This window comes from Malania oleifera, chromosome 4, assembly GCF_029873635.1.
Source record: "Malania oleifera isolate guangnan ecotype guangnan chromosome 4, ASM2987363v1, whole genome shotgun sequence".
NCBI classification, from domain to species: Eukaryota; Viridiplantae; Streptophyta; class Magnoliopsida; order Santalales; family Ximeniaceae; genus Malania; species Malania oleifera.
Window position 1 is genome coordinate 45,356,662 of NC_080420.1, and position 72,089 is coordinate 45,428,750.

At 35.1% G+C, this 72,089-nt stretch overlaps 2 protein-coding genes across 2 annotated transcripts in view; both read right to left on the reverse strand.

Moving 5' to 3' along the window:
* Window positions 1-1,040: 1,040 nt before the first annotated feature.
* On the reverse strand, window positions 1,041-15,607 carry LOC131153780 (uncharacterized). Its single transcript, XM_058106240.1, has 3 exons — window positions 15,089-15,607; window positions 12,747-13,093; window positions 1,041-1,593 (listed from the first exon to the last, which is right to left on the reverse strand). Exons 1-3 carry the CDS (start codon window positions 15,491-15,493, stop codon window positions 1,173-1,175), a joined length of 1,173 nt encoding a protein of 390 aa, XP_057962223.1. The 5' UTR covers window positions 15,494-15,607; the 3' UTR covers window positions 1,041-1,172.
* A 46,543-nt stretch (window positions 15,608-62,150) lies between these two features.
* LOC131153781 (uncharacterized) overlaps window positions 62,151-72,089 on the reverse strand; it is a 10,521-nt gene continuing 582 nt past the window's right edge. Inside the window, exons 2-9 of the mRNA XM_058106241.1 lie at window positions 71,764-71,854; window positions 71,616-71,690; window positions 64,684-65,542; window positions 64,169-64,533; window positions 64,033-64,102; window positions 63,147-63,856; window positions 62,550-63,074; window positions 62,151-62,477 (exon numbers count right to left, since the gene is read on the reverse strand). Of these exons, the coding sequence (XP_057962224.1) occupies window positions 62,151-62,477; window positions 62,550-63,074; window positions 63,147-63,856; window positions 64,033-64,102; window positions 64,169-64,533; window positions 64,684-65,542; window positions 71,616-71,690; window positions 71,764-71,854 (3,022 nt within the window). The remainder of the gene's footprint in view (window positions 62,478-62,549; window positions 63,075-63,146; window positions 63,857-64,032; window positions 64,103-64,168; window positions 64,534-64,683; window positions 65,543-71,615; window positions 71,691-71,763; window positions 71,855-72,089) is intronic.

Below are 72,089 nucleotides of genomic sequence, written 5' to 3' on the forward strand. Positions count from 1 at the left end.
TTCTTAAAATCTTACCACATATCCTTGGCAATGTGGGAGCAAATGATGCTAGCCCAAATTTCTCTTAACACTGAGTTGATTATCCAAAAAGATACCATATTATTGCATCTTTCCCACATAGCATTCGAAACATATGTTGAAACCTAGTTGAGCTACTATTCCATTCAAAAACCCAATGTTGTTCTTTGCCTTCAAAATCATCATCATAAATTTACTCCATTTATGGTAATTCTCCCACGTGAGGACATTTGAAACCAACATTGTACCTAATGAATCACTACTCTATAAGTGCTATGGATTACTTTCCTCATCCATATTTATTTGTTTCATAAAGTAAATATGGCAATGGACCTTCTCAACTTTCTTGCTCGAATACCATGAAACAAAATATAGCAATAACAGCTAAAGACCCGAACATACCTATGACCTAAGTAGGCGTCCCAAGCTCAATTCCTGCCTCACTGAGCAAATCTCGATTTACCTCCCTATAAAGCCTTAGGGTGAAAACTATGGGGCATGAAATTAATCTCTGCTACAATGCATCCCAAGTAACCTGGTAGATGCCGATTAAGGACACCCAACATAACCCAAAAAAAAAAAGTATAATCTTTTCTTATTCCACACCATTAAACTAAAAGAGGAAGAAGGAAGAAAGCAAAACAGAAAGAAGAAAAAAGGAACCGAAAAAACAGAAAAACAGAATGATACAACTAACTAAACCAACGATTATGCTGTAATATAAATATAGTTCATTTGCTAATATTCTCTAATTCCCAGTAAATTGACTTTGTGTAATTGAATGTGCTATGATTGTGACTACTGTATTTTTGTTTTTTTTCCCAGTACCATGCGTAAATATTCTGCTACCTAAAATGAGATATTGAATTGGTATTCCTGCAACAATGTTGCAGATCCAAGGGATATAGTAGATACATGCATTATATGGTATATAGACAGAAATTGTATTTCTTTCTCTCTCTCAAACCCATTCACATGTAGTTTTCCAGATGGTAACTAGAAATACCAGACGAACGATGATATAGATGAAGATGAAATTCCACTTTCTATACACCTCACTTTCACAGCGTACATAACAATAGATCTGGATAAACAAAAAACACCCAACAGAAAAACATCTAGTAGCTAACCAGTACATTTTAGATTTCCATTTTCTAAGCCCTCTCGCCTCGGATTCTACGCGCAAGCTGGATGTCCTTAGGCATGATGGTGACCCGCTTGGCATGAATCGCGCACAGATTGGTGTCCTCGAAGACTCCCACGAGGTAGGCCTCGGCGGCCTCCTGGAGAGCAGCAACGGCGCCGCTCTGGAACCGAAGATCGGTCTTGAAGTCCTGAGCAATTTCTCGAACCAGTCTCTGGAACGGGAGCTTCCTAATCAACAGCTCCGTGCTCTTCTGGTACCTTCTGATCTCCCTCAGCGCTACCGTCCCCGGCCTGAAGCGGTGGGGCTTTTTCACGCCGCCAGTAGCCGGCGCAGACTTCCGGGCAGCCTTGGTGGCCAGCTGCTTGCGCGGGGCCTTGCCTCCCGTCGATTTCCTCGCCGTCTGCTTAGTTCGCGCCATTTTGGAACTTGATTAGGGAAGATTACGAACTGGGGAGCGGATGAAATTGGAAAAATGGATTGGAACTTGTTCGAGAATTTTGAATCGTGATGTTGGAAGGAGGATTTTGGTGAAGAATTTGTAGGCGAAGGCTGGGAGGCATTTGGGTTTGATTTTTGAACCTTTTCAGCCAAAGTTTTGTTTGGCGGGGGATTCTGGTCGTTGGATTTCGTGAGAAATGGACGGATGAGATTTGCCGATTGAGAGTGACACGGATTGCAGTCCGTGTGTTAGTGATCCTTTGGAAGTACAGAATTGTATGAAAATTTAAATAATTTTATCAAGTAAAAATAATGTAATATTATTTTTGCAATTAACAATAATCTTTGTTCTTAATTTATATTTATAACATATGATTATCATATTAATTTATCTTAAAATAATACTATTAAATTAATTAATTTTTTTTATTTTAATATTAATTTAAACTAATAGTGGTTTTCATCTTCATTTTAGAATTAAATTATGTTTCATTAATAATTAATATATATTAATTCATAATAAAATAATATATGATTATCTTTTAATATATTTTTAAAATTATAAAAATAGTCACTAAATTTCTTATATGTACAAAATTGACCCCGCCTATGAATAGTTTTTAAAAAGTGGTTCAAAAAAAGTACTTATTGCAATAATTATTTATTGTAATATAAGTCAAAGGTCACTTTTTTTTTTATAAAAATACTTATTTTAAGTGAAAAGTATTACAAGCATTTTTTTTTCAAGTGCTCCTAAACAAGGATTTCTTGTGCTGCAGATCCGAGGGATATGGTAAAAATTTGCAATATATGGTATATAGACAAAAATAAATCGAACATTACCAATTAAAATGCGAACACTGCTTGTCGCGACGTCCCAGACCCTACCAGAGAGCCAACTTTGGCAAAAAAATGGGTACGACTGCGAACTAGAAAAAATAGATGTGTGATTTTGAAAAAAAGATATTTTCGTGAAAAACAATGTGTGATAGAGTCGTCACTAATTTTTTGAAGTGCGATTAGAATACTTGATTGCTACCTCGTTAGGGGTAGAATCGGTCTACGCTACCAGATTCGGGTTAAAGAGTACGGTTACGCGAAGGGAAGATATTACCACCCCCCTATGTGCCCGTTCTTATGAACGGTACTAGATTAATCAAAAATTATCCCCAAAATAAATTTAATAAGTCTGTCAAAATTACTCCCTTTCAAAAATCAAAAGAATGAAAATATTATATAGGTATTCCCTCAGAATCGGGGTAATCCAATACTCTGAAGAGTTTATGTCCTTGGTTGCAATCACCAGAATGGAAAATCAAGAAAATAAGATACAAAATACGTTCCCAGAGGTTTTGAAATCTGTAAGTTTTTCTAAGTAAGAAAATATTATTCAAGGAGGTTGTTGAAATTTGTTCAGGATGAAAATAATTTTCTATGTCTAAAACAACATTTTTTTTATTTTTTCCAAGTGTGAAAACATTTTTTGTGATTTTCTATGATTTTTCCCAAACTTCAAAAATAACACAAATAAAATCAATGGAAATCAAAGTACAAAAATATTTTTGGGATTTTCTGAGAATTTTGTGATTTTTTGTCAATTTTCTGGATATCTAAATAATAATATACAAGTGGAATGGAGAAAACTGGTATGAACCGGTTCCAGGAACAATGAACCGGTCAAACGTTAACCGGTACGGGAGAAAAACTAATTTAAGGTCTTGGTCGAGACCATAAATCAACACACGTTGCCTTATGCGTGGACTGTGTGTGCTCAGGCGTATGCTAGCGTGAATGAAGTATGATGCATGTGAGCATGAATGCATGACCATGTGCATGCATGAATGTGCACGTGTATGAATGTGTGTGCGTGCATGAATGAGCACGTGCATGAATGTGTGTGCGCGCATGGATGAGCAATAACCCAAATGATGATGTCATGTGTGGTGTCGGAATGCCTAAGTGTACGTGTGCATGGATGGGAATGAACATGCATGCATAGTATATGAATGCATGCATGCGTGTGTATGTGTGAGATGACATGCATGCATGAGCACATGTGTGAGCTTGTATGAATGGACACACGTACATATAACCAAAGTATGTGTGTTTAAGCGTGAATGTGTACATGCACATATGTGCGCAACTAAGTGAATGTGTACATATGAAAGTGTTGAATGCACGCATGTACATGCATGTGCATATGAGAGCATGTGGAGGTGTACACATGTGCATGTGTGTTATTTGCATGCAAGGGTGTGTATGTGGGTGCATGTGTGACTGCATGCATGCATGTGCACCTATGTGAATGGGTGAGCTTTGCATGAACGCACGTATGCATGTATCATGAGCATGTGCACGAATGGGCATGTATGTATATGCATGAAATGCATGAGTGTTGGGCACGTGCATGAGTGTATGCGTGCAAGTTTGTGTGATTGTGTACATGCACGCATGGGCATATGTTGGTGTGTGTTGTAAGCGCGCGTGAGTATGTGTGACTTGGTGGTGTGTGAGTTGGTGTGTGTGGGTGATTTGCATGCATATTTAGGATTTGGCACGTGCATGGGTGAGTGATTGTGTGCTTTTATTATTATTATTATTATTATTATTATTATTATTATTTTAAATTAAAACATCAAATAAAGCAGCAAATAAAGTCATAATGAGGTACCTTCAAATCAAGCTCCAGCAAGCTTCAAGTAGAAAACCAAGAGAAAGGCAATTCACAAAGAAGCAGCAAACTCCAGGGAAGTAGAACATCAAATCCAGAGAACTAACTTTAGAAAAAATCAGTAAACCAAACTGAATCAGCACCTGCTACGAACCACACAATCTTGAGGAAAACTGAAGACTCTCCAACAAAGAGCAAAAATTGAAGTTTTGAAAGAACCAGCTTCCACCAAAATTAGACAGACTCCAGCTTATAACATAGCTCCTTCAATTCGTCAAAAGGCAGCAAGCCAGATCAGAAGTCAACTCAATCTTCAACCAATCAATCTTGAATTTTACTGAAGTCACTTCATCCAAGATCTGAAATTTTAATTCAGAATTTAGCCACAACCGAGAGCAGGAATAAGCCCAGAAACCTGCTCCAACATTCAGGTAAGATGACTCACAATAATCTGTGCATCAAAGACAACCAGCACTTCAATCCAAAGCAGACTGTAGAACTGGTTTTGAAGCCAAAAATCAGAAACTGACCAAAATCTGAATTCAGAGCTTCACAAAGACAACTCTAGAATTCCTAAAATACTCCCATCACAAACAAATCACCATCAGAAATCAGAACTGATCACCAACCAACCAACACCTCGAACCTGAATGCAGCAGAAATGAGGATTCGAGGGAAAGAGCAGCCGAAAGAGATGGAGATAGGCTTCCGCGAAGAACAGAGTCGTTCGTCGAGCTAGATCTACCTTAGTCGAAGGTATGGAGAGGGACAGAAAATGACAGAACTGGAAATGCAGAGATCTCGGGGCTGCTCTGCTGGGTGTCACGAAAGGTGAAGGAGATGGAGGGAAGGAAATGAGAGAGAGGCAGTGAGGGTCGTGAGGACGATGAGGACAGTGGAGGGCTTATGGCGGGACTCGTGAGGGTGATGAAGGATGACGGTGATGACGATGATCGCCGACGGAGGCAACGCCGACTGCGGCGGTGGCTGGATCTGCTGGTCGAGCTCGCGGGCTGTTACAGTTGCTGGCGGTTCGGTGGGTGAGATCAGAGGAGGATAGGCGAGGGTGGTCTGAGTTACAAGAATGAGGATGGTTGATGGCGGTTGCTGTTATGGCGAGGGGCGGTGGTGCGATGGGAGTTGAACCAAAACGCTGTTCGCCGGAAAGAGAGGGTGGTTTGCAACCACGGGCCATGGGTGAGTGCGTGAACAGGGCTGGAGGTCACGGTTGCCGTGGTATGGTGGTTAGCGGGTGTGGGGAAGAGATGGGAGAAAATGGGGATGAAGGACTCCCCTCGTTTTTGCGTGATCCCACCTTTTGTGCCTTAACGCGAGAGACTCTCTTTATAGGAGTCTGCAGGTGATTTTTGGGCGCGAAAATGTCTGCCTCAGTGCAAACTTTATTTCCTTTATTTCCTCGGGGTAATATGCTAGACCTGTCAAAGCGGATCGGGCTGAATAATCCGTGACGGATAAGGCGAATTATCGGGTGAAGAAATTATAATCTATATTTGACTCATTTAAGTAGCGGATTAGTCGGTTTCGAGTAGGATAATTCATGACGGATGGGCGGATAATCCATCATTCTCAAATATAATTTTTTTAATAATTTATTTTATGTAATAATAATTTAAATTGTATACGACAATTAGTGATTAATTTGTATATTAACTTTTCTAGTAATTATTTTAATCATTCAATCGTTTATACTAACTAATAACTCCTAATTCATATAAATAAAATTATAAGCATTAAAACATAATAAATTAATCTCAATCCAACTCAAAATAGAAACTCAAACTATGTGATTTGTGTGAGTCTCTCTAAATCTAAATTGAATTGCTAGTCAAATTGGATGACTGTTCCTATCATTTTAAGTGCCTAGGTTCAATCCACTAGTACACAAAGTTTTATTCAGATCCTTTAGCAACTCATAAAATTTTTTGACATCCTCATTCGGCCCTGTGTAGGTTCTCGACTAGTAGTCTGTTCTCTAGGTGAGCCTTCAAATTCATTCTAATTGTGCCTATGCATTTGAAAGATCTCATATAGCATCTCATGCATATCACCAACAATATTTAGGACTTATTGCACTTAACTTTCATTATTTCTAGTAAAATAGCTACTAAGAATGGTTTTCCAGTAAAAACAATTAATTATTATAATTAGATTAATCCCACTAAGGTTATCATGCACTTTCTTTTTGACTCCACCACCATGCATTTGTGCACTTCACACAAAAACTTGTCCTTTTATATATTAGAAATATAGAGTAGATGATTACCGCCAGTTGAAATAAAATTAAGTCATAAAAGGCAAACCCTCTGGTGTTTAAACATCAAGATAAATTTGAAGATTTAATTAAATTAATCAGCCAAATGAAGATAGACCACAAGTTTGAAAGATTTATTTAAATCATTCAAATGAAAATAGATCGTATTAGACATAAGAAGAAGTAAAAGAGTATTAATAATGAAAATTACCTACAATTTGCAATGCTTTTAAGGAGGGATTAGGTAAGATAAATGGAAAGGATGAATCGGTGTTTGGTGAGGGTTTCGCTGGGTGTATACTCTGCAATGAGTATCAATCAAAATTCTACAACCTTCCATATGTTGTAGCTTATCAATAGCTCGCCCACATCTCATCCTAAGAAAAAATCAAAATCAAAACAAAGACATTCATTAAACTCTAAAAACTGAAGGAGGAGGAGAGTAAGAGGAGAAAATACCTACAAAGGGCTTGAAAGCAAGGGCTTGGAGATCAAACAAAAGTTGGGAAAGAAGCACCGCTGCTGCAGATATTTGAATTTTCACTTGGAGAAAGGAGATTGGAAATTAATTTGGAGGGGCGGCAAGAATTGGGAAGGTAAGAGGGCAGCGGGCAGACTAAATAAACCACTACTGCGTGGAGGAAAATACTAGCAATTTCACGATGGCTGGCGAGGGCCGAATGGGCGAGTGACTGGGCGATGCCGCGAGGGAAGACTGGGCGAGGGAATTGTGGCTCGTGGCCATGGGTGGCAGTCGGTTATGGCAGTGGCAGTGGGAATCGTCATCGTCGTGGGTTGCGGCTGCGCAGCTGGAATTGAAAGTTTGAACTTTGAATCAATGAAACCCTAATAGGATTTGAGATTTGGGACTGGGCTAACCTGGGAGTGGGAGGGAGGGACTGATGGACTCTGGGCAGTGGCCGTGTGGGCTACTGGGTTGTCTGTGTAGCGTGGGTCGTGTGTACACTGCCGCATTGGGCTCTCCATACCCGGGCAGTGGGCATAGGTTAATTAGTAATGGACTTTTAAGCGATTTGACGGATATCCGCCGGATAAACCCAACCTGACCCGCGAAGAAGGCAGATATGAAAATAGAAAATCATATTTGACTCATTTAGCAAGCGGTTGATTATAAGTCGATTAAAACGGATCGAATGTGGATCAGATTAACAGATTTTTATCTATTTTACCAGGTCTAGAATATGCTAACAGATTAGCTTCTACGGTATGAGGCATGTGACTCCATTTTTTTTCTTTGCCATTCATTTTTTTTTTTTTTTTTTTTGCTTGGTATTTTCCTTTTGTATTTTATGTATTTCTCTTTTTTCAATTGTTTCAAAAAGACTTGATTTCTGAACGCTGGGGGACCCGAACCCAATGCAAAAATACCAGAACTCTTGTTAAAATGTCACGACTCGATTAAAATTCACTGGGATACAATTAAAATGCCGAAACTCGATCAAAATTCACCAGGAAACCATTAAAATGCCAAAACTCGATTAAAATTCATCGAGATACAATTAAAAACACCGGTACTCGATTAAAACACCGAGACTCGGTTAGGAACATCGAATTTTCCAAACAGGGTCCTCCTATTCCCAGGATTCGAAATCGACTTTATGTGTCAGATCTCCTCAGAGTAGCTTGGTTAAAATTGGAGTGTCAACACTACTAATTAAAATGCGCAATACTGCATACTTTGTTAATTAAACATTATTTATTTTTGGTAATTTAATAAAGAAAGAGTTTCTTAATTACAAATTCCTTCTAAAAATTTTTATTAGAATCCGGCTCCACATGATCGACAGATTAGAATCTTACTTATAAATTCACTAAAATTATAACTAAAGTTCGCTATTGCAATGTAAATTTGACCTCATATTACAATTACTTTGGTTTATATAATTTTATCCTTAATTTTTATTAATAGTTAACTTTCCGATTTGTTTACTAATTGTTAATCACCCCTCCTTGTAATGTTAATTGGTTAAATGTGAAATTATTATATTGTAATCTAGTCTCATGCGATTTCTTGCTTTTAATTTGTTAAAGTATTAATTTCATCCATAATATGTTCATCAAATTTTCATATATTGTAAAACGTATGTGTGGTTTTCTGGCTTTTATGGGTCAATTCTCAATATCTAAATGATTCAGCTTTTGGATATCTCTTTAATACAAAATTACAGTCTGCCTCACTTTTCCGCCATATTTTTTTTTTTTTTTTTGGTTTTAAACACTATACCTTAAATAAATAGTAATTCTTAAATTATTATTTTGATTTAGGTGTGGTTTGGGGCAAAATTTTGTTTTGAAGTCCTAAGGTTTTAGAGCCAAGGGTAACAATATTATACAAAATATTATTTTTTTTAGAAATTTTGTTCGGGAAGTCGTGAACTTCAACTTACAATTAATTCAAACTTAAATTTCACACTGTGCATGTAATTTTAAGTCAAATATTGAGCGGTAATTAAGGATTTGAATTCAACTTAATTAGTTGTTTCAGTTTCTGTATATATCTTCATTACAGCTAAGTGAAAAAAAAAATTCAAATTTTTTAGGAAGCTCTTTAATGGAACTCAATTTTGGAGAAAATTCAATTGATGATAAACAATGAAGCCTAAGGCTCTGTTTGAAGCTTGAAAAATATTTAGGAAAGAAAATAAAAATATTAAAGAATTCACATTTTCATTATTGATTATCAATGAAATTTGAAAAGAAAATAAAAAATATATACCAATTGTGACGCTCCGATTTTCATACCATTTATTTTTATTTTTATATCTCTAGTAAATAAGAAATATTAATCCAACATCTGCCACGTCACAACTCTGATACCATATCAACACAACACAACCCGAAGTGGAATACCGGGTAATCAATCAATCATATAAAACATACTTAATAGCGGAAGTCTATATATACATGTCATCCAGTATACAAATAACCAGAGTTCAATACATCCATACACATCCCAAAAATCCATAACATGCTCTAGGGATTACACAAACACATCCCCAACACAAAACATTTATCTTGTATACCAAGGTACTAGCTCCCCTCTATCTTGGAGCTCTATCACCTAGCCTGTTATGATTCCCTCAAATATTTAAATATTTGGGTGAGACAATTTTTAGTAAAGCGAAATAAATTATTCATAGTGTGTGGCAGTACGAGTTCAATTACATTATATCACATTCCATTTTAATAAATATAATAGCTAGGAGAATATATATATATATATATATATATATATATATATATATATATATATATATGTATGTATAGTTATGTACTCATAATCATATATGTATGTAAAACATATTTTCAAAGCTCTCTTATCATTTTCATAATCATATAGATATTTTCTCATTTCTCAAAATCATATTCACATTTTCTTTCATGAACTGCTATTCTATCTCATATTCATATTTCAATAGCTTTCGTAAGTTTTTCTTTCTCATTCTCATTTTCACATTCTAACCCATGGGTATCCTCATATAAATATCTCAACGTGTCTGTAACCCATGATTGTTCATTATTGTGTCTATAATGAGTAATTATAATCCAGCACATGAGTATCTGTCAGTATAAAATCCACAACGTGTCTATAACTCATGGCTATCCTGAGGATATCCTCATCTCATCGTCATACTTCTCCCTATTACTGAGTTGTGCGGCCCGAAGGCTGGACCTAACCGTTGTTGGCATACTCGGTTAGATCAAAGGGAAACGTGTCTATAGTACGAATGGCCTACCCAATCCTGGTCCGAACCCCAAGAGGGCATCACAACCCTTCACAAGCCCATTCAACTGTCTCGCCACACTCTCCACGAGATTGTATGGTTGCACTATCACCTCACTAGCAACAGTACCATGCTTTCAATTAACAACAGCCCATCAGGGTATTCATTTCCTCATTTCTATATTTTCATTTGGATATTCTCACTTCAATACTCACAATTCAGTAATCACATTTCAGTATTCACAATTCAATATTCACATTCAGCATTCACATTTCATCTCATCTCATCACATCAACAGTATTCTCATCAATTTCTGTTTCATTCTCCTCATAATAAATATCTCATTTCTCGTATTTCATCATTTCTCAGTAAACATATCAATACCACATTTCATTATTTCCCAGTATATTACACATCTATATATATCACAATTCTTTGTTTTTCCATAAAATCATTATGTATGCCACTTTGTATCAATTCCATATAAAAATCTCATTTCATCATAATTATGTATATAATACATAATTAAATTCCCATAACTTCATTTCTATATAAAAAATTTTACTATATATATATATATATTTCATAACCTCATTTTTCTCAGCTCAAATCATATATCCCAATTTCAATCACATTCCAAGTGTAAACAAGTTATATCATATTTCTCATGCCACACGATTTTTGTCTAGTATTTATAACATATTAATCACAAGTAAAATATCATATTTTATTTTCACATACTTTAAATCAACAATTCATTTTCTCAAAAATAGCTGTTATAATTTATTTCTCTTACCTGACTTACTAAGAGGCTCGTTAAAACCCCAAATCCTACTCCCGCAGTGTTTGAAACTCAAACCTTTAATTCACATTTTTCCCAAATCAATCAACTCATCTCCCAAAATATTTCGAGTTTTTTACCAAAATATTAAAAAAAACAAAAACAAAAAACACAAATATGAAGGAAATTGAGAAAATTTACACAAATGTACCCAACCGGTTTGGGCTTTAAAATAATAAAATAAAATAAAAAGTCAACCGCAATTATTGACTTCCAAAATAAAAATAAAAATAAAAATTGAGAACCGATTTTCCAAAAGTCGGTTTGGGCTTTAAAATAAAAAACAAAAACAAAAAGTCAGCCGCAGTTCTTGACTACCAAAATAAAAATTGAGAACCGACTTTCCAAATATATATTATTTTTCAAATTTTAATATTTAAATAAAAAGTTATAAATAAAAAATATTTTTAAGTGTCATTTAATACAAAAATATTTTTTACATTTTATTTATTTTTCAAATGAATTGAAAAAAGTAAGTTAATTTTTTAATTTCAAAAAATTATATAAAAATGAATACAATAACAAAAAATTTTGAAATAATTTACTTTTGGGAATATTAAGACAAAAAATGACATTTTACTTACTAATTACATAAAAAAATTATTTAATATATAATGAAGAATGGAAAAATTATTTAACATATTATTTTATGTATATTTTATAATGGAAAATTTTAAATTTTAATATTTCTTATCTAATTGACTTTTCAAAAGTTGGTTTGGATTAAAAAAAAAAAAAGCAAAACAAAACAAAAAACTTGCACAAAAATTTAGGCACAAGAAACAATTAGAATGAAATAATGGAATGGAAGAAAAATATAATGAAATAAAAAAATTATAACACGTGTTTCACGTATTCTCCCATCACCGATGTGTCCAACCCGTGCCACCCGCGCACCGCAATTGGGTAAAAATACGAGCATTCCCACATTCCGGTTTTCGGAGTAGAGTGGAGTGGGTGCTTCGCCTTGACCCAATTCACGAAATTTCTGCTTTGGTATAAGTAGGTCATTCCCCGGTGCTTCCCTCAGCTACCAACGACCATTCTCCAATACTTGTCTCGCTCGATCCAGCCCATGGTCGGGTCACGAAACGCGCTCGTGTTCATGTTCGGGGTGGAAACCACAAGGGGGTTATCGTCAAGTTTGATCCATTCACGGAGATACGAGTCGGATAGGTTAGCGGGTACGCATAGTTCTGGACCTGCCTGTTCTGGGGGTCGAGTCTGGTGTAGAGGATGACAGGTTTGTTGCATGAGATGATGGTGGCAGATTCGAACCAACACCCATTTATGTCGAAGGGTTTGGATGGGTAAATGGTTGGGTCAAGGGCGACCTAATTGATGAGGTCCTTGGAGATGGAGTGAGCCCAAACAATGTTGCCCCACACTAGGCCTGGCAAAACGGGTCCAGACCTGACGGGTCACTTGCGACCCACCTAATTAAAACTGGTCCATATTCATGAAAGTCGACCCATTTATAAACGGGTCAACCCGTGACCCGCCCATTTATAAACGGGTCAACCCGTGTTCGGGTCGAGTCACCCGGCGGGTGACCCGTTCACTTGCCTCCTATTCAATAAAAATATAAAACCCTAAATCCTATTCGCAACTGCCTCCTCCAATCTTCCTGTTCGGCAATGGCAGCCTCTTCCAATCCTCCTATTCGGCTACTCCGTTGGGTCTTCCATGGCGGCCCCCGAGCTCCTACTGTTCTCAATCTTCCTTGCCCTAGTCCTGCTCCTTCCTCTTCTTCTCCTCCTCCTTCAAGCTTCAACCAAGAGATGAGAGACGAGATTTTTGACCAAAGAACCCGCCACTGCCCGACGAACAACTTGACAGAAAGGGAGGCGAGTAGGAGGAGAGAGATAAGATGGTTGATGAGCTCTAGTGCTTTCGGCGGTGCATCAATGGCAAGGGGATGCATTTGTGCTCGGCTTCTGATAAGCTCACTCCCCCCGAGCTAAAATCGGGAATCAATTCAGTCGTTGAACACATGAATAAGAAGAAGAAGAACGAGAGAGGGAGCTTGGAAGATGGTGCTATGGTGTCATTGGCGTGAACGAAAAGACTAGGTTGACTGGAGGGAAGGAAAAGGGACTGAGAGTCTGAGACTGAGATTGACACACCAAACTAGAGAGAGGCGTGGAAGCAAAGAGCATCATGACTTTATTTTGCTTTAAAATTTAAAAATAATTATATGGTTTTTTTAAACGGATAACCCATAACCCGCCTGTTTAATAAACGGGCGGGTTAGGGTTTATAGGTTTGTGACCCGTTTAATCCCAACCCATTTACGACCCGGCATGTTGGCGACCCACCCGAACTCGACTCGCCCGCCCGTTTTGCCAGGCCTACCCCACACAGCTCCCTTCGGGCTGTACTGGTAAAAGAGATGATAGATTCCATTGTAGTACATTGGTCCTATTTGGTTCAAAAGAAAAGTAGAATAGCGGGAAAAGGAAAGATTAATTAAAATTAGAGACAAATTTTCTATTTTGGGAAAAAAATGGAAGTTTGTTTTTTTAAATATTTTTTTTTTATGTAATTAGGAAGTAAGATGTCCTTTTTGTTTTATTATTCTCAAAAGTAAATTATTTCAATTTTTTTGTTATTGTATTCATTTTTATATAATATTTTGAAATTAAAAAATTAATTTACTTTTTTTAATTCATTTGAAAAATAAATAAAAAATAGAAAATATTTTTTATATTAAATGACACTTAAAAATATTTTTTTATTTACAAATTTTTATTTAAATCTTAAAATTTGAAAAATAATGTCTATCTTTTTATTATTTAAATTAAAAATAATATATATTTTATTATTTAATTTTGGGTGAGGGGTTGGGATTTGGTTTTTGAGGGATGACTTTTGAAAAGCCGATTCTCAATTTTTATTTTTTTTTATTTTAGCAAGGCTAACTTTTTTTTTTTTATTTTAAAACCCAAACCGACTTTTGGAAAATCAATTCTCAATTTTTATTTTTTATTTTAGCAATCAAGAATTACGATTGACTTTTTTTTTTTTTTTAAAGCCCAAATCGACTTTTCGAAAATCAATTGAGTATATTTGTGTAAATTTTCCTAATTTCTTACATATTTATATTTTTTAAATTTTTTTTAAATATTTTGGTAAAAAACTCAAAATAATCCTCTCCCTCTCTTTCACTCACCTTTGTCCAATCATTTAGAGTGCGCGTGCTTCACTTCCTTCCACCACCCCCCTCCTCCCCGGGACACGTGCGCCTACCTTCAATCACTTTCTTTTCCTTTTAATGAACAATTTTACAGGAAGCCAAAATGCACATAAAATAAGCAAATTTTTACTGAGTTTAGGTTCATTTCTTAATAGAGTTGGAACAAGGAAATAATATTGGACAACATTTTTTAACGAAAAACTAAATTTAAAATCTCGTGTGCTTTGCTGAAGAAGTTCAAGTCATAGAAATCCCCATATATACATGTAGTTCACACTGCATAAAATAAAATAATAAATACATTAGATTTAATTGTTTGATATCAATTTATAATTGTACAATCACAAAATCACTTGTTTTTTAGAAAAAAAAAAAATCAATGGCATCAGAAACATAATCATTAAATAATACTTGAGACATGTAATAAATAAATTACAAGTTTTGGAATTTGGGATGCCATTTTCTGGAATCATGTTAACTAAAACCCTCACGTTTTGGTAATTTAATAGAGAAATAGTTTCTTAACTACAAATTCCCTGTTCACAGTGAGCCCTCTCTCTCTCAAACCATTCACAAGTAGTTTTCCAGATGGTAACTAGAAATACCAGACGAACGATGATATAGATGAAGATGAAATCCCACTTTCTATACATCTCACTTTCACAGCGTACATAACAATAGATCTGGATAAACTAAAAACGCCCAACAGAAAAACATCTGGTAGCTAACCAGTACATTTTAGCTTTTCATCTTCTAAGCCCTCTCGCCTCGGATTCTACGCGCAAGCTGGATGTCTTTGGGCATGATGGTGACCCGCTTGGCATGAATCGCGCAGAGATTGGTATCCTCGAAAACTCCCACGAGGTAGGCCTCAGCGGCCTCCTGGAGGGCAGCAACGGCGCCGCTCTGGAACCGAAGATCGGTCTTGAAGTCCTGAGCAATTTCTCGAACCAGTCTCTGGAACGGGAGCTTCCTAATCAACAGCTCCGTGCTCTTCTGGTACCTTCTGATCTCCCTCAGCGCTACCGTCCCCGGCCTGAAGCGGTGGGGCTTTTTCACGCCGCCAGTAGCCGGCGCAGACTTCCGGGCAGCCTTGGTGGCCAGCTGCTTGCGCGGGGCCTTGCCTCCCGTCGATTTCCTCGCCGTCTGCTTAGTTCGCGCCATTTTGGAACTTGATTAGGGAAGATTACGAACTGGGGAGCGGATGAAATTTGAAAACTGGATTGGAACTTGTTCGAGAATTTTGAATTGTGATGTTGGAAGGAGGATTTTGGTGAAGAATTTGTAGGAGAAGACTGGGAGGGATTTGGGTTTGATTTTTGAACCTTCAGCGAAAGTTTTGTTTGGCGGGGGATTCTGGTCGTTGGATTTCGCGAGAAATGGACGGATGAGATTTGCCGATTGAGAGTGACACGGATTGCAGTCCGTGTGTTAGCGATCCTTTGGAACTGCAGAATTTTTTTTTTTTTAAAAAGTGTTGTATTTAGTTGTATTTAAATTAAGTTGGATATTTACTTTTAAATTATTAATATTATTATTTTTAATTAATAATTTTATTAATAATTATTTTTAATTAAAATTTAAATATTTACTATTCAAAAATTATTTTTAATTAATAATAATTTATTATTGATGTATATTTATAGCATATTGCAATCATATGAAATTATGATACAAATATTATTATTAAATAAATTTAAAATTTTAATTTATTAGAATTGAATTATAATAACTAGTATTTACTTTTAAATCTATTTTAAATAAAAAAATTAATATTTATAAAATTTAAATTTCAAATGATAATTACATCAATTTTATAATTAAAATTCAAATATTTTATATTAACTAAAATTATATAATATTATTTATTAATTAACTATAATTTTGTTATTAATGTATATTTATAACATATGATTATTATGTTAATTTATTGTAGAAATAATATGAATAGCTAAATTAAAATTTTTAATTTATCTAATATTAATTTAAATTTATAGATGGTTCTTTTATTCATTCTAAAATTTAATTATATATTACTAATAATTAATAACTTACAATGCATAATAAAATAATATATAACTAAATTTTAATAAACAATTTCATTAATAATTACTTAACTGTCATTTTTAATTAAAAATTTAAATAATTTTCTCAAATAAAAATAACGAGGGGGTGGTGAATAGACACTTTTCGCTGGTAGTGTAAACATTGTTGATTGTGTTGGCCCAATAGTGCATCTAGAAGGGGGTGAATAGACACTTTTCGTGAATAGTGTATTTTTCTACGAAAAAATGAGGCTTAACAAGATACAAGTAATTTATATCACAATAAAGTACAAAGTCTCTCTCTCTCTCACTCTCTCATTTACTTTATTGGTTTGTGTTATTTACTTTGTAATTTATTGTGAGACCAACTCAAGGATTGCCAAATCCACTACCCAATCTCCACGGAAAAGCCTTTACAAATCGGGAACCAATCTTAACTGCTCACCAAGAGCTGAAACAAGGAGTTCACCAAGAACCTCCTTACAAATGGTTCACCAAGAACCTTCAATTTCACAATCAATCAACAATAAGAAATGTAGTGAATATAGAAAATGCTCCTTCTTGAGCTGATAATACAAATTGAATCCTCACACTACTCTATTGAGCAAATGATGTATAACAAGAATGAAGAGCAAGTGAGCTTTGAGCAACTAAACCTAGAATGAATGCACCAACTAACTTGATCACCAATCAATTTGTAATCAATTTGCTTAATAAATGCAAATGGGTTGTATACATGGGCAAGGGGACGAACTAGCCATTGTCTAGTCGTTGAGCATTTAATGACATGACACAAAAAAAAAAAATATAGCCATTTAAAGCTCGTTTTTCTCAGTTTGCCTATTGTTAATTGTCGATGAGTGGCGTCAAATTGTCAATAAATTGTCCTCTGTCAACAACGAATCACCTCCTTTCATTGACAAGTTGCCAACGCTGAAACACATATTTAACTACTGGAAAAATTCGTCGACGACTCAATACCATTCGTTGATGAGTCAACCCTATTCATCGATGATTCACTTGGGCAAATTCTCATTTAGGCTATTGGTTTTATTAGTCGATGAATGCACTCCATTAGTCAACTATTCCCCTATTTTTCATGCTTAACAAGCCATTTAATGAATTAGCCCATGCTTAGACAAAAGTATATAAAAGATGTTAAGACCAATGAGGCTTAATACTTGTCCTAATGAAGTTTTAATGTAATATAAGATGTCTTGTTTAAGAAAACATATTTGAAACCTCATTTTGACATCTTATGCATTTATATGGATTGGTATGCTTTTGAACACTTCATTTTAATTATCTATACTAGTATGCATGTGTATTTGCTCAGTTCTTGCTAATTATTCTTACCGATATCATCCCACAAGAGTTACAAGAAGTTCCTACCTCACATTTAACCCAAAATACATATAAAACTTCATAAAGCTTCAGTTGGTTGTGCTTGGGTCTTCCTTGTGCAAGCTTTGACCGTTCCTTCATTAAGATTCATCTTATTCTTGTGCTTGCCCTAGTACTGACCTGTGATCCTGTCTTGAACTAGAGTGTATAGATTGGTTAGTCCTGAGGGTCACGAATGGGTTGTTATCATCAAAACCTACTAGATTGGGATACCTTAACCATTAAGGTTAACAATCTCCTCATTTTTTATAATGGCAAACCATTGGTGTTTTTGTAGGATATTTCCTAAAAGCTCCCCCTTAACATATGCATATTTGTTTAAAATTTAAGGAAACATTCCTCGCACTTACTGTATGCATTTCTTGTAAGGTAAAAATATTTAACTTTGAGTTTCTCAATCATGCATAGGTTTTTTTTTAAGTTCATTTTAACAATATATCCAACAGTTCAGCAATATTTCCAACTGACAACCAACATATCCAACAATCAAGCATTATGTCCAATTAGTATGTCCAACAGTGTTTAATCATATAAACATTAAAACTAGCATATGTGTATCATGGCATAAACTCAGTGTATAGTGATATGATGTGGCAACGGTATGATTACGCGTCTAAATTACATAATCAGTTATTTAAAATCATGCATTGAAGATTATATTTTTAATTAAATGCTTAATTATGTTCAATAATTTAACATTGAGGTCAAATTACAATATTTGGATCATTACTTGATAATTTACGAATTTTTGGTAACTTATTATTGCAGGATAATTTTTGGACATTAAAGCCGAGATTAAAAAAGTTCGTGCGTGTACATAAGCTAGAGTTTAAATCAAGGTCATGCGCATGAAGCCAAATATCAAAAATCGGACCGTGAGCCACATGCCTACAAATGACGAGCCATGCACGCAATTATTTGAAACCGTGTGCGTGTATAAAAATTGAAGAATTCGAGCTATGCAATGTGATAATTTTTGAAATTAAAGGAGACATAAAAGAGAATCGAGTGTCGTGTGAAAAGACTATGTGGGCTTCATGCACATGAATCCGTGTCATGCATTGAAAAGTAGGCAACAATCGAAGTCCAAAATTTACTAGGAGATAACCTGAACAAATTTCGATATTTTAATCATAACTCTTTCATCTCATCATATTGGTGTGATTAAAGTGTCATTGGAAAGCTTACTAAGATATCTACAATTCATTGTGAAATAAACTTTTTCTAATTTGAACGTTTACTGGGTCAAAATTGGGCTTAAAAGTGAAATTGCTGCGCTAGGCCGCGTGTAGTGCTTAAGGAAAAAAGGAGTCTTGGGCCATCAAAAAAACGGTCCATGCGCCTATCTCAAGAGAAGACACGGTTAGGACAAAATATTAGAGGGAGAATATGATATTTTATGGAGGAGGAGGGTTTATGGGGGGAATGGAAGCAGCGAGAGGTGGCGGTGCGTAGGACAGCAGAAGACTCTCTGCCTCTCTCAGATTTTTGGCTATCTCTTTCTTTCTCTTCTCCCTTACTTTCTCATTTCTCTCTTACTTTGAACTCAATTTTGTTAAAATTAATTTTATTGTTAATTTTTTAATTTATTCAAAGTTTGGATTAATTTTTGTTTAAAAATAGTTTGTTTAATTTAAAAACTTTCTTTTTATTCGATAAATTTCTGTTTAAATGTCTCTTTCATTCTCTCTCTCTCTCTCTCTCTCTCTCTCTCTCTCTCTCTCTCTTGCATTTAAATTCTTGTTTGAGCATTATTATAGTTAATTTCAATTTGTCTTCTTATTTAAAGTTTTTATAGGGATTTAATTATTTTCTTTGAAAGTGTTTTTATTATTAAAGTTGGTATTTTTATTTAAAGTGCATTCTTGTTTGGGTTTATGTTTAAAGTTAATATTTTTATTTAGTTGAATGATTGTAGGGTTTAGTTCTTTCATTATTCTAGCATTGAATCTGGATTTATTTAAGTTATTTCATGCATATTTAATTTTTAGTTAGTATTTAAATTCTATTATAAAAACCTCAAAAATCCGAGGAAACTAAATTTGAACTATGTTCAGTAAATTTTTCTGTTCTTAATTTTTTTTTGGAATTACACGAGTTTGGAATTAAAATACATTCCTTGAGGAGACGATCTAGTCTTTGGGTTAAGTATTACACGACTGAACTCTTATACTTAAGATAACTTTCAAGTTGCTCATTTTTAGAGTGAGACAAGTTTTTGGCGGCGTTATTGGAGAATGTCAATTTTAATTTCAAACTAGTGTTTTTACTATTATTTTAATTTTTCTTATGAAAAAGAAAAAAAAAATTGAGTTTTGAAGAAAATGTGGCTGCACTTGCACCACGCACGTTTATGGATTTTTTACAACCCACATGAACTACACAACCATCTTATGTCACGCCCCGAACATGGAAATAGGACCTAGGGGTGAAAATGTAATCTAACATGTCTCTATATCATACAAACCATCCACAGATATAGTGCAAAGGATGAGGGTCTGACCCCGTGAGGTTCTCAGGCACCCTATACACATCTAAATACAACAGAATACGCAGTGAAAATAGGTCTTTCTATAAAATCTTGTTACCATACCAGAGTCTATATAATAGTAGAAACAAGGTTTCATCAAATAATGTACAAACGGGTGCCCAACACATCTCAAAACGGCAACCCACAAAACACAAGTCCTAGCACTTACCCAAGAGCTACCCACAGTACACCAGCCACTACGCTCCTAACCCAAGGACGCTAGTTCCGGTTACTCGAAGGACCTGTAAAAATGTACGTACAGTAGGGATGAGACACATCTCAGTAAGACAAATATAGGTTACACTAGTGTATGGCATTTGAGTGTTATCATGACAGCAAATATATACACTGTTAAAAACCTTTCTAGTTTTTTCACAATGCAATTCCAATATAGTGCATACACGCACACACACGCATACGCACGCCCATGATCTACCCGGTGTCGTCACACCCCTCAGCCCGAAGCCGGTCCGCGATATTTGACATTAGCCTGTAGCCAACCCACGATACACGGCGCCACCGGCACATGGCTAGCCCTAAACTACCATGGCATCGTATCGGCGCTAACTGGTGGATCCACACCCTTTGGTGATTAGCCAATATAGGCTCACGCCCTCGGATATAAAGCTGGACACTCTTGCCTACATGGCAGGTGATAAACACACGCCCTCGGATATAGAACCGAACACTTTTTCGTACCTGGAACAATTTGGAACCCAGTTCCTACTGCATTTCAACCAAAACACAAACATGCATGCTCATATAACCAAAAAAACCATACTCAATTGGTAATCTAAAATCATGGTTTTCCAAACACATAGAGTTTAAAACAAGTCAAGGCACGATCATCCTTATATCACAATATAATCATCATATACACATGATTTTCAACAAAACCAAGGATACAACCCGTCGCCCCCTTTTTCCAAAACTGTAATCATGAAAAACTCATAGTTTACCCGTTAGATCCCCCCCAAATGAGTAGTCAAAACACACACAGGACCGTGGACCACAGTTCCACTGAGTTCGATTTCAAAAACAACTAATATAAACTGTATTCCCTTACCTTTCCCCAAATGGCAAATCCCGAACTCTAAGGCTCCTAAACAGTGAACCGAGTTCCAAAACCTACAAATCACAGTACAGAAGATACTCACAAGACTGTTCCCTACAAAACTACAAGATCAGAATTGAAAATCGAGTCTTACCTCGATTTTACGCCAAAACCCGAAAATGGCCGAACCGAAAATCCGATTTGTAGAACTTGTAAAGAATCCTTCCACAATCCTCGTGGTAACTTCGAATTAACGATCTTTGTGACGAATGACAAAGAAATGTAGAGAGATGGAGAGTAGGAAGAGTTCTAGAGAGAGAGAGAGAATTTAGTTTTCTTAGCTTGGAAGTAATGAAAAAGATATTTATAGCTCCTTTAACTCTGCCGTCCTCATCGACAAAATGGTGTCCTCATCGATGAGGTCATATAGACAGCTCGTCGACAAGATGATGGATTCGTTGACGAATCCTGATATCATTGGTTTCTCGAAATCTCTTAACTTCTCCTCGTCGGCAAGCCTCTGAACTTCGTCGACGAGACTTACATGGACTTCGTTGACAAAATTTGCTAAATTTCCAATTTGCCTCTCTCTTATTTAATTAAACCCACCTATCATAGTTCGGGTTCTTACATCTTACATCATATTGCCTGGGAATGCACAGAACTTTAACATTAAGCCTGAAATGATATCTGTGATACCTTAATTTTATGGGATGGAGTGTGAAAATTTGTATCAGCATTTAACTAATTTTGAGCTTGCATGTGTTACATTCATAGATGGGACTGCTACTAATCAGGCAATTATATTGCGTCTATTTCCTTTTTCATTGAAAGACAAGGTTAAAACGTGGTTTAATTCTCTTATGTAGAGACCCGAACCTTCAAATAAGCAGGGTTCGTCGACGAAGGTCGCCTTCATCGACCAGGTCCCTGTAGTTCCTTGTCTACAAAATTCAAAGCCTCGTCAACAAGGAAATACCGAGGGGTTTTGGGAAGCTCTCAAGAAAGCCTCATCAATGAAATTCAGAGCCTCGTTGATGAGGATGTCGGCAGCCTCGTCGACGAATCCACTGCCTCGTCGACGAAGTTGACTCAGTCAACGACGCTTTAAAGGTGTTCTTGAGGTTGCTTAGAGGTTAAGAATTCATAAAATATCTCTCTCTCTCTCTCTCCCTCTACCACCGAGCTCTCTCTCTTTCTCTCTAAGAATCTTCGCCGTTCGTCATCCGTTTCTAAAAATGGAGGGTACTGCGTGGATCAGAAGAGGAAACTCTACAATTCTAGCATATCAGATCGTCGTTTCAGAGATTTTTGGGTTTTCCCAAAAAAATCGAGGTAGGGATCTGATCTTAGTCTTGATTGGATATTTGGGTAGTAGTAGAAAATATAGCAAGATTATATTTTTTGGTTTTAGGTTTCCAGGATCCCAAGTTGTCGATTTGGACCGTGTTCGTACGAAGTTTCACTTCGAGTGTAAGGTAAGGGGAATTTGATTACAACAACATTTTTGGAAAACTAAACTGCTAAAAAGTTAGTTTATGTTATTATGTATGATTTAACTGCTTATTTTCTAAATTCTACCTAGTAGAAATGTCGGTTTTAAAATTTTACGGTTTTTGGTAAAAACAAGGATTTCGGCGTATGATCTCCAAACTTTACAAAAATCATTTATTTGCATTTATACTATAGTAGGAGAGGCTCGAATCCTTTACTTATTCATTTAAATGATGTTGACTGAATTCTATCATTTAGCGGGCATTGGATTAAATTTGTGTGATATATGTTGAAATGGAAACGTATGAATTTTCTATACTATTGATGTAGATATGGGAACGAAGTTCCAATTTTTTATACTGAGAATGTGAAAAAAGAGGCCGGTGATACATCGAGCTGAATCAGTAAACAAAAAGGGGTAAACTGAGTGGAAAGGCGCAGGTTTGAACCCAATGTGATTATCTAAATTTGTGAAAAATATTGGAATTGCACAAGTTACTGTTTTGCTATAAACTGTATATATGATACTGGAACCACAGCTTGTGACCAAAAAAAGTTGAAAGAAACTTTAGAAAAAGGGGTTGAAAAATACTCCAGTTCAGGGGTTGAAATAAACTCCTAGGGCTAGGTACCGATGTTGGTAGTGCAACCAAACTTGAGAAAATCTGTATGGGTATATTAGATGGTTACCTACGAGGAGTTAGTAAGCTGCTGGTAAAAATAAACTAGGTGGAGGTCGGATCATAAAGATGCTCGGCTTTGTCTGCACAAACAGGACACTATCAGAGGCAATCAGTGCACAACCCGTGCCACAGGGGAAAACAGGCAAATTGTCATACCAAGCTGGAGGTGTTCTAATAATCATATGCATGATTTAAATATTTGATGTGCAGATAAATGTTATATGATACAGTATTATAAACAAATGTTTCAAATGTATGAGTTTGTATGAAAATGTGCATATATGCAGTCACACACTGTTGTAACACTTTCTTCCTTACTGAGAGGTGTCTCACCCTATTATACAACTCATTTTTTAGGTCCATCAGGACGTCGGTCCTAGTAGCAAAAGGGACTAGGGAGGTTATTTTTTGTTAGCTTACGTAAGCATTTGGATCTTGTATTAAACTTAGGTGAAATTCCTTTTTGGAGGGTTGTAATAACAAGATTTATTCTAAGTTCGAATTTATGTAAATTGTTGATGTATTGGTAAGCTCTGGTATAAGTCTAGTAGAAATCCCAATGAATGTTTATGTTTTTCTGCAACATTTACATTATTATTATGTATGAGTTACACTCGTATGTCCCTGTTTAGGGCGGGTTATCTATGTATCTGGAACAGGTACAGGTATTATATATGAGTGAGTGACACTTGGGTCCGTATAAAGGATCGGGTCGTTACATCTTAGGCCTAATTCTATCTCTAGTTGGGCTGATATGTAAAATGAATTTCTGCATAAATTTTTTCCCTTACAGAGAACTCAATTTTTGTAGGAACAGATCAGTCAATTCATGGAAGGAGTTGATGAGACATTTCATGAAAACTGGAAGAGATTTAGAGGTCTGGTTAACTTGTGTCCTTACCATAGATTTGAATCATGGCGCCTAGTCGACTACTTCTACACTGCGTTGACTCCTGAATCGAAGCAGTTCGTTCATACTATGTGTTCAGGATATTTCTTCGACAAGGAGCCTGATGAGACATTGGATTTTATGGATCATTTAGCTGACTATACTCAGCAGTGGAACACTAGGATTAACAGAAGATCGATTGCAGCTCAACCATGGAGAGCAATACACGGTGGAGAGTGGAATGAACTGAAAGATGATTTTTGTGTTGAAGCATGTCTGGCTGAACTCATATAAGAGTGGAGGCTATGGAGATGGAAATGGAAAATAGTATAGAGTAACTTTGGAATCAATCTTCCCAGTCTTATGCACCTCCTTATCAGCCGTCATTTCGTCTGGCTGCCCTTCAGCATCAGTATCAGCCACAACAGATCTCTCAGGGTTATGCACCTTTAGGATTTCAATCTAATGCAGCACATGCTCCACCAGAGAAGTCTATTGAGGATGCCTTTCAACAGTTCATGCAAATTCAAGTCACAACTAACAATTAGTACACTCAGGTCATAAATGAATTGTGGGGCACCATTAATAAGATGAACACGTAGTTGAATATCTTAGAAAAAAAGAAATTTCTAATAGGACCTCAGTTTAATCCTCAAGAATACTAGCACCAACAATAACAAATACATAATGTTTCTCTTAAGATAGCGGAGGCCGCTATTATTTCGAGAAGTGGAAAAGAAGTTACCTAGTCTGAGATACTTACTGACAGACCAACAGTTGTCCTAACACCTGAAGTTTATAACTGAGATAGATGAGGTCAGAGAAAAATCAGAGGAAGTAAGTCCAGAATTGAAGAAGTCAGTTAACATGAAGAACGAGACCAATAAGGAGTACCAACCTGTGGTACCTTACCCTCAGAGATTGACAGTCATGGAAGCATCATTCCCTACTGGACTAAATGTCAAGGAGTGTAATACTGAAGCAAATCCCCCCAGTGGTAAGGTAATGGGTACACCCGATAAAGAGGGTGTGCAGACTGGTGAGAGTTTAATTTTCAAAGAATGAGGTAAAAATTTTAATTTTGATGCTTCTGAAGAACCAAAGGTAACTACTCTGACAACTCTGTCTCAAAGACCGGTTCCTAAAGAAGTGAATTTCTTAGAAAATATACTGAATAAAGATCATTTCTTGTTAAAACAAGGAAGATAGTTTGCACATGTTTTGTCTGATACCTTAGAACGTATTGATTTATTTGAGGCTAACTTTTGTGCAAGTAATAAGAAAGATTCATTGTGGGGACTCCAATTTGGAGACGTGCCGGTTCAATTTATAAACCTGCACCCACCAGATGAAATCCCTTCAGAGCCTCCACCAGACATACTGTGATGTTTTTCTTCCATTTTTTTTCATTTTGTTTTACCTTGATTTATTTTTAGTTTATTTTCAAGTACATTTTTTTTGTAGTTTTAGTTTTTCTTTTCCATTACTTCTCCACCCAGGTATGCTCTACTTCCCATATGCTTTCACATTGAGGACAATGTTCCACTTTAGTTGGGAGGATGAGAAAATACATTAAAATTTTTTTTTTGAATATAGATGATTAGGCTATGATTAACACTGACTTATACCCTTTACATACTTGTATATAACATAGGCGTTACACACTTAAGCTGTATAGTGGGTTATTTATGTGTAGTTTTTCTTTATATGATTAATTTAGGAATTGTAACTCTATGTAGGTTGACTAGTAGTTCATTCATGTTAATCTGGTTATATAAACTCTTGTATTTACATGGTATCTTATGAGACTAAAAATACAGGTTTACGTGACTTGTAGCACTTAGGGTTCCTTATGAGCACTGATAGAACACCTGTGGCGACTATAACACCTTGTGAGGTACTGTTAAGTCATTTATCGTTCTTTTGAGTTTTTAATGTCAACTCAGAGTTCATGAAACTCAACTTTCCTTTTTTTTTTTTTTCTGGATATTCTTCGTACACTAGTCTCTATTTTTGACTTATTAACCTAGAGGTGACATCTAGTGGGGAGATAGAAACCTAGGTCTTGTAGCCTACTCAAGATGTGAAGGCTAAGTCACCCCTAGAGATAGACTTATTTCATGAACTACTATTCGAGCTTAATTCACATGGGTGGCATGAAGACAACAATAGAAGTGCAATGATTGTCTTAATTGATAGTGAAAAGTAAGAAACTAAAAAATGAGCAGAAGAAAGGAAAAAACAAAAACAAAAGAAACAGAAATACACATGAAGTGAAAGATTAATACTTGCTCCACATAAATGCCACAAAGAGTCAAGGACACGACACATGTTCTCCACATATGAAGACTCTTGAACCACTTAATGGCTCAGATGTATTCACTCCTAGTTGTGAATAAGTTGATCTAGGGTGGTCTTAGTTATATACGGCGAGTAGGTGAGAAGATGTTAGGGTGAAGGACCCGACACCTCATAAATAGACTGGATCTTTTTCAGACTAGTCCACTCCATACATTTAGCATTTGTTCCTTGCAATATGTGGGATATTTGATCGTGAGATTCCTCCTCACATATGCCGAGTGAACCCATTTTTTTAAGTATTTTTTAGGGTATACTAGTTTGGCTGAGTCAAAACGACCGTTCTATAGGTGTCCACTAGTATCTGAGGTGTAACAAGTCATACACATTACACAAACCTCGAGATTTCTCCTGTTTATACTTGAATTTATATGACTACATTAACTCTAAATTGTATTGTTGGTTAACTTCATGTGAGTATACTGTTCTTAACGGCCATATAACAATGAGACTTGCATGAATGACTTACTTCAGAGTTGCGTGCATTATATATGATGAGCTTGTGTGAAATTTGGTTATACTCCTGTATGTGAAACGGTATGGTTGTGTCATATGTGTAGTCATTTTATGTTTGTTGGAATTAGTATTTGTGGATACCACCCTAAATTTCATTCACGTTATTTGCTAGAGACTAGCAAAACGTTAGTTAGGAGGTGTGATTGCGGGTCTAAATTGCATAATTAGGTGTTTAAAATCATGCATTAAAGATTATATTTTAAATTAAACGCTTAATTATGTTCAATAATTTAACATTGAGGTCGAATTATAATATTTGGATCATTACTCAATAATTTACGAATTTTTGGTAACTTATTATTGTAGGATAATTTTTGGTCATTAAGGCAGAGATTAAAAATATACGTACATGTACGTGAGCTAGAGTTCAAATCAAGGTCATGTACATGAAGCCAAATATCAAAGATCGGACCGTGAGCCACATGCCTGCAAATGACGAGCCATGCACGCAGCTGTTTGAAGTCGTGTGGGTGTGTAAAAATTGAAAAATTCATGCTATCCAATGTGATAATTTTTTAAATTAAAGGAGACATAAAAGAGAATCAGGTTCCGTGTGAGAAGACTACATGTGTCATGACCTGCTCATTTTTCACACACACACACACACACACACACACACATATATATATTTTATAATAATATCAACATCAAGCATCACAACTCAGCAGGTCACCATCCACCTGGACCCGTGGGTACTAGGGATATAACAAAACATACAGCAGAAGCCTACGCAGCAGAAAGTATAAAATCATATACAACTCATCATAATGTGCCTAATACATACCAAAGTTACTACTATTACTATCTCACAGTATCTACATCTCAAAAATGGAATCTAGGGACAATTCCCACAAAAACCTAACCGTCCCTATCAGAAATTTACCCTTCGCAGAGGGCAGATAAACAACACTACTTCTGTGGGGCTTTTCCCACTTTCCTATCCGGGGCTCCTGAAAAATGTATGAAATTTAGGGGTGAGACACCTCTCAGTAAGGGAAATAAACTAATACTAGTGTGTGGTAACATGAGTAATCTGTGTTCTACATATAACATATATATCATATCCAATACTGTTTAACAAATCTGGAAAACATATGCATATCAAAACATGGCAGAACATACTGCATTTTCATAAACATTTCTCATCTCATATCATAATAATAATAACATAAAACAATCTTGGTAGGTTAGCTGACTGTTGTCATGTATTACCTCCACATGATTGGGTTGTATGGCCCGAAGGCGGGACCTGACAATGGTTGGCCGACCACTATCAAGTCGATAGTCTAGCCTGTAGGTCCGATGGGTCTACCCAGACTGGTCCGTACACCAGGGGCGATAATAGCACACTCGTCAAACATAACCACATCGACCATCCAATCTCACACCACTCCGTACAACGGCGTTAACACAGATATCATGATCACGAGGATCATGGACACATAGCAACAGTACCGTGCAAGTGCTAGCCTAAACCAAGCCAACCAGATTCTGATAACATATACATATACTGAAATTGTGATAAAGAGATATATCATATCTTTCATTTTCACATTAATCATATCATTTTACATATATAAGTGTATCATGAAAATCATCGGCCCGTACGCCGGTATTACACATTATATCGTAGCTCGGCCCATACACCAGCTACACATAGCACATCCCGTACGCTGGCAAATCACATCACATAACTCGGCCCGTACGCCGGCAAATCACATCACATCGCACGACCTGTACACCGGCAAATCTCGTTACATAGCACGGCCCATATGCCGACAACTCACATCACATCGCACGGCCCATAGTCGGCAAATCACACAAAATCTCATCATAAAAATCTTGGCCCATAAACTGGTTTTCCCATCATAATAACCATATCACCACATTCCCAGAACAACAGTATGTCACAATCATTACTACTCATGCCACACTAAACCAGTTTTCCACGTATACAACATATCATTATTTTCAACAGGGTTTTCTCAAGTATAAAACATATACATAACATATGTATTTTTCCTGAAAACGAGTGTCATAAATATATACATACATAGTACAAAAAGAACTAGCTTAGTTTATCCCCTTACCTGATTCCTGAAAAGCCCCTAATAAAATTGCCCCGCACCCGCAGGGTTCTTAACTCAACACCCTGAAAATGAAAAAAAATCCTAGAATTAAAGTTCAGTATTTTGAAGCATACAATATTTTGCTCAACTGCTAAAAACTCAAATATTGGGTAGAAAGTTTTCACCCAAAAGCATTCAAGTTTGACACCTGAGGGGTTTCTTGACCAATATTCCGAAATTGAAAACCCCCAGTATTAAACTTCGGTATTTTCATGTGTATGACACTTCTTCTAACTAGAGCAAGACCAAATATGACTTAAAAAGCCTTACCTCAACTTTGCGATGATTTCCAACTAGCTTTCTCCCACGATCCGCTCTAGCAGATTTGAAGAGCACTCCGCCAGGAGCGTCGTGGTGACTTCGGATCGTCGATCTGACGACTGGTGGGGCCAAAAACGTAGAGAGAAGGGAGAGAGAATCGTAGAGAGAGAGAGAGAGGTTTCGTCAAAAATGATATTTTTCCCCGAATTTTTCCCCCTTATAAAATAGGATTTCGTCGACGAGCCCGACCTTCGTCGACGAGTCCTTCACAAATTTCGTCGATGAGGTCCTGTGTTCGTCGACGAAATTCAGGCTGCCTCAGAACCTCTCTCGGTATTTTCCCATCGATGAGCTCCCTGTGTTCGTCAACGAATTTTCTTAAGCCTTTTTCGACGAATACAGGGGATTCGTCGACGAAGCCCTGAAACTCCCCTTCTTTGTTTTTCTCTTCTGAAATGCAATGTCGTCGACGAAGTCTGCGGCTTCCTTCTGTTTCCAGTTTCCATTTCCCTTTCCTTATTATTTAAATTTCATTTTAAATTCGGGTCGTTACAACATGGGCTTCATGCACATGAATTCGTCTCATGCAATGAAAAGTGGGCAACAATCCAAGTCTAAAATTTGCAAGGAGATAGCTTGAAAGTATTTTGATATTTTAATCATAACTCTTTCATATAACATCGGATTGGTGTGATTCAAGTGGCATTGGAAATTTTACTAAGATATCTACAATTCATTGTGAAATAAACTTTTTCTAATTTAAACGTTTACTGGGTCAAAATTGTGTTTGAAAGTGAAATTGATATGTTAGGTCGTGTGCAGTGCTTAAGGAAAATTGGAGTCTTGAACCACCAAAAAAATGGCCCATGCGCCTAACTGAAGAGGAGATACAGTTATGACAAAATATTAGAAGTGGAATAGGATATTTTATAGAGGATGAGGGTTTAAGAGGGAAAGGGAGGAGCGGGAGGTGGCGGTGTGCAGGACAGTAGAAGACTCTCAGTCTCTCTCAGATTTTCGATTATCTCTCTTTCTCTCTCTCTCTTCTCTCTTCTCTCTTCCCCCTTACTCTTTCATCTCTCTCTTCCTTTGAACTCAATTTTGTTAAAATTAATTTTATTATTAATTTTTTAATTTATTCAAAGTTTGGATTAATTTTTGTTCAAAAATAGTTTGTTTAATTTAAGAACTTTATTTTTACTAGATAACTTTTTGTTTAAATCTCTCTCTCTCTCTCTCTCTCTCTCTCTCTCTCTCTCTCTCTCTCTCTCGCATTTAAATTCTTGTTTGAGCATTATTATTGTTAATTTCAATTTGTCTTCTTATTTAAAGTTTTTATAGGGATTTAATTATTTTCTTTGGGTGTTTTTATTATTAAATTTGGTGTTTTTATTTAGAGTGCATTCTTCCTTGAGTTTACGTTTAAAGTTAATATTTTTATTTAATTGAATGATTGCAAGGTTTAGTTCTTTCATTATTCTGGCATTGAATCTGGTATTTATTTAAGTTATTTCATGCATATTTAATTTTTAGTTAAAATTTAAATTCTATTACAAAAATCTCAAAAATCCAAGGAAACTGAATCTAAACTATGTTCAGTAAATTTTTCTTTTCTTAATTTCTTTTGGAATTAAACGAGTTTGGAATTAAAATGCATTCTCTGAGGAGACGATCTGACATTTGGGTTAAGTATTACACGAATGAACTCCTATACTTGAAATAACTTGTGAGCTGCTCATTTTTAGAGTGAGTCACAGTATATTTCAAAGTCATGATTTGTGAGATCAATCAGTAATGCTTAACATGACCTGTGTGATACAGTAGTATGACTCAACAACATGCTTCAACAATTATCAGAAGTATTCAACAACAATCAAATCTCCTAATAAGGGAAGCAAGCAAGAATAAGAGTCAAGCTTCATCGTGTTCATTCAAACCAAGCATATAAAAGCATATATCATGTCAACATTATCAACTAGTGTGTATCAGTCATCAGTTCAATAGTCATATATCAAAAACATGCATTAGCTAGCCAAGCATACATCAGTTAAAAACGCAAACACCAATAACTTTTTCTCCCCCTTTTGCCTTCATTAAAAATAAATAAATACAGAGGGATCCTAGTGGTTACGTCAAAAGTGATCAAGAATGGTGGCTAGACTGGAATTTACGTGAGCCATATGAGCCTGATTCTCCTGCTGCATGGAGTTAAGCTCATTACCAAACCCGTGGAGACCCAAAAAATAAGGGGAATCTGGTTTGGTGCATGACCAAACTGTCGACGATTTGGTGGAGCCAGGAAAATTGTCGACGGTTTCGTATTACTGAGGGCTAGTAAATGTAAAGCAGTAAAAAAATGCTTTAGTTTTCATTTGAGGCAGCAGCCTATAAATTTGACTTAGCTCATTTTTTTTTAGGAAAATTTTACTCTCTCTCTCTCTCTCTCTCTCTCTCTCTAGGGTTGCAGATTCTCACTCTTTCTCTCTTCAATTTCTCTCTAAAACTCAGCCAAATTGAAGGATAAACACCGTTTCGAGGTCCTAACTTTGATCCATGACATTTTAATTGGGATAGATTTGTTGTTTGGGCATCGTAGGCACCACTCCAGGAATAAGGTAAGGGGAATAGATTATATCAATTATTTTTGGAGTTAATTGATTAAAATAAAGCATGTGATTACTTGAATGTTATATATAATTTTCTGAATAATTGGGCATATGAAAACTAAAGTGAGTAAGGGTAATCATCTCCTTTTTCCTATTAAACATATATTATGAGTTAAGTAAAAGTTATGGAGATGATCATACCCCTATTTTCAGCAAAGTATATTTTTTCCAAATAGTTTATTATATTTTGAATTATCACTCAAATTATGTGGCATGAGAAATGATCATGTTACTGCATAAATATACCTGTTAGAATATTTTATGATGATATACAATAGAGTATGGTTTTATGTTGATCTCAAGAAATGTTGTGAATATTGTGGAATCATGAAATGACAGTTTTATACTGAGTTATGATATGACAATTTTATATCGATTTATGAATATGACAGGAATGATACAAATTTGTGAACATGACAGTTTTATACTGAATTGTGAAAATGAGATCATGTTACTATATTATTTTACAAATGGCATTATATGATATAAGAACCCTGATGGACCAGATAAGTAAGAAGCTCGGTACCGTAGCTAGTGGAAATTGTTAGTGCAACCACATTGTTGTGAAAGTGTAGGTAGTTGATAGTCGATTTGGCCAGAGAAGAGTAGTGTACCCTCCTCGTATACTAGCCAGCATAGGGTTGTACCCTCCTGGCACACGGGCTAGCATGGGGTTGTACCCTCCCGATATACGAGCCTACATGGGGTAGGCAAATTGTACCTACAGACATATATTATGTTGACTTAGCCTGGTGGTAGGCCAACCATGGTTAAGTCTAGTCTTCGGACCGCACAACCCAATCATGTGGGATTAATACATGATGTTATATGATTGTCCATTCAGGAAGGTTCTTTTATGCATTTATGTGAATTTACATACACAGGGAAATTTATTAAGCCAAAGCATGTTTTTGAGAAGAAAGTAAGTATTTTCAATTATATAGGTGTGAGTACAGTTTTACATGATTTCTCTGTTTAATTTAATTTAATTAATGGATATGTTTTTGCTACATTAACACTCATGTGACCACACATTGATAATAATCTATTTCGTTTTACTGAGAAGTGTCTCACCCCATGATTACATAATATTTTTCATATGTCATGAGAAGATTAGCCAAAGTCAAAGTAACACAGTAGAAGCATAAGTGGGATAGAAGGTTCTATTTAGAATAGATATTAAATAAATTATGTTTTGATGAGTTCATAATTTTAGGGATATTAATTGTGCTACAAGAAAATATTATTGTCGTGCTGAGGTAGATTAGTACTTTGTTAATTTGTATTTGAGGTCTTTTGTTGTATGAAAATATTTATTATAGGTGGTATCAGAGCAGTGAAATTTTCGGGTCGTCACAAAACCCATCAAGGTAAGTGCCAAATCCATTAAGGCACACACGCGTGCCTTCTTCTATAGTATCAATCCGCATCGTCATCCCCAACTCTAACCTATCCAAGCGCTACAAGATAGGGTCAGCTAGTTGTTCCCTAGGCTCAATAATATCCATGTGTGCTTCAGGGAAAGCATGTTCTTTAGCTGCCGCGACTTCATGTCTTGTTTCATGGCCTCCTTGACTTCATCAACGGGGCCCCCACCTAGTGGTCTAGTTTTACCCAAACTAATGTTTGTTCACCCCATGTGAAGTGCATACGGCACAGGGTTGCTTCAGTATAGATGTTGTCATGTGTAGGTAAAGTCGCTAGTATACCTGCTCTTAGAATGTCATAATATGAGAAGAATCGCATGAGCAATTAGGCAAAAGGCAAGCACCCCTTTTTACGCTTCATATTCTCTTCCATATATTGGACGATGATGGAAGGCAAGCCAATTCCATGTCCATGCCATAAACAAAACATCACAAAGATATATGCCAATTGATTTTTAGTATTAATGTAAACTAGTTCAATATCCCCCTTTTGTACATGGTATCAAATGAAATGGTACCGGATTTCAATATGTTTGGTCCTAAAGTGTAGGCATGAATTTTTTGAAAGACTAATGATGCTTGTATTGTCATTGTGGATTGGAGTTCCTTTCACTAAAATTTTAAAATCCTCGGGTTGCTACTTCATATACAAGGTCTGAGCACAACAACTACTCGCGGCTCTATATTCAGCTTAGGTGATTGAAAGTACAACTGAGGGTTGCTTTTTGCAAAACTATGAAACACATGAAAAAAGTGACACATCCCACTATTGCTTTTCCTATTGGTTTTGCGTCCCATATAATCAGCATCAGAATAACAGGTAAGATCAAATGGAGTGTGCTTGGGGTAGAAGAGACCTAAGTCAATTACACCTACCAGATACTTAAAAATTCTCTTAACGACATTTAGGTGTGATTCCTTAGGGCATGATTGGAATCTTGCACATAGGCACACACTAAACATGATATCAGGCATGCTAGAAGTTAGATAAAGTAGGCTACCAATCATTCCTCTATAGAGTTTTTGGTCAACCTTCTTGCCATTTTCATCACTATCCAGTTTGGTTGTCATGCTCAAAGCGGTTGATTTAGTTTTTCTGATTTCTAGTCCAAATTTCTTAAGCATATCTTTTACATACTTAGCTTGATTTATGAGGATTCCATTTTCCATTTGTTTAATTTGCATACCAAGGAAGAAAGTTAATTCTCCCATTATGCTCATTTCAAAGGTCTCTTGCATTGACCGAGCAAATTCTTAACACATATTTTCATTTGTAACATCGAAGATGATATCATTTGCATAAATTTGCGCAATCAACATATCATCTCCTTTGTATTTTAAGAACAAGGTAGTGTCAAATTTTCCTCCAGTGAAACCATTTTCCAAGAGAAACTTACTCAAACTGTTATACCATGCTTTTGATAGTTTAAATACATAATCAAGGTGTGCATGGCTCTTAAATCCCGGGGGTTTTTTGACATAGACTTGGTGTGATCCCAAGAGGGAGGGTGAATTGGGTTTTAAGAATTTTTGGCTAAATTAATTTTTTGTCGATTCACCATAAATCATATCCCATTCAAAAATATGTGTAAAATGATAAAACAGTAAATACAAACATACACATGTGGAACATATTCCATTTAAATTAAGAGTGTGTATGCAAAACAATTAACACAATAAATGAACATGGATACACATATGAAAATAAAGTGCAGAAATATAAACAAGGGAGAGAGAGAGAGACACAAGTTTTAATGAGAATCAATCAATCCTGCCTACATCCTCGCCTTGGGCAAACCACCCAAGAATTTCACTACCTTGCTCACTTAACTGGGCGAAGTGACGTCGTTTACAAATCTCCTTACGGGGCGGAGTCTCCCCAACTCATTTACCGAGTGGAGCCAAACCTGTTCTCCTTACGGGACAGAGTCTCCCCAACTCAATTTATCAGGCTAAGTCAAACTGATTCCTCCTTACAGGGCGGAGTCTCCCTAACTCAATTTATCAGACTGAGTCAAACTGATTCCTCCTTATAGGGTGGAGTTTCCCAAACTCAATCACTGGGTTGAGCCAAATCGGTACAAATAATATTTTTCATACAAAATAAATGCTTCTCAAATAAGCAGAGTTGTATACATCGAAGCACTAAATGCACTCTCATATGATTTAAACATGAAGCTCAGTAGAGTATAGGTTTTCTCTCAAAAATATTTTCCAATAATGAGAATATGGAAAATGATTTTTCTTTTCAAATGACCTTTTTCAATTCAAATACTAATAGGCTTTTGAGCAAGATATATGAAAGTGAATATATGCTCAAGCCATTATCAAGATGCTTTTCAAGCACAAAATATATATCAATGAATATATATGCTCAAAGCAATCTTGAACAAACCTCCTTTGAATAACTTACATATTTTCTCCCAAAAATATTTCAAGGATAAGAATGGGAGAACCTAGGGTTTTTCTATCAAAATGGTTGACCTTTATGAAATAAAAGGAGAAGCCTCTCAAGCAAGTATATATGTAATTGATATATGCTCAAGGATCTCTCTTGTATAACCCAAAGAAATTCTCCAACAAATATATTTCAAGGTAAAAGTAGGAGAATATTAGAGATTTCTTCAAAACGATTGACCTTTGCAAAAATAAACACAAGAAGGCATTCAAGCAAAATATATGAGCAAGAATATTAGCTCAAGCCTTCAAGTTATTTTTCAAAAGAAATTTCTCCAAAAAGAATTTACAAAAGAAGAATAGAGGAGAAATTTTAATTTTTGAAAATATATCACAAATAAAAGAAGAAGCCCATCAAGCAATATAAATGTGTGATATATGCTCAAGCCTCGTCACATAAAACCCTCAAGAATATTTTCTCCCAAAAAGATTTTCAAATAAAAGAAGAGTAGGATAAAAATGAGAATTTAAAGAACAAATGAGGTATATAAATTTGAGAGAATTAAAGAATGATCTAAAACATTTTTAATGTGATTCTCTAACATTTTTCAAGTCAAATGGGCTTGTATTTATAGGCCAAATGGACATATAGCCGTTATATGGCTATTGGGACTTTAAAATGTTATTTTATTTTAAAAACTAGCCATTTTCCGGCTATTGGGATGCTTTCCCAGAAGGGTCGGTTGGCTGGGGCTTGAAATCCGTGAACTTTGGTCTACTGGAGTGAAGATCCGGTCGGCTAGCCTTGGGTTTTCTATGTGGACACCCTTCAGTGTTTTGGCCATAACTTTTTCTATACAACATGAAATTGGATGTTCTTATAGAAAGTTAAGAGAAAATCTCACAACTTTCATGTTGAACACCTTTTAAGATAAAAAGTTATTAATTGAGAAAAAAACCCATCAATGAGATGGAAGAAATATGAAGGGAGTTTTTCTGCTATGGACACCTTTCAGTATTTTAACCATAACTTTTTTCTGTACGACTCCTGGATATTCTTGGTATCAATAGAAAGTTAAGAGAAAATCCCACAACTTTCATATGGAACACTTTTTAAAAAAGGAAATTATGGATTGAGAAAAATGCTCATTTCTACTGTCTGGTTGACTGGCTGGTTGACTGAACCCTTTGTAAAAATTATTTTTTGCCTTCTTTTAACTTTAAAGCTATTTTAAAATTTTTGGTATAAGTTAGGCATTTTACGAAAAAAGGTTTTCATGAAAACTTAGAGTTAACCTAAGATCAATCTAAGGTCATTGTTTGAACTTCAATTATATCATATGATATGCATGCACATCCAAACCTAATTACTATTACAACTCAAATAAAATAAAGTCTTCACGTCTTCTGCTCCTTAATACACCATGGAATACGCCAATAGATGTGAGCTTTAAGTGCCTTCTTGGCTTTCATTTTGCATTTGTCACTTGTGCTTACGGAGTTATAAACATGTTCCTAATGGCTTCTAGTATTACTACAGAGGCATTCGTTTCACCGTAGTCAATATCCTCTTGTTGGTTATATCCTTGTGCAACTAGTATTGCTTTGTTTCTTACTATGTTACCATCTTCATCTTTCTTATTCCTAAATACCCATTTTGTGCCAATTATTGATATGTTCGTGGGTATAGGAACAAATTCCCATACTTTGTTTCTTTCAAATTGATTAAGCTCATCTTACATAGCCATGATCCAATTTTCATCATTTTCAGTTTTTTCAAATTTCTTAGGTTCAATTTGGAAAACGAAGGTCATATGGTTGCATCCACTTCTCAGGTGTGATCCAGTACTAACTCCCTTATATGGCCTATGATGAGATCGGTTGGATGATTTTTGACAAATTTCAAGGCTTTGGGGGGTTCCTGATCTACCTTCTTCTGGTTTCACCGTTTCTTCCCGAGGTTGTCACTCTTGATGATTAATTTTGTTCTCTTGGGAACATTCTTCTTGTCCGTTATTTATTTTAAGTTGCTCAAGTTCCTTTTCAATTCTAAACATGGTTACTTGATCATTTTCCTCTACATCAACTGTTGCTTGAAGGGCAAAAGGGTTTGATTCATCAAAAACTACATGTGTTGACTCTTGAACATTTTGGGTTCTTTTATTAAACACTCTATATGCCTTACTGTTTATAACATACCCTAGGAAGATCCCTTCATCAGATTTCTGATCAAATTTTTCCAAATGGTCTCTATTATTTATAATAAAACATTTACATCCAAAGACCTTTAAGTGTGATATATTGGGTTTCCTACCCTTCCATATTTTATAAGGAGTTTCACCAATTTTGGATATGATGATGACACGATTACTAACATAGCAAGTTGTGCTTACAGCTTCAACCCAAAAATATTTTGGAAGACTATGTTCGTTCAGTATTGTTCTAGCCATTTCTTGGAGTGTTCAATTCTTTCTTTCAACTACTCTGTTTTGTTGTAAAGTTTTTGGTGCGGAGAAGTTGTGTAAATAATCATTTTCATTACAGAAGTATTCTAATTCTTTGTTTCTAAATTCTCTTCCTCTATCACTCCTAATGTGAATAATGGATAACCCTTTCTCATTTTGAACATTTCCACAAAAATTAATAAAAGCATTACAAGCATCGCTTTTGTTTGTAAGAAACATCACCAAAGAAAATTTAAAGTAATCATCAACAATCACAGAAGCCTATAATTTTTCACCAATGTTTGCTATGTCATTAGGCCCAAACAAATCAAGATGTATTAACTCTAAGGATCTAGTTGTGGAGATTACCTTTTTGGTTTTGAAGGGTGACTTGATTTGTTTACCATATTGACATGCATCACAAATTTTTTCTTGACATAATTAACTTTTGGTAGGCCATTAACTAATTCTTTAGAGGATAATCTATGCAATAAATCCATGTTAGCATGACCAAGTCTCCTATACCATAACCAACTAGTTTCATTAGTTGCAACCAAACATTTAATATCACAAGATTTAATGTCATCAAACTCCATAGTGCAGATATTAGATTCACGCTGTCCTACTAGGATAGTTTTTCCATTTAAAGCATTTAGTATGCATTGAGTGGACTGAAATATAACATTGAGCTCTTTATCACATAGTTGACCGATACTTAACAAATTGTGTTTTAATGTCTCAATAAGTGCAACATTATCAATTGAAAATGATGAGTTACCTATTTTACCTTTGCTGATGATTATACCTTGGCATTGTCCCCAAAAGTTATGAACCCTTCCTTTTTATAGACGAGAGAGATGAATTTTCCAGCGTCTCTCCAGTCATGTGCCTTGAACACCCATTATCAAGGAACCATTTGTTCTTCATAGATGTGGTCTTCAAGCAAACCTATAAAAAAGAGTTAGGTGATTTTCTTTGATACCCATTCTTTCTTGGGTCCTAGGGGATTAGTTTTCTTGATGACCCATGCAAACTTCCTTTCTTTACCTCTGTTTCCTCTATAGGGACAAGTGAAGCTAACATGACCTTTAGGGTTTAGGGTTTAGGGTTTTAAGGTTTAGGGTTTAGGGTTTAGGGGTTTGGGGTTTAGGGTTTACTCTCGTAGTATACACAAGTTTTGTTAGCATGTAAAGGGTTTAGTTTGGGTGTTGTGTTTTTACTTGGTAAAGTGCTTCTTTTGACACAAAAACTTGCAAAGCCAATAGATTTAGATGAGGATAAACCATAACCTAAACCTTCCTTGAAAATCCAAATTCTTTGAGCTCCAAGTAGTTTGTCAAAATTTTCTTTCCCATTGGTAAACTTATAAATGATATTACTTTGATCCTCAATTTTCTTTTTCAAAGTCACGTTTTCTTTTAAACTCTCATCAATTTGATTTTTCAAGTTTTCAATTTTTCTTTTGTAAAGGTTCATGATCTTTTTGAGAGCTTTTAACAAATTCTTCATTTTTCATTTTTAAAGATGCATTTTCTTCTTTTAAAGTAAAACAAAGACATATCTCCTTTTGTTTGCATTTTGAGTGAATTTCTTCAATATGTTTATTTTTTTTAATTACTATTAACTCATTATATAGTTTTCTACAATTATCTTTCAATTCATCATACGAAGGGAAATATTAATCATCGGAACTAACCTCATATTGATCCTCCGCCATGAAATAGAAGTTTGCTACTTCCTCTTCATTCTCTCCATAGGTTGAAAGCCCGTCGAGTTCGTCCCATCTAGCTGCATTCTTGGATTTGTACTTCTTCTTGTCTCCTTACTGATTATTACCTTTGTTTTTGAATTGTGGACAATCAGCCATCATGTGTTCGATTTTCTTGCAATTATAGCACCTCATGTTGGATTCTCCCTTTTCTTTTTTCTTACCAAGCCTCTTGTCCAATAAAAATCTTCTAAATCTTCTTGTAAGAAGAGCCACTTCATCGTCATTGTCACTTCTTCTTCTTCTTCCACTATTTCTTTTTGACTTGCTGACTTCAAGGCAATGCCCAGTGTCTTTTGGGGCTTTTCTACTTCAAGTGTTGAATTTTTTTTTTTGATCTCTTAGGTCATAAGAGATTTGATTAGCTCATCGAGGGTGACTTTTGAAAGATCTTTTACTTCTTCAATGGCTGTTGATTTTGCATGTCATGATTCCGGTAATGATCGAAAGACTTTATGCACATTATCTTCCATAAAATAATCCCCTACCAAGTGCTTTTAAACCATTTGTTATGTGTGTAAACCGAGTAAACATAGAAGTGATTGATTCTCCTTCTTCCATTTTAAACATTTCATATTTTTTTACTAACATATAAATTTTAAACTTATTAACTTGAGACATACCTTCATATGTTACCTGGAGGTTATCTCATATTTCCTTTGTAGTGTCGCACCTGCAAACACGATTGTATTCTTTATCACTCACAGCACAATAAAGAAAGTTCTCAGTCTTGAAATTAAGTTGAACTAACCTCAATTCAGTGTATGTCAACTCTTCAAATTCTTTTGGTTCACATTTGTCATTTTTGAACTCATAATTTCCCTTTGTGATCACTCGCTGCATTTTCAAGTCGTGTGATCGAATGAAAATGGTCATCTGATTTTTCCAAGCTGGGTAGTTGCTCCCTGTTGACCTTATAGGCCATATCCCTATTTTGATTATGATAAATACTTAGGTATTTAATGTCTACCAAGTTGATGTACAGGTATTCTAATCGGTAGATCATAGTGATAGCACAAAAAGGAATTGAAGCTGAAGACCCAATTTATGATTGTATTGTATTTCATTTCTATGCAAAGGGTCTATAATAGTGAATAGGGATTGGTTTGTAATAAGCTCATACATATAACATGCATGATCTAATAGGTCAGCTCAAACCAACCATAAACTAAAAATGACCTTAGAAAGACCTTAGGGAATAGGTCGACCGACACCGGATTTTTTCGGTGTCTTGAAAAAGGCCTAGAAGACCCTAGGACACTCACTTTTGCACATTTATGTGTCATACTTTTGAATAGAGTGTTTTTTGCATGACAAAGGACCGAATTGCACAAAATGTGCACCTTTGGTCGACCGACCTATGCAGTTCATTCTGTCTCTGGTCAACCGAATAGGGTCTAGGTCAACATGTTGACCGCAGCCCGGTCGACCGAGCTATGACAATTCAAATGGCTCCGGTTGACCGAACCCTCTGGAAGTCAACACTTTGACTTCCTGTTCGACCGAAAGAAAAATATATACCAACGCTCTGGTCGACTGAGGGTCCTCGGGAGTTGTCCCAATGGTCTGATCGACCAACAGGCTTAGTTTAAATCAACTTGGTCGACCGAACCTCGCGAAAATTGAAAATCGCATCTAGACATGTAAGTCCGGTCGACCGAGACAATAGTTTATTTTCCTCCTGATCGACTAAACCTCGAACATATTGAAAAATCATCTTAGATATACATGTTCAGTCGACCGAACAGGCAATTCATTTTTGGCCTGGTCGACCAAACCCCAAAAACTTTGGTCGACCGAACTTGTCCTAGTCGACCGGTGCTCTTAGGTTGGACTTAATTTTTACCGCGGTTAACTATTTTTAAATGGGGTTAAATAAATTAAATATTGTTAAAACTTTTCTAATTATTCCACTTATGTCCCCAATGGTTGTATTTCTGGGGTAGTTTATAAATACACCGTCATTTGGAGTAATTAGTGGGGGGATTAGAAATCTTGATTGGGAGAAATTCTCTAAAATTCCCAAAACCCATAATACTCATTTTGAGCCTTCAACACTTATTCTTACCAGTTCTTACTACTCAAATATCTTTTGTAAGTGTGATTTAAGTGTTGTTGTTCCATAAGGATTGCTCTCTCAAGATTGTGGTTGTGTGAAAGTATTTTATTTGAGAGCACATCCTTAAGTGTTCTTAGGGGGCTTTATTAATAAGTCTTTCCTAAGAAGACTTCGTTGGAGCTTCTGAGTATTGCATTGTCATTGTAATATCTTGAGAAGCTTGTATTTAATTTTGGTTGCAAAAATTCTTTTCAAATTACTTTCAAATATCTAGTGTGTTTTATCTTAATAAATCTTTGAAGAGATATTTGTTTGTGTGATAAAAATCTTTGTTGCAATATTCATTGATTTATATCATTTGTTGAATAGAAAGATTAAACTCTTTTTGCAAACCAAACATATACATTACTTGAGCATCATACGATTGAGAAAATCTGGTGATTGAAATATACATATATATTGTTTGGCTAATATCTTTGTTTGAGCTTTTAGATTGAATACATATTGTGATACAAAGATCATACTGGTTTGCACTCTCACGCACTTATTACACATATAGCAAATATTTATTTGAGAGTTGACATATTGTAAACCACATTGAGCTTACTTATTATATCATTTGGTGGTGTATATGATTGCGCGTAACTTGGTACATATCTACTTTACTTAAAAGCATAATCACTGTACCATTCTATTTAATTGAAAATCTGTTGTATTTCCAAGTACGGGCCTGAAGAGGGAAACTAGCCTTTTTGAAATAGTCCCGGATTGGCTTAAACCCGATTAAGAAAGCTAGATGCGCCATCCTAGCAAGGCGTGTTGGTTGAGGTTAGCCCCTTTAATTGACCTAGTTGTAAAAGTTGAGGTCAGCCTTGTGCTAATTGACCTGGTTGTAATCAGTGCCGCTCCACCCTTAAGTGAGCCTTTAGTGGAATCCCCGGACTTACGAGTTAGATGCGGGGACGTAGGCACAGTTGGCCAAATCCTGATAACATATCGTGTGTTTATTTTTATTTTTGCACTCTATATTTACCACACGTATATGTTATGGTGTGAATGATGCGCATGATTTAAGTTTCTGTACATTATATCTACTTGCGCATTTGGAATTGTATAGAAAGACCCTAGGTAGCTAAATCAAATTGATTTCTGATTTAACCTAAGAAAAAATTTTAAAATTCCAATTCATCCCCCTCTTGGGAATACACCAATTCTAACAATTGGTATCAAAGCCTCGTTGTACTAGGCTTAACAGCTTTTGTAAAAGATTGCAATGGCTCACATTGGTATATCCCTATTCAGTGTGGGTCAGTCACCTACTAGTCCTCCATTGTTTTATGGTGTCGATTACACCACCTGGAAAATTAGAATGAGTATATTTTTAAAATTTATGAGCTGGAGGGCCTAGCAGGTGATTGTTAAAGGAATTTGTATGTCAGTTGAAAATGATATTAATTTGATGCATGCAAATTCATATGTCATGGACATATTATATCTTGCATTAGATTCTGATATTTTTGTTGAGTTTGTGGCATGTCGGACTGCAAAGGATATCTGGGATGAACTCGAAAAGAAATATGGAGAGACCTAGCAAAAAGAAATTACCACTCCAAACGATGATCAGGTAGTGGCTAAATATAAGCAGGCTGCATTAGTAGATAATGAGGTATTTGAATCTTACTCTACCTCATTTACTAATTTATGTAATGAAGCATGTGATGATTCTATTGCTGAATTTTGTGATATATCATATGCTAAATCATCTATTGAATATATTCTAGTGATAATGAGTGTGATGATTCTTATGAAAAGTATTGCAACGTATCGTATGATGAATCATCTGATAATCTTTGTGATAGTTCTATTGAACATTCATGCAATGGTTCATATGAAAACTATTTTGTTAAATCTTATGATGAATCATGTGTTGAATTAAATAATAAAATCATGCTGTCATTTGAAAAGTTAGATAAAACCTTATTGAAAATGAATAAATTTCTAGCGAAGTTATCTAAGCAGAAATTCATTTTGAAAAAGGAAAATAAAGCATGGCAAAGCATTTAGGAAAAATAAAAGATTATTACGCCATCTTAGAAAAGAGAAAAAGTTAAGAAGATCTTAAAAATTATCTGCTTAGAAGAAGAAATGAATGATTATTCTAGAGCTACATTCAAAGTTATAAATGAGAAGAATAATCATGATAAATCCTTAGAGATTAAAAAGAAAATCCTTTTCAAAAAGGGTTTAGGATTATCACATAATTCCCACTATCATGCCTCAACAAGCAATCATAAGAATTGTAAGCATATCCTTTCACGCATTTACAAAATCTGCTTACATTATAAGGGAAAAGGGCACAACCGATCTATTTTCTCATCTAGAAGTGCCAGAGGGTTAGAAAAAGAAATTATGTGGGTAATTAGTAAAGCAAACCCCGTAGGACCTAAGGGAAAATGGATTTAAGTTAAAATTATTTTCTAATTAATCTTTCTTTAGTGTTTAGGTTTAAGGGTTGTGATGACTATAGGATCGGAAAGTGGTGCGTGCTTAAAATTCCAAATCTCAGTATATGCTTTCATTATACACTATATTAAATACTAAGATCATTAGAAATTCAAGCAAGATATCCAATATGAACTTAATTCATTTATATCACAATAATTGGATAAAATATGAAAACATTGACTATAGCATACTTGAATGAAATCCTCTTTTAAATGGACAAGGCTTTTTTGCTTGGTAAATAATTGTAAATGCTTAATCCATACTTGAATGTACAATTCTTAAATTGAGCATATATTGTCCATTGCACAAGTTTGTGGTTTTGGGAATCCATCTCACACTGTAATGACCCGATTTTCTATTTACCATTTTTTAAAGCAATAATAAATCATCTATCAAATATCTCCAATACCATATATCAATATGACCCGACCTAAAGTGGGGTACTGGGTAGTCCGTCCATCAAAACATATTATCCATGCAGCGGAATACATAAAGTGTATGGGTCTCATATACAATATTAGAGTGCTATAACCTCCACACATAAGCATATACATCTCCAAAAATTCACAAAATACTCTTGAGGTTATACAAAACATATCCCTAACTCTAAAACACTTACCTTGAATACTAGGGTAACAAAATCTCCACTTTCTCGAAGCTCGCTCCACTCGTTTGTCCTGATTTCTTGAAATATTTAAATTCTGGGTGAGAAACCTTTCAATAAAATGGAATAAATTATTGACAGTGTGTTACAACATGAGTTTTGTTATATTATAACATATTCATTTAAATAATTATATCAATTGAGAAAAACATACAAATATGTACTCATAATCATATATATATATATATATATATATATATATATATATATATCATATTTTCATAAACATTCATATCATTTCTCATATTTAGGTTCTAGCTCATGAGTATCCACCAGCATATAGCACAACACGTCTGTAACTCATGGCTGATCATTTTTCATTTCATTTCTCATAGTCATATTCTAGCCATCCACCAGCATATAACACAACACGTCTGTAACTCATGGTTGTTCATCATATTGTAACATTCAATTATCATGTTTGTAATGAGAAACCTTCTTGAGAATATTTATGTCACATCGTCATGTATTCACCCCACATGACCAGGTTGTGCGACCCGTAGACGAGACCTAATCGTGGCTAGCCTACTAGGTTAAATCAAAACTAAACGCGTCTATAATACGATTGGCCTACCCAATCCTAGTCCAGACCCTAGGGGGTAACTCTACTCTTCTTGGGTCCAATCAACTATCTCGCCACACTTTATACAAGATGTGTGGTTGCACTTACACATATGCTAGCAACGGTACCGTGCTCTCTATACATCTCTGGTCCATTAGGGTTCTCATTTCCACATTGCTGTATTCATATTTCATTATGTCTACATATCTCATCATATCTGTATAATTCTCATCAAATCTGTATATATCTCATTTCATCATTTCTGTATAAAACATCTCTATGTATATCACATATCGTCATTTGTATATAAAAACATCTGTGTATATCACGTATCATCATTTCAGTATAAAACATATCTATATTTTCTCATATCATCATTTCCATATAAAATATATTTGGGTTTCTCATATCTTTCATATCTATATAAAACATATCTGTATATCTCATATTATTATATTTGTATAAAAACATATTTGTATATCTCATAACTTCTTTACTATATAAAATTATATATGTGTTTCTCATACATCATTTCTCGGTGCAATTCATACATCTCAATATCAATCATATTCCTAGTATAAAACTGTTATTTCATATTCCTTATGCCACACACTTTTAGACTGATAATCATAATATAATAATCACAATAAAAATATCCATAACATAGTTTTTTTTTAAAAGATATACAATATTCTCATTTTCACATACTTTAAATCAACTAATTAATTTTTCAAAAATATCTGTTATAATTTATTCCACTTACCTACTTACTAAAAAGGTGTTTGCTAGGATCCCTAAACTGATGCCTACGGCAATCGGAGCTCAAAACTTTGAAATCATATATCCCAGTTCAATCAGCTCAACCCTAGAATTATAATCATATTCACATTTTCTAGGTCCACACACTCCATTAACTGGTTAAATTCTAAATAGTTAACACATTCATCATCTTTACCTCAACTTTGGAGTGGTGTCTGGAAACCCCAAAACACAAAACTGCTTTGATTAACTTGCTAAGGGTTGCTCTTAGGACCCCTTGGAGCTGTCGCGACGTCCCTAGCGCGCGTGTGCCCCGGGGGGCGAAATTCAAAATCATTTTTAATTTTCAGGAAAAAATATTGGAATGTCGGAGTCGCCACTAACCTTTTAGTGTGGTTAGAACACATGATTACTACCTCGTTACGGGTAGAATAGGTCTACGTTACCAGAGTTAGGTTCGGGAGTTCGGTTACGCAAGGGGAAGGTACAAGCACCCCCTACGCGTCCGTTCTTATGAACGGTACCTAATTAATTTGAAATTATCCCTAAGTTAATCTAATAAGTCTTTAAATTACTCCATTTTATGAATTTATAAATGCATGTGAAAAATAAATAAATAAATAAAATAATAAACAAATAAATATAATATATACATATATAGTCCCTCAGAGCTTTAGGGTACGGGATGCCCGAAGGCTCATACCCCCGCAATTAAATCATAGGGATATAGATACGAAAATACTTAATACCAAAAATATCATAACACTAAAATAATGACAAATTAATACAAGTACTAGAATAATGATACTAATAATATGGTAATAATAATAATGGTGACAATTACAATGATATTCAAAAAAAAATATTAACAATGATATACAAATAATATACCTATGTTTCTAGTAATTAATACATGAACCATGTAATACTATTACTGATAATAATGTGTAAATAATATAATACTAGTATTAATACCATCCATATAATACCCATATTTTAATATATCCAAAAATGATGTACTAATATTACTAGTAATTATGTACAAATAGCATAATTTTAATGCTAACACAATACCTATAACAATAATACCAATAATAACAAGTAAGCAACAGAAATATTGATAAGATCCATGTGATAATGATACTAATATAATCAATATAATAAAAATATTAATAATAATATCTCAATAATATGGTAATATTACGAATAAGGGTATACAATCAGCGTACTAATAATATGACTAATAATAACATACAAGCAATATGAAAATCCTAAACTATAAACATAAATCAATTAATACCAGCACCAAAATGATGAACTTGGAAATAAAACAAATATGACAATATTAAAAATTTTATAATGATACAACAATAACAATCAAAACCCTAAGCATGAAGATTCAGTATTAAAATACCAACTATAACAACAATTTTACAATAAAGATATTCAATATATACAATTAAGATAACGAAGTTCTGACCTGCAACAATAGTAAGAAACTAATTAGTATCTCAACTACAACAAAAAAACATAATCATAGATATATATAAAACAAGTATTAAAAAAAATAAAAATAAATAAATAAATAAATCAAATAAAATAAAACTCCGCAATAGTGAAATAAAAAGGAAATAACTAGTATGTGTGTGCTGAGTGTGTGGGTGTGAGTGAGTGCCCACAAGCATTATATACACATAGATGCAAACATAAAAAATAAAAAAAAAATTAAACTTTAAGTATTAAACAAAACCAATATATACGTATATTTATATTAACACTCATAAATATATAAATATATGTGTGTATTGTGTGTGTGAGAACGCGGTTCATGGGTTCCGTGTATTTGCAAAGGGACTTACAGAGGTGTATCTGGAGGTCGCCGGAGTTGCAGCGGGTGGAGACTGGTGGCTATGGCCGTGGGGGAGCAGCGGGTGGAGACTGGTTCGTGGCTGACCGGAGCAGCTGCGGGGTCTGGGATTTCAATGGTGATGACGACAGTGGTGACTGAGATGGATGGTGAGTCGTGGAGCCGAGGATAGTCTGTTGCTTTTGCCGGAGTTGATGACCAGAGATGGGAGGTCCGCTGGTGTTGCCGGGATTGAGAAGAGAGTCGGAGAGACGCCAAGGGTGGAGGCTGCGATGGCGGCGGTACTGGGTGGCTGGTACTCGGAGGGTCCTCTCGGCTGGAGCTGGTGTTGCCGTTGCTGGAGGCGTGGCCGAATGCAGAACAACTCGGCTGGCTGGTGCAGAGGAGGCAAAAAATGGGGGGCTGTTGCTTGGGGCTGTGCTCGGTGGTTGCAGAGGAGCGCTGATGGCCTGGAGCTTGAGGAGGAGATGGCTGTGTGGGTGGAGAGTATGAGAGAGATGGAAGAGAGGCTAGGTGAGATGAAGCGTAAGGTTTTTTTTTTCTTTGCTGTTTTGGCCTCCCCTTTTATAAAATTTTTTTTTGAAAACCCTAAAAACATTTCCTTTTTGGATTTTATTTTTCTTTTTCTCTCTTTTTTTTTTTTATTCTTATGGTAATAATGAAAATGGAAATAATAATAATAATAATAATAATAATAATAATAAGGTAATAATAATAATAATAATACTACTAAATAGTAAATACTAATAAATAATTATAGTAAAAATAAAAATAATAAAGATAAAATAATAATAATGATAATAATAAATAAATAATAGTGATAATAATAAATTACTTATAATAATGTAGGAAAATAAATAATAATAATAATAAATAATAGTAAACAAATAATAGTAATAATAATAATAATAATAATATATCACAAACAATAAAATAAATAAAAATAATTATTGTAAAGTAAAAAGAAAATAAAGATAGTAGAAGTACAAGTAATAATAATAAAAATGAAAAATAATAATAATAATGATAATAAAAATACAAGCAAAATAATAGTAAAGTACTAATAATATAGGAAAATAATAATAATAATAATAATAATAATAATAATAATAATAATAATAATAAGAGGGGACCCCTTGTTCTATTTGGTTAGGGCAAAAATAGGGTGTCTACAATGATGTCTGATCATCGAATCGAAATGAAATCAGAGAGAAATCGAAGAGAGAAGAGAGAGGGTTTCCGTAGGTTTAGAGAGAGAGAGAGAGAGAGATTTATTTTGTTTAAACCAAAACAAGCTGTAGGATTTTTCTTTATTAAGCACTGCTAGATGAAACCATTGACGATTTTAACCCTTCCATTTTTCACTATTTTACCGTTACTAGGCCGCGGTTGCACAAAACCATCGATGGTTTTCTGGCCTCCCACCAAACCATCGACAATTTGGTCTACACTAAACCATCTTCCAGCTTTTCTTTATTTTTTTTTCTTATTATTAAAATTTCAGGTCTCTACATTTGCGCTCTAGAAAATACTCCGAAGGTCAAGTGACTAGCTCTGATACCACTTGTCAGCCCAAGAGTGCGTCTAGAGGGGGGTGAATAGACACTTTTTGCGAATAGTGTATTTTTCTTAAAAACGATGAAACTTGGAAAGATACAAGTAATTTATATCACAATAAATTGCAAAGTAAGTAACACAAACAAATAAAATAAATGAGAGAGAGAGAGAGAGAGAGAGAGAGAGAGAGAGAGAGAGAGAGAGAGAGAGAAGAGCTTGACACCGATATTTAACGTGGTTTGGCACCCAGCCTATGTGCATGCCTTAAAACCAACCTAAGGATTGCCAAATCCACTATCCAATCTCCTTTCAAGACGGAGAAGCCTTTACGAATCGAGAACCAATCCCAGCTGCTCACCAAGAGCTGAAACAAGGAGTTCACCAAGAACCTCCTTACAAATGGTTCACCAAGAACCTCCAATCTCACAATCAATCAACAATAAGAAATGTAGTGAATACAGAAAATGCTCCTTCTTGAGCTGATAATACAAATTGAATCCTCACACTACTCTCTTGAGCAAATGATGTATAACGAGAATGAGGAGCAACAAATAAACTTAGAATGAATGCACCAACTAACTTGATCACTAATCAATATTCAATCAATCTGCTTAATAAATGCAAATGTTGTATTTATGGGTTATAGGACGAGCTATCTATTGTCTAGTCATTGAGCATTTAATGACATGATGTTGGAATTGGTGTGATCCTAAGAGGTGAGGTGAATTAGGTTTAAAAATATTTTGGCTAAATTAAACATTTACGCGGATTCACCATATATCATATCTCATTTTAATTATGATTATGTATGTAAAAACTGAATAAGCAATATGTGCAGACATACACGTGTATCTCATTTAAAATAAATGTGTGCATGCAATTTGTTATAATTATGAATAAACAAGCATACACATATGAAAATTTAAAGTACAGTAATTAAATGAGATAGAGAGAGAGCAACGCACAATATTTGTTATCGAGGTTCGGCCAAACTAGCCTACATCCTCACATTGGGCATACCTCCCAAGGATTACACTAAACCTGCTCACTTAAACGGGCGGAGCAAAAGTCGTTTACGACCTCTCCTTACGGGGTGAGAAAAACCCCAGCTCAATTACAAGGTTGAACCCAACTTGTCTCACTTACGAAACTGAGACTCCCTAATTCAAATTCCAAACTGAACCCAACTGGTCTCACTTATGGGGCAGAGACTCCCCAGTTCAATTAATGGGATGAATCCAATCGGTGCAATAAAAATATTTTTGTACATGATAATGCTTCTAAAAAATACAAGCAAAGATGTACATGTTTAAGCTTTACAATGCACTCTCTAATATAATATGAAATTAATGCTTAGTAGAGTAAGGGTGTTTTCAAAATAATTGTGCAATCTTTGAGTATGATGTATAATTGAAATTTTTGCTCAAATGGAGAATGATTTAAAATAAAGTATGCAATAAAATACTTCAAAGATCTTAAAGCCTGCAAAAAGTTTCTTTCGAAAATATTTATCAGGAAAGTAATCAGGAGAAACCAAGATTTACTCTCAATAAGGATTTTAAAACAATGAAAGAATTTATGAGAGTAAAATGCTTTTCATAAAATAAATGTCAAATAAAAAATAAATACTCTCTTTCAAATGATTTTCCAAAGAGTAATAAAGAGAGTTTGGAGAGTATAAAAATTTACCCCATAAAAGATTTTGAAATAGAAATTGAAATGGGGGAACTTTGATTAAAAAATATTTGAGAGAATTTTAAAGTTAATCAAAGTTGCTAATCAAAGCAAATGAGGGGATATTTATAGTTTTTCAACAAAATATGACCGTTGGGGACCTATTGAGAATTTTAAAAAAGTTTAATTAAAATTTAATCTCAATTACCCTTAATTACCCGCAGTAAAAATGTGCAACCCGAGAGGTTCGGTCGTCCGAACAGACACAGACAAAAAAGTCATTTTTTTAAGTTCGGGTGCCCGAGGGAAGGTTTGGGTGGCTGGGTCAAGGTGATTTTCCAAATGCTCGAGGTTTAGTCGCCCGGTTATCAGTTCGGTTTGCCAAACTTCATACTTCGGTTGCCCAAGCCTATTTTGAACTAAACGTTCGGTCACCTGGGGAGAGTGGAAAAGTGACCTTTAAGCATTCAGTCGCCTAGGAATAGTTAGTTCATTTTAGGTTTGGTTGCCCGGGCCATGCTCAACTATTGACCCTTTGCACATTCAGTCGTCCGAACCATTTTTAACTCTCTAGCTTCGGTTGCCCAAAACCCTATTTTTAACCTTGAACTTATTCAACGATGTGTGAATAAGTTATAACATTTAGGTTTTGAGAGGTGATGATTCATATGGTCATTCTAAGGTATCTTGAACTACCCAAAAAATCCAACGTCGGTCAACCGAAGATAACCCTAAGGTCAATCTATGGTCTTGAGTGTGAAAACATATAATGCAAATGCATGCAATATTATAGACCAAAATAATAAAAATTAATGCAATACAATTAAACTCAAATATCTTCTTCTTCTCCTCTGCTCATTGACATCATGGAATACCCCAATTTTGAGCTTTTAAGTCCTGTCTTGGCTTCCATGTTCTCTTGATCTTATGTGTGACCTGAATTATACTTATTTAGCACTTAAATACACACATAAGAGACACTTGTGTTTGTCAGCATCAAAACAGAGATCAGACTCAAAAAGTCAACACACGAGACAAACAAAAATATAGTCGTTTAAAGCTCATTTTTCTCAATTTGCCCTTTGTTAATCGTTGACGAGTGGCGTAGAATTATCACAATTCACCTTCTTTCATCGACGAGTCACCTAGGTTGAAACACATATTTAACTACTGGAAAAATTAGTCGACGAGTCAACCCCATTGATAGCTTTACCGTGATCCCAAGAGGGGGGGTGAATTGGTATTTTTAAATTTTACCTTCTAAGTATTCCTCCTAGCAGTAGTATGTTCACAAGCCTAGGGTCAATCTAGTGCAAATGATGTAAATGTGTCAGAGATCAGATGAAGCAGTTTAAACAATCACACAAGTATCAGAAAGCAGTAAAGAGAAGATGACACGCGGATATGTTATCGAGGTTCGGCCAACCGCCTACGTTCCCGCCTTGGCTAACCAGCACAAGGATTATCACAATACCTTGCTCACTTAAACGGGTGGAGCGTCACCTATACAAACCAGGTCAAATTACCACAGGGCTGACCTCAACCTTAACCAGGTCAATTAGCGGGGCTGACCTCAACCTTTACACCAATCCTTACCGGGCTGGATTACCGCCCCCTCAGGCCACGCCTGGAATCTCTCAGATATACAATCAAAGGTACAATACAATTGTGCTTTCAAGTAAAGTAGATATGTACCACAAATGCGCACAAACACAAACACCACAAGTGATTTAAAATGTAAGCTCTGTGTGGTCTAAAATGTCAATCTCTCAACTATGTTTTCTATCAGTGTAACACGTACGTGAGAGTGTCAATGATAATCTGTGCACTTCAAAATATTCAGTCAAGAGTGTTCACACAGAATACCAAGCAAGCCTCAATATTATCAATCAATAGAATGCGTATGTGCTTGTATTGCAAAGTAGATAATCTTTGTTTTCGGTAAATGATATATATTTATAAAACTTGTACAAACAATACCACAAAGATTTATATATCACACACACACGAATATCCTTTCCCAAATATATCAATATGAACACCACAAGATATTCAAATATGTTTGAAAGTATTTTTGCAATCTCCAAACAAAAATGAACTTCCTAAGATATTGCAACTAGAGTGCAATACTTGGGATGTCACAAAGAGTCTTTCTTAGGGCAGGCTTATTGGCAAAGCCTCCTAAGAAAACTTAGGTTATGCTCTCAAAAATCGATTCAAATACACAGCAATATGAAGAGCTAACCAAAAATAAAAGACTCAATACATTTACAAATGATTTGGATAGATGAAGAGTGTAAGCTTGAGTAGGTTTTCAAAGTAATGTAAGTAGTAGGAGGCAAATATGAGTATTTGGCTTGAGAGAAAATTTTTCTTAATTTATTTGCTAATCCATGCTTAATCCACCAAATGAAGGAGTATATATAGACATACCAAGAATTTTGACCGTTGGGGACTTATTAGGAATTTTTAGAAAAGATTAATGACACTTAAGAAAATTTAACCCTATTTAAAAAATTTAATCGCGGTAAAAAAACCAGGGCAACCCGAGAGGTCCGGTCGACCAAAAGTAGCTCGGTCGACCGGGACTCAAGTAGCTCGGTCGACCGAGGGCATTTTGAACTAAGGGGTCGGTCGACCGGGTAAGGGCGATTTTTGAAATCTCCGAGTTTCGGTCGACCGAGGCCTTTTTGAACTGCACGGCTCGGTCGACCGAGTTGTTGGGAATTCTCCCGAGGCGCATCGGTCGACCGAGTTGTTGGAGTACAAAAGTGGTCGGTCGACCGGGGGGTCAAATAGTTGACTCCCAGGTGGTTCGGTCGACCGAGGTCAAATGACCTGTAAGGGGTCGGTCGACCGGGACCGGGTCAAATAGTTGACCCGGACCGGTTTTGGTCGACCGGGCCAATTTGAACTGTTTGGCTCGGTCGACCGAAAGTGCACCAAGTGTGCATTTCGGTCCCGAATTGACCCAACTCAATCAATTTTAAGTGCCTAATAAACATATGTGCATATGTGTGTGTCCTAAGGCCACTTGGGGTCCAATTTTGAAGACACCGAAAAAGTCCGGTGTCGGTTGACCTTCGGTCGCCCGAAGGTACACTCTAAGGTCTTTCTATGGTTCGGTTTGAGCTTACAAAGTAAATCATTCATGTGATGTGTGTGAGCTTATTACAAACCAGTACCCTAATTACTATTACAGACAGCCTAATTACTATTACAGACAAAATTCACTTAGAGATATTACAATTGGGAATATGAAATTGTCTTCAAGCTTTCACGTGCCCTTGAATGTATGTTAGTATAAACCTGCACATGAACTGGATATTTATTAAATACAATTGAGTTTGTCATTATCAAAACCAGGGTGTGACCTATAAGGTTAACACCCATTCATCAATGATTCGCTCTTATTCGTCGACGATTGGCCTAGGAAGATTCTCATTTAGGCTACTGGTTTTACTAGTTGACGAATGCACTCCATTAGTCAACTATTTCACCTGTTTTTCATGCTTAACAAGCCATTTAATAAGTTAGCCCATGCTTATACAAAAGTATATAAAAGATGTTAAGTCCAATGATGCTTAATACTTGTCCTAATGAAGTTTCAATCTAATATAAGATGTCTTGTTCAGGAAAACATATTTGAAACCTCATTTTGACATCTTGTGCATTTGTATGGATTGGTATGCATGTGAACACTTCATTTTGATGACCTACACTAGTAGGCATGTGTATTTGCTCAGCTCTTACTAATTATTCTTACCAACATCATCCCACAAGAGTTATAAGAAGTTCCTACCTCACATACAACCCAAAATACATATAAGACTTCATAAAGCTTCAGTTGGTTGTGCTTGGGTCTTCCTTGTGCAAGCTTTGTGTAGTGATCCCAAATAAATAAATAAATAAATAACTATTATTAATTAAAGTAACAATCTTCCTCAAGAATGAAACTGAATTTCAATTTAGAACAGAGAGGTGTGCCCCCCCTGAAATTTCTCATGTCTCCTCTATCTCCGTCTCTCTCTCTCTCTCTCTCTCTCTCTCTCTCTCTCTCTCTCTCTCTCTCTCTCTCTCTCTCTCTCTCTCTCTCCTCAATTTTCTCGATGGATATTCGTCCTATCAAAAAACGGAAGGTACCATTGGATTCCTACCTCCGCCATCGACATTTCTACTAGAGCGGATTTGTAGTAGAAGCGGCATAGGAACCACTCCTGGGATAAGGTAAACCCTCACTTTTTACTCAATTTCTTCTTAGATCTTTAACCAAATCGACGATCGGACACCACCACGGGGTCCTAGTCTCGATTATCGTCATTTTGGTCAGAGTAAATTTTCAATTTGGGTTTCCTAGGCACCACTCCAAAGCGAGAGTGAGATTTGGGGAATTAAGTAAATTGATTATATTTGAGAGTATAATTATTTATTTGGAATTTATGAGCCTAAGAAATGTTAAAATAGTATTTTATTTAGGGTTAATTTAATTGAACTAGGATTATTGAATCAGAGTTCGGGTGAGCACTATAGGCATCTTTTCGGGGTCCATGTTAGCATAGTTTAAGAAACCAGGTAAGGGGGATTATATATTAAACCAGGATTTTATGAATTAAACAAATAAAAAGATGGATAATTTATGTATATGTATACGTTTTCTTATGGGTTAAAAATGTCAACCGTTTAAATTATGATTTCTAAGTCTATGGCTGTTTTATTAGTTATGTATATGTAAGAATGAACTGATGAAAGTGAAATATTTTTCAAAATAATTATGTAAAAAATTAAAGGTATTTTTCCAGTATGTCAATGTTAAATGTAGGTTGGCTTATTTTGCAAGGAATATATATGAATTTTATCGTTAAATAGTGTGGCATGAGTAAATAGAATTCTGTGTGGAATTATGTTATAAGTATAAGATGCATGTTATACAGGAAATGCGCTAAAATGAAAATGTTATATGAAATATGCTGCATGTGAGTGTTAATGCAACCGTGGAAACAAAAACAGCTGAAAGATGTTGGAACTAACACAAAAACAATTGAAAGATGCTACGTAGCAAATTAGCGCATTTCTATGTGGACTAACACAAAAATAACTGAAAGATGCGAGGACTAACACAAAGACAGCTGAAAGATGTTGGGTATATTACGGAATGAAATGAAAATGAGAATGAAATGGAAATAAATGAAATGGAAATAAAATGTGAAATGTGAACAATGTTAAATGGGAAAGAGCCACGTAACGTGAAATGTTATGAAATGTCAAAGTTAAAAACATGAACAGATGAGAATTACAGAATAATAATAGACAAAATAATGTATTATGGAAGTATCATTATTTATGCTTGTAGAACATGTTACGTTTGGGTGGGGCAAACTCTTCGCCCAAGGGCTTGCTGAGAAATGTAAGTGCCCTGATTAGTATCAGGTATAGCAGTAGGCTGCATAACGTACTAGTGCAGAGGGAAACTACTTGTATAGGCGGGTACATTTCCCTATTCTCGAGAGCCTTCATTGGTAAACCTTTGGATGAACTGTGTGAATACGAGATTACTTCTTCACCTGAGGGCTTACTGAGTAAGTTGAGTGCCCTGGTATGCTTCAGTTGTGACCTTCGGGTTGCCTAAAGTATTAAAGCAGAGGGGTGCTATTTGTATGAGCGGGTAATCACCCCTACCCTTAGGTTTTTATCGTGGGTAAAATATCTTACATATGATTGATTAGGTACAGAAAATGGTTTCAGAAATTATGTTAAAGATCTACAAATGTTGAATATTATATTGATTATAATCTCATGTTGGTTACACGCTGATTTAATATATTGTTTCTTCCCGTACTGAGATGTGTCTCACCCAAATACAAATTTATTTTTTTCAGGACCTCCACAAGATCGAGCTTAAAGAGCTCGAGGTTATTACAGAATTTTTGAGTTATAGAAAGAAAGGGTATAATGTTAATGATATTTTGAGATGTATAAAGTTTATGTTTTATATTTTATGCTTTATGTTTTGAAGTTTTCTGTGAGATGGATGGTTGTGAATACCAATTGTTGGAAATATGTAAATATGTGAATATAGGTGGATGAAAAGTTGAGTTTGGTATATAGATAGAAGTAGAAAACTCTGGTATTATATTGTTGGAAGATTATATTTATGTTTTCCACTGCATAAGTGAATTAGAATGTCGGTTAGCAAGTAAATGAATGAATTAGTAGTATTCCAAGCCCACTTAGAGCGTTCGGGCATTACACTTTGACCGTTCCTTCATTGAGATTCATTTTATTCTTGTGCTTGCTCCGGTACTGTCCTGTGATCCTGTATTGAACTAGAGTTTTTAGATTGGTTAGTCCTAAGGCTCACGAATGGATTGTTATCATCAAAACTCATTGGATTGGGACACCTTAGCCACTAAGGCTAATAGATTGCACCCTCACTTTTTGGTAATTTAATAAAGAAATAGTTTCTTAATTACAAATTCCCTCTCAAAAATTTTATTAGAATCTGACTCCATAGGATCAACATAATCTTACTTACGAATTCACTAAAATTAAGTTAAAAGAGCAGTATTATCACAAATTCACTTAAATTATAATTAAAGTTCTCTATTGCAATGTAAATTTGACCTCATTCTTTATTGCAATATTTTGGTTTATCTAAATTTTTATTAATAGTTAACTTTCTGATTAGTTTACTAATTGTTAATCTCATTGTAATTTTAATTGTTGAAATGTGAAATTATTATATTGTTATCTACTTTTTTGCCAATTTTTTTCTTTTGTTTTAAAAACTATACCTTAAATAAATAGTTATTCTTAAATTATTAATCTGATTTAGGTGTGGTTTGGGGCAAAATTTTGTTTTGAAGTCATAAGTTTTTAGAGCCAAGTGTCAGAATATTATATAAGATATTATTTTGTTTTACAATTTTGTTCGGAAGTCGTGAACTTCTGCTTGCACTTAATTCAAACTTAAAATTCATACCGTGTGTAGACATCCCAAATTGTCAAGAGTCTTATATAACAAAAAATAAAATAAAATAAAATATTTATATTTCAAAAAAAAGTACAAAAAAAATCAACAAGAACGATAATGAAAAAAGGAAAAATAATAATTATTTTTTCGAGGTTGTTAATTATTATAAAAAAATAAAATAGAAATAACGTCAATAAAAAATGATAATTACCCTAATAATAATCACTATTATGAAAATAATAAATAATATAAAAAATAACAAAGAATAGTAATAATACTAATTGTTATTATTACAAAAAAAATAAAAAAATAAAAACAAAAAAAATATCAACTAATAGTAATTACAATAGCAATAATAAGAACTAATAATAATATTTATTACTATTAAAATAATTACATCAAGAAAAATAATATTATTAATAATGCAATAATTATTATTATTATTATTTTAAAGATAATAATTACTATAAAATAATAAAAATAATAACAACTAATAATAATTAAAATGACAATAATTTTTATTAATATAAAAATAATGAACATAACAATAATAAAAATAAGAAAAAATAAGTATTATAATTAGTACAAAAGTTATTATTTGTTAACATTTAGAGGTTAAGATAAAGCAGCATGCAAGAGGATCAATTTTGCATCCAGTCATGGAGACATAACAAAGAAAACCAACCAAAAAAAGGCAAAAAGAGAAGGAAGCATAAAATTGTGTGTGCGCGCGCTCAAGCGCACTTACAGATACATTGTAAGTATACCATTTAGCACACTTTTTTTTTTTAATTACATAGGAACTTCAACAACCAACGAACCCTTCAGACCCTTTGATACGACATCAAACTTACGGATTCACGTTATCCACTCCTAGGTCTCGTGATCAGGGTAAAGTTCAGAATGCGGATACGGCTTCTGTGAATTAATTGGACGTTCGGCCAACTTGACTCCCGTGACACATCTCCATTACTATCCACGGTTCCCGCTGGCTCACAGAGTGAACTCTCACCATTCACAGTTCCCGCTAGCTCATAGAGTAAATTCTCACCATCTGCAGGTACCACTGGCTCCGTGAGTGTATCTACCTGAAATTGAACCCCCGGTGCTCATTCTTACTTGCTGATATTTTTCCACCGCGCCATGTCACGGGGGCTGTCTAACACACTTCTTTTATGCATTTAAGAGGCCATTTGATATGATTATATAAAATTATGGAAATGAAAACTAAAAACCAGAAACTAAAACAAAATTAAAAATCTCAATTGAACTCACCGTATCAAATAATATTTTAAAAAAATAATGAAAATGCAAAATAATACAAATTTGAAAAATTATTATAATAAAACACATAAATTAATTAACTAGAATTGTTATACTTAATTATTATAATTTAAACTTTTCTCTGCTTTAAGAATAATTTTATTGTACACAATAATTGAAAAGAGGTAAAAAAAAATATATCTTTAGAATGACTTCTATTATTTTTTCAAGGTTTTAGCAATTTATGGATATTTTTATTTTAATATAGTTTAAATTTGCATGGTCATTAGATTTTAATTTTAATTAAATATTGCGTATATGATGAATGATTTAACCCATAAAAGTGAATTTTGGATATTAAAGAACTTTGACAACAAAAGTTGCCAAAAGTGAAAGCCATAAATTTTAGTTCTCGAATTTTGTCACCGTGAAAGCTCAATATACAATATCAAATCAGGTCTAAAGTAGAGGAGGAGTATGTGTATACCTTTGCTTGAAGTGTTCTTAAAGAAGTTGAGAAATAAAAATGTTGTAAGTTTGCAATAGACTCTAATACAAGTTCTTAACATGTTCTTAGTAAGGTAGAGTTGAATCAATTTACAGATTTAGGTTAGAACTTGGAAGTGAGAGTGAAACATAAAATGGATTTGGAATAAATAGGTTCAGTTGTATTTTGGTGCTCATTTTTTATGATGTGAGTTTCAAATTTCAAAATTAGTGTTAGTAAGAGCATAAGTTTTACATTCGAGCCTACGACATCTAAAAAATCTGTCTTTTGTATTCTACTCCTTCTTCATCCTCCTTTTTTCTTTTTTTTTTTCAACCGTCTTTCCTTTCTTATATATAAAAAACTTAACTTTACTATACAGTTTTTCATCTCCTAGACTCAAGCTAACCACCCTGATTTATGGGATGTTACAAATTTCAAATGCCTCAAATCTCTTGGTTGTTTACAATGACAGCTCACGCCAACACTCCCCCACAAGTTGATGCATAGAGGTCTCGCATGCCCAACTTGTCAAGTGAGTTGTAGAAGTCCTTGCTAGATACAACTTTTGTAAGGATGTCTGCCAATTGATCTTCGGATTTCACAAACGAAAACCTAATTGTTTTTGCTTCAAGATTCTCTTTGATGAAGTGTTGATCTACCTCCACATGTTTAGTACGATCATGTTAAATAGGATTGTGAGAAATGGCAATTGCAGCTTTATTGTCACACAAGAGATCCATCTCGGAAGTGAGGGCGAACCCGATTTCAGTGAGTAGCTTTCTTAGCCAAAGGAGTTCACAAAGACCTTTAGCCATTCCCCTAAACTTAGCTTCAGCACTTGACAAGGCTACCACTTTTTGTTTCTTGCTTCTCCAAGTTACAAAATTTCCTCCAACAAATGTAAAATATCCTGATGTAGACTTTCTGTCAGTGATATTACCTGCCCAATCTGCATCCGTATACCCATAAACCATCGGCTGACTGTTATGTTTTGAGAACATAAGTCCCTTGCCCGGGGATGACTTCAAGTTTGTGATTCTGAACTATGGGGGTGTCTGCAGGCCTACACTCCAACATCCCTACTTCGGTTAGCAAATCTAATATGTATTTCCGTTGGGAGAGAAATATGCCTTTCTTAGACCTGGCAACTTCAATTCCCAAGAAATACTTGAGTCCTCCTAGATTTTTCATCTCAAATTCCGTTGCTAATTGCTTTTGAAGCAGAGAGATTTCGTCTTCATCATCTCCTGTAATAATAATGTCATCTACATAAACTATCAAAGTAGTTACCTTGCCTAACTGATGCTTTAAGAACAAAGTATGGTCAGAGTTACTTTGTTGGAAGCCATATTTCTTTATTGCCAAGCTAAACTTTCCAAACCACGCTCATGGTGATTGCTTCAGTCCGTACAACACTCGCTGCAATTTGCATACCACTCCATTCTTTGAAGATGTTGTATAACCAGGAAGAACATCCATATAAACCTCTTCTTGGAGATCACAGTCGAGAAAAGCATTCTTTACATCAAATTGATGCAAAGGCCAATCAAGATTTGCCGCAAGAGACAATAATACCCTAACTGTGTTTAGCTTAGCTACAGGTGAGAAAGTCTCTTGATAATCGACACCATATGTCTGCGTATATCCCTTTGCTACCAGTCGTGCTTTGTACCATTCAATAGATCCATCTGCTTTGTGTTTAATGGAGAACACCTATTTGCACCCCACAGTTTGTTTTCCTTTAGGTAATGGAACAAGAGTCCATGTATCATTTTTTAGTAGTGCCTCCATTTCTTCCTCAATAGCTCGGGTCCATCTTGGATCTGCCAATGCCTCATGAACATTGGTAGGAATTTGACATATAGAGAGTTCTTGTACAAATTTCTTAATCGATTCAGAGAGTTCCTTAGTGGATACATAGTTAGCAATAGGATACCTTGACCTTCGTTCCTTAATATCTGGAGAGCATCTATTAGGTGGCTTACCACGATTGTACCTGTGAGGTAAGACATAACCCACAGAAGCATCTATATCATCGGTATGTAAGGTTGTAATAACATTACGCACCTCAGGAGTATTCTGAGGAGATGATTCGGCTGGCACTTCAGAGGGAGGGGATATAGGTTCAGTCTCAGATGTTGCATGCTCTGCAGTACGATATATCTCAGCTTCACAGTTCACAATGCCTAAGTTATCATTCGGCCCAGCCTGCCCCTCATGTTCACGTGGCCCCTCATTTGGCGCCAACCAATCAAACTCATTTGGCGCCTCATGTTGGAACCAATTCAACTCTTCATTATGTATCTCCCCCTAAAGAGGAGAAGTAGGTGTCGAAGAGGAAAAGAACATATCAGTCTCCAAGAATTGGACATCCATAGTCACATAGAGTCTTCGGGTGGTAGGATCATAGCACCGATACCCTTTCTGATGGACGCCATAGCCCAAAAACAAACATCGACATGCACACAGATCAAGCTTAGTGCGTTGGTTCTTGTGGAGATACACATAGACAACACACCCGAAGACGCGAGGAGGAAGCATTAGTGCAGTAGGTAGTGACACATAAGTAGAAAGACATTGGAGTGGTGTCTTAAAGGATAAAACCTTGGAAGGCATTCGGTTAAGAAGATGGACAGCAATTGAGACGGCATCGGTCCAAAAACGTTTGGGCATATGAGCACCGAGAAGCAAAGCACGGGTAGTCTCAAGAACATGTCTATTCTTCCTCTCAGCAACACCGTTCTGTTGAGGTGTTTGTGAGCATGAAGTTTCATGAATTAAACCATGTTGAGTACAGTACGCTTTAAGGTGCTTATTGACATATTCACCACCATTATCAGAGCGAAGAACCTTCATGGTGGCACCGTTTTGAGTACCAACCATAGCATGGAATGTTTCAAACACACTAAGAACCTCATCTTTGTGTTTCATCAAGTAAAACCATGTCATATGAGTACAATCATCCACAAAAATCACAAACCAACGAAAGCCAGACATATTAGTAACAGGTGAGGGCCCCCATACATCAGAGTGAATTAACGTAAATGGAGTGTCACTTTTATTCATGCTTAAAGGATAAGTAGCCGATGGCTCTTAGCCAAAATACAAGTGTCACATTTCAAATCAAGAGTTTGTAAATGCTTAAACAAATCAGGAAAAACATGCTTCAAATAAGGAAAAGATGGGTGTCCTAAGCATCGATGCCACAACCAAAGTAGTGTCTCTTTATCGGCATATGGATGGTTCATGTGATTGGTCTGGCCGATACTAAAGTCTTCCACATAATATAATTCCTCCCTCTTAGTACCACGCCCAATTATCTCCTTGGTGAGAATATCCTGAATAAAACAGAAATTGGGATGAATAAGCACAACACACCCAAGGTCTGTAGTAAGCTGACTTACAGACAACAATTTATGGGATAAAGATGGAACAAGTAAAGTATTAGATAAATGCAGGGATGGAGATAAAGTCACAGAACCAATGCCAGTGACTGGTGAGATAACACCATTTGCATTGGCTATGCTGGTGTGTCGCGGAAGAGAGGTCTGAGAGAAGTCCAAGGTAGCAAAATTCATATGGTCAGTGGCCCTCGAGTCAAGAAGCCATGCACTACAGTCTGCATCTCGATGGGAGGTAGGAAGAGCAAGATCAGGGATACCTGAGTTCAAATTAGGAGGAGCTTCCGTGGACGTTGCAGTTGGTTGTATAAGGGAGAGAGGAGGCTCTGCAACAAATACAGCAGCTGTGCCTGAATTTCCATTCGTTCCTGTTCCAGTAGGATGTTTACGGGCTTGAAGGTCATGCCATCAATTAGGGTACCCATGCAATTTGAAGCAGGTTTCACGTGTGTGCTTCTGGTTTCCACAATGAGAACATTTTTTCGAATCAGTGGAGTTTCGGGGCTTGGAAGATTTACCAGGGGCAGAGGTGCTTAACGTACGTGATTTTGAGGCCAAGACAGCCCCCTGGAGCCCATCGGGGTCATGGGTAGTCATAACCTGCTGTCGAATAGCCTCCCGTCTAACACGCGCATACGCTTGTTCGACAGTAGGAAATGGTTTCATCTGCAAAACATCAGCTCGTATTTTGTCTAGCCGATCGTCAAGACCATCCAAAAACACATAAACACGGTCTTCCTGAATGATCAGATTATAATGCTGAATATCAACAGAGCATTCCATAGGATTTGGCCGGCGAAAATCAATTTCACGCCATAAACCCTGCAACTCAGTATAATATTTTTCCAACGAGCCAGCGGCTTGCTTCAGCCGTGTCACACGGCATCGAAGATCATACACTTGTGATGTATCACTACCATCAAAGAAGGTAGTGGCAATGGAATCCCAAACCGCCTTTGCCGTAGAAAACCGAATAAAATTGCCAATCAAGGACGAATCCATGGAAGAAATTAACCAACCTTTAACAATGGTGTTATCGGTGCGCCACTTGCGAAAGGAGGGATCAGTGGATAGCAACTGGGGAAAGTCGCAATTAATGTACCCCAGTTTATCCTTGCCATAGATATACATCTCAACAACTTGGGACCACGGTGCATAGTTGGAACCATCCAACTTAATGCCGATCGGAGCAGCGGATGTTTCAGTGGTGATGGTTGGGGTCTGAGTGTTGTTCAAAACCTCGGTCGTCCTTGAAGTCAATTCAAGGATAGAATTAGAGAGATTGGACGTGTCGCCAGAAGAGTTCAGATCATTAGAGTCTGCTATGAATAGAGGTATGGTTAGGATGCAATATGGGAAGTCAGAACTCGTTTGGTTCTGATACCATGTAAAAAATCTGTCTTTTGTATTCTACTCCTTCTTCATCCTTTTTTTTTTTTTTTTTCAACCGTCTTTCCTTTCTTATATATAAAAAACTTAACTTTACTATACAGTTTTTCATCTCCTAGACTCAAGCTAACCACCCTGATTTATGGGATGTTACAAATTTCAAATGCCTCAAATCTCTCTTGGTTGTTTACAATGACAGCTCACGCCAACACGACATAGCAATTTCATAAACAAAACTCGACCAAAATTTTTGTAAAAAATGATAACATGAAATTTTAAAAATTAAAAATAAAAAAAATAGAAAAAGATAAATTCATTGAGAAAATTTTAGAAAAAACAAGTTGGAAGTCAAGAAAAGTAAAACCAATGGAAATAGAAATTCCTTTTTTGAAAAAACAACAAATATAATACTAAAAAGTTAAAAATTTGAAAGAATTTGAAAACAAGTAAATGGTAAATTAGGAAAGTAGTGTCCTTAGTGCAAATTTTAAATAAAAAGCTGTTGGAAAATAAAATATAAAAAATAAAAAATTAAATTAAAAAATGAACATGCCAAGAAAATAGAAAGCCGGTATCTTTAGTTTAATTTTTTTTTTTGAAATAAGAAAGAAGAGAAATGGCTGAGAAAACAAGAAAAGAAAAAAAAACAAAAATTCAAAATTCAAAAAAATGAAATAATAAAAATTTAAAATTTTAAAATTTTAAAAATTAAAAAATTTAAAACAAGAAATAAAAAAAAAATCAACAAAATAGGAAATCAATACCCCATTGTATAAAGAAAAAAAAATGAAAATGAATGGAAACTCAAGAAAAAGAATATATTTGTACAAAAGAAAAAACAGAGGAATAAAAGTTGGGGCTAATATTTCTATTTATTTTTTTCTTTATTTTTTTTTTACAGTAAATAAAATTTCCTTTGTTGAGTTGAATTGCTTTGATTTATTGGTTATTTGGCTAGGGAATTAAAATGGACTTGCACTAAATTAATTTGATGACTATCTATCCAAGGTGCCATGTATGCAATGCAATTCCATATAGGGGTACCTGGGGTTGTTTAATTGAATTGGGCACATAAATAAAGACACTTAAGAGTTTGTTTAATTGTGGGGAATATATTTTATTTTTTAAATAATTATAAAAATATCAGCACTTGTAGATTTCAATACCTTAGATCTATTATGTAAGTTGAAGGAGAAATTGAAGATGATATAATGCATAGAGTAAAAGACATGTTGGGTAAAATGGAGAAGTGCTTCTAGTGTACTATGTGATCGTAAAATACCGTTAAAATTGAAAGGAAAGTTTTATAGGACAGTTATAAGACCAGTTATGTTATATGGATCAGAATGTTGGGCGATGAAGAAACATAATATCCAAAAAGTAAAAAGTTGCCGAGATGAGAATGTTTAAATGGATGAGTAGTATAACATTGAAAGATAAATTAAGAAATGAACATATTTGTGATAAGTTAAGTGTAACTCTTATAGAAGATAAAATAAGAAAGTGATGACTCAGATGATATAAACACTTGTAACATAAGTCACATAATGTACTTGTGAGGAAGAGTGACTTAGTTACTGTGGGGGGTAGTAGAAGGGGTAGGGGTAGACTTAAAATAACTTAGGAGGAGATAGTGAGTAAGGATTTAATATCCTTGAATCTATCAAAAGAAATAGTCAATAATCACATAAATTGGCGGAAAAATATTATATAACCGACCCCACTTAGTGGGACTAAGGCTTGGTTTTATTACTGTTGTTGTTGCTGTTGTTGTTGTATTAAAAATTTTGGGAAATTAACGATTTCTATAGTTGCATAAAACAATTCGTTTTTCATTTATATATTTTCAAATAATTATAAAATCATATATTGTTTTCAATTTTCTAATATTTTTGAAAATAATAATAAAAAAATTAGTTACATGATTTGTTTTGTTTAAAATTAGTTACTGTAACGATCCCAAAAATATTTAGATGTAGTGATCCTAAAAAAAATGAATTAAATTAAATTTAATGATTAAATAATTAATTAATAATAAGAATTATTAATTAAATAATATAATATATAAACATATTAATATAATATAAAGTAATATTATAAGGTTATATATATATATATAAAACCTAAGGATACTTCTTAAGGAAGTATTCCCGAAATACACCTAGGGGTCCCTCTCTCTCCATACTCTCTCCATTTCTCTCTCCTCACCGTCACTCTCTCTCTCTCCTCAATTTTTTCGACGAATCGTGTGCCGATTGAAGAACATGAAGTATCCATGGGTTCCAAATTCGACCACCAGCATTTTAACCGGAGTGAATTTGTCATAGGAGCGTCGTAGACATCACTCCTGGAATAAGATAAAGGGAATAAATTATGTCACGAATTTTTATAATTTAACCGATTAAATTGTTAAATGAGATTACAAGAGTTATATACATGTTTTTTAGAATATTCTGACATATTGAAATTGGATTTTGGAGTATTATTATTATTATGATTTAATTATATTGGTGTTTGTAAGCTTAGGAATTTTATAATAATTGTTATTTTAAAATTAAACCGATTGAATTAAAGAATTTGATTTTTGGATTATTAATGTAGTAGATTTTCTGAATGATTTGACTGGTTAAAATTATTGGTTTGATTTATTATACGTATTTTGTAAAGAATTAAATTAAGTAGAGTTGGTTGTTTGCGTTTTTCCTTTAAATACGTATTTTGAGTTAAATAAATGGTGGAGATAATTAAACCTGTATTTTCTGTAAAATAGATATTGGGTATAAAATGACTTGTTTTCCAGTAGTTTATATAATTATAAGAAACACTCAAATTGTGTGGCATGAGAAAGAATTTTATTGCTTAATTAAAGCTATGAGTTTTATGGTTTGATATAATGATATACTGGAAATGTGTTGATAGTATATTAATTTTTGGAATGGTTGAAAAGAATGCATGTATAGTAAATAATTATTGTGGCGTATAGACCACGAGTATTGTTAAATTGTAATGTATGGTTTAAGAACTCTGATGGACCATAGATCGCTCGGCACGACAATTACAGTAACGAAGAGCTTAGTGCAACCACACGTCTCTGGGAGAGTGTTTGTATTGAATACTTGAGTGGGCTAGTGAAGTGTAGAGTTCCCACTTGGAGTCTAGACCAACTATGGGATGGCCATTCGTGTGATGCCGCAATTTTTCATACTATTTTTTTTCCATGTAAATATCACATATAACCATAAATTAGCCACGTTAACCACTGATACCAAAATACATAACCCGATATGAAAGTGGGTATTGGGTATACAATCATACTCATATACATGATAATAACAGCGAAAGTCATTTCATAAATATATACATACATACCACAACAAATACACATACCAGAGTACTACCATCCATACGTACAAGTCAACCACAAAAACTTTAAGGAAATCAAACCTCCCTAGTACAAATTACTCACCCTGACTACTCAGGGTATCTGTTCCCTTCTACCTCGGAGCTCTATCACCGTCTCTAGCTTGGTTTCCTGAAATATTTAAATAATTAGGTGAGACACAACTCAATGAGACGGAATAAATTATTTACAGTGTGTGGCAATATGAGAGTCATTATATAATAACACATATTCATTTCAATAATAATATCTTTTGAGAAAATATACCATTCCCATAATCATAATCATATAGATATAAAACGCAAGTTTTCATAAGCTTTTACTTCCATTTCCAAAATCATTCATTTGAATCCCAAGTTACTGGCAAAGTTCCTGAGAATAGGGAAGCTTACCCGCCCATACAAGTAGCTTCCCTTTGCCTAGATATCGTTTGCAACCTAGCCCGATTAATTCGGGTTCAGCTGCAACTGATACTTATTAAAGCACACATCTTATTTAGTAAGCCCTCAGGCGGTGTGTTTTACTTCGTTTTAATTATTTATTAACTCACATTATTTCATTTCCAATTTTCTTTCTCGTTGCCATTCCCATTTCATTTCCACTTTCATTCCATTTCCATTATCATTTCATTTTCATTTCCATTTCCATTTCCACATCAAGCTCATGATGTCACTATAACCGATACATTCGTGCCTGTACTCATGGATGTCCTGAGGATATTACTCCATGTCATGCTTCCCCCTATGAATAGGATTGTGCGGCCCGAAGACAGGACCTAACCACGGTTGGCCGACCCAGTTAGGTCAAATATCATCACATATCTCGTATCTGAAGTATAGCTGACCGGCCAAAAGCCCTAATCCGAACTTAGGGGGTACAACAACTCTACTATACAGCTCAGTTGACTGTCACGCCACACGCTCCACGAGTCCGTGTGGTTGGCACTAACACCACTAGCAACGGTACCGTGCTCTCAATATCACAACCCATAATTAAGGTTTCCATATCCATCCATCAAGGTTATCAATACCACATACTAGCAATCATTATATGGCATTGGTATTTCATCAATCACATGTCTATATTCCCCTTTCGGAATTTCACATTTCATTTCTCACAATTTAATATTCATATTACAAAATTAACGGTGCAATATTCACATTTCACATATTCACATTTCCTATAATCATATTTCTCATATTCACATTTCTCATTTTCATATTGCAGAAATATCATTGCAATATTTTCATTTCATATATTCACATTTCCCATAATCATATTTCTTATATTCACATTTCTCATTTTGCATATTGCAGAAATATCATTGCAATATTTTTCATTTCACATATTCAATATTCTCAACTCATTTCACTGGTTCAAAAATCATTTCATCTCATAATAACATATACATACTTCATTTCATGTAATTCAATATTTCTTAATACACATTCCCATAATTCACATTTTATCCTTTCTTAGAAGATACATTTTCAAGTGTGTTTCACTTTCATAATTTTTTCACATTTCAGTGCTCATATAAAAACACATTTCAGTATCACATATTTCACAGGGTAAATCATTTAACCCAGTTTAAACATTTCTCAATATAAATGATATGCCACACATATTTTATTTGATATTTATATCATAATAAATTTCAGGAAAAATACCATACACCATTTTCACATATTTTTCAATCCATAATTTCCATAAAAAGACTGCTATAATTTATTCCCTTTACCTGACTTATTGAGAGGTCCACTAATACCCAAATTTTGACACTCCTTGGCATTCCCAACTCAAAAGCCTAAAAATCACATTTTTACCAAATCAGTTAGCTCATTTCCCACAATAATTTATGTATAATACTACCTACATTTCATATACTCCAAATAACCTATAATACCTTTAAATCTCTTACTTATCATGATTTTGGGATGATACCCCAAAACTCCAAACTGGAAATCTATTCCGCCTATGTTGCAAAGAATCTTTCCAAGAACCCCGTGGCAGTTCCCGGTTGTCAATCTGGGCTTTAACGAAATGGAAACGAAGAGAGAAAAGGAGGGGACCGTGGTTCTAGAGAGAGAAAGTGAGTGAGAGAGAGAGAGAGAGTATGACGCTGAAATGAGAGGTTCCACCCCTTATAGCTTGGGATTTGTCGATGAATTCAAGTGATTCGTCGACGAATACATGAAGGCACTTTGTCGACGAGGGATCCATTTCGTTGACGAACCTGAAATTCCCAAAACTCTCTCAGTAATCTCTCGTCGATGAGACACGTGTATCTCATCGCCGAAATCTATTGGACATTCATCGACAAAGACCCCGTGTTCATCGACGAAACCTTATTTTCTCTCCCATTAAAAAAAAGAATCCCTTTTTAATTCTCTTCATTTCTTTTATTAATTTAATTTTTCGAGGCTCTACATTCTCCCCTCCTTATAAAATTTTGTCCTCAAAATTTTCCATTCACCACATTTCCATTCTTAAAGAAAAACACCACCATTTTATTAATCACTCTCACTTATGGCGGAGGAATACCGTGGTTACATAAGAGTTCTGAGAGATTACAGCTATTGAAAGAAAATTCTCCCCAAAACCATTCTTATCAAAACCAAAACTCTAACTATCCTACACTATACAAATCAAAACACATACCTTAACCCTGGTTCCCATCAAACAACTGTGGGTATCTCTGGCGCATCCACTCTTCTGATTCCCAAGAAGCTTCCTCTAATGCATGGTTGCATCACAGAACTTTCACCAATGGTATGCTTTTCGTACTTAGTTTTTGTTCTTTTCATACCAGAATCTGTACTGGCGCTTCTTCATATGACAAAGCATCACTGAACTCCAGTGTCTCATATTTGATCACATGGGAGAGATCTGAGACGTATCTTCTCAACATGGAAACATGAAATACGTCATAAATTATTGACAAAGCTGGTGGTAAAGCCAATTTGTAGGCAACTAGACCCACTCTTTCAAGAATCTAGAATGATCCAATATGCCTAGGACTCAATTTACCCTTTCGCCCAAATCTCTTAACTCCTTTTAACCGTGCCATCCACAGAAACACATGATCTCCAATGTTAAACTTTAATTCTCGTCGGCGAGTATCTACATAACTTT

What these genes read in the sequence shown, in the direction of transcription:
- LOC131153780 (XM_058106240.1), bottom strand. Translation starts at nt 15,493, where the DNA reads ATGGCGCGAACTAAGCAGACGGCGAGGAAATCGACGGGAGGCAAGGCC. An exon ending in GTAGAATCCGAGGCGAGAGG is followed by an intron (nt 13,094 to 15,088) that starts GCTTAGAAGATG and finishes TCCCGATTTTAG; the next exon opens with CTCGGGGGGAGTGAGCTTAT. An exon ending in GAACAGGAAGATTGGAGGAG is followed by an intron (nt 1,594 to 12,746) that starts GCAGTTGCGAAT and finishes TCTTCCCTAATC; the next exon opens with AAGTTCCAAAATGGCGCGAA.